The sequence below is a fragment of the Antechinus flavipes genome, chromosome 5 (assembly GCF_016432865.1).
Source record: "Antechinus flavipes isolate AdamAnt ecotype Samford, QLD, Australia chromosome 5, AdamAnt_v2, whole genome shotgun sequence".
Classification (NCBI taxonomy): Eukaryota; Metazoa; Chordata; class Mammalia; order Dasyuromorphia; family Dasyuridae; genus Antechinus; species Antechinus flavipes.
In genome coordinates, this window is record NC_067402.1 from 185,230,578 (window position 1) to 185,302,666 (window position 72,089).

At 35.5% G+C, this 72,089-nt stretch overlaps 2 protein-coding genes and 1 non-coding gene across 5 annotated transcripts; 2 read left to right on the forward strand and 1 right to left on the reverse strand.

The window, feature by feature from the left end:
* Positions 1-295: 295 nt before the first annotated feature.
* MFAP5 (microfibril associated protein 5) lies at positions 296-20,937 on the forward strand. 3 transcript variants are annotated; one of them, XM_052000604.1, is made up of 10 exons: positions 296-404; positions 971-1,030; positions 1,839-1,874; positions 8,587-8,622; positions 8,948-8,983; positions 9,485-9,520; positions 10,520-10,549; positions 14,630-14,717; positions 15,249-15,322; positions 18,158-20,937. In XM_052000604.1, exons 2-10 carry the CDS (start codon positions 973-975, stop codon positions 18,268-18,270), a joined length of 507 nt encoding a protein of 168 aa, XP_051856564.1. In that variant the 5' UTR covers positions 296-404; positions 971-972; the 3' UTR covers positions 18,271-20,937. The 3 variants fall into 3 exon arrangements, with proteins under 3 accessions (XP_051856564.1, XP_051856562.1, XP_051856563.1); XM_052000602.1 differs by having other exon boundaries at positions 299-431; XM_052000603.1 differs by lacking the exon at positions 296-404 and adding an exon at positions 491-654.
* A 7,607-nt stretch (positions 20,938-28,544) lies between these two features.
* Positions 28,545-28,648, reverse strand: LOC127539545 (U6 spliceosomal RNA). The gene has a single exon (XR_007947973.1). It is a non-coding gene; the product is annotated as a U6 spliceosomal RNA (small nuclear RNA).
* Positions 28,649-50,702: 22,054 nt separating this feature from the next.
* On the forward strand, positions 50,703-58,702 carry AICDA (activation induced cytidine deaminase). The gene is made up of 5 exons (XM_052000889.1): positions 50,703-50,786; positions 55,064-55,211; positions 56,451-56,721; positions 57,266-57,381; positions 57,793-58,702. Exons 1-5 carry the CDS (start codon positions 50,779-50,781, stop codon positions 57,844-57,846), a joined length of 597 nt encoding a protein of 198 aa, XP_051856849.1. The 5' UTR covers positions 50,703-50,778; the 3' UTR covers positions 57,847-58,702.
* Positions 58,703-72,089: the final 13,387 nt, after the last annotated feature.

Sequence of the window (72,089 nt, forward strand, 5' to 3'; positions counted from 1 at the left end):
GAAGAGTGAGGGAGAACAAACTAGATAAGAAGGACCTGTGGGCAAGAGGAAAGATTGGGCCCGAAGCTGTGAATGACACACATGTGCTATGGATTCATTTACTAGGTTGGGCCCATACATACACCAGAGAGTAGGATCATTATGGTCCTAACCTTTGCATTGAGAGTGTATCCCTCCCTCCCCTTTTCTCATTCCATACTCATTATGACACTCCATCCTGCTTCTTCTCTCTCTCTCTTTTTTTTCTCTCCTTCCTCTCTCCTCCCTCTCTCTACTTCATTCTTTCAGACACAGCCAAACTTGGAATGCTTCCTGGGGAGTGGCCCTGCTCGTCTTATTCCCCAGCCAAAGGGGGGACTGACTGAAAAAGTGTAAAGATACATACTCAACTGCTAAAGGAGACGGTAGGAAAAGACAGATCACTGAGCTTAGTGAGTTGTCCTGCTGTCTGGGGCCCTGAAAAGGGAGAGAGAATGGGGAGGGGGGGGGTGATCACTAAGTTTTAAGTGGTGGGATGGCAAATTTTGTTCCATTATCCAACGTTCAGGAGAGAAAGATTCACTAAAAGAAGCAACGGAAGGGAGAAAGGCGCAAGAAATCAAGGAGAACTGGGAGTCAAGGAGTGGAGGAAACAGCAAGAGCAAGTGACTATAGGTGGGATGGAGCAAGGATGGACTGATGGGTGTAGGGAAAAAGAAAAAGGAAAAAGAGGAGAGAAAAGAACAGACTAAAGAAACAAGAATAAAAAATCAGAAGAGAGAGATACAGTATGGTAATGATGAAAGAGTGAGAGTTTAAGGACAGGGTGGGAAACGGTATATGAGATGAGACCAGCCAGTGAAAGAGACAGGGATCCCTGAATATCCTGTTGCAGAATTAGATGCTGTTACCTCCTTCCCTTCTCAACTCTCCCTTTTTCCTCCTCTATTAACCTTCCTTACAACTCCACTTTCTCTCCTTCTCCCCACAGACATGCTGCCCTTGGGATCCAAGCTTCTGCTGTGTCTCATTGCACTCTTCATTTCTTCTGGTAAGTCATTCTCCTTTTCATATTCTCTCTAAGGTGTCTCCTTCCAAAGTGTGTGTGTGTGTGTGTGTGTGTGTGTGTGTGTGTGTGTGTGTGTGTGTGTGTAGGGGGCAATATTATCAGGACCTAGTACAAAAATCTGTATCTTTCCTAACTAGGGGAACAGTGAAAGTCTGGAAGGGAAAGTCAGTAATGTGAATATGGCCCTAGCCAGGCAAAAGGTCCATCAAAGGCTGTACATAGCATTATTAGGACAAATAAACAAATATATACACATACACCAAGGAAAAACACCCACTCAAATTTATGTATACCAGAGGAAATAAAACTAAAAGACCGACATAAATACATACACACATAAGTAGAGAGATAACATATACATATAGACACACAAACATTTAAGAGCAAGGACCACACACGTGAAACATATCTATCTATCTACACACACAGACACACATATTATAAAATCCATTTCTTCCTGAATGAAACCTGCATACTCATAAATCCATACCCCTACATACGTACAGTATGCATGAACATATATGCACATTATGTATGCAGAAGGAAAAACTTTTCATAGGAGATTAGTGTAGATATTAATAACTGGGAGTGGACCTCAGATTTATAAACAAGGGTTAGTCCTTGCTTCTCTGCCAGATAAGGTTTATTAAAGAAGAATTTCTTTGGCTGTAAATTCTTCAGAATAGTAAGATGAGAAACAATCTTGACTGGTTATCACTTGATTTATCAGTAAGAGAGAAGGAAATTAATTGTTGGTTGCAATTATCCAAATCCTTTCTTTCTCTCATAGATTGGATTCTGCTAGGAATTAATGGTCAGCGAGGAGGTAAGTGTCCCATTTTGTTCTCAATTCTATGTGGAAATGATGGAGTGGGTTGGTAAGGGTTCAACAGATTGTACCACTGGTAATCAGAGATATTGGTCAATAGTGGGAGAGAGAATTATGTAGACACTAAGATGTTCCTTAGCTCTTGTAATCTCATGTCTTCAACATGACTTCTCTTGCTCTTTCACATATTTGAAGACCCCTTTCTCAGGAATATCTCTGACTCTTCCTCTGCTTTTATCCATTTCTCTTCCATTTTCGATGCATGCAAACTCCTTTTAAGTAAGCATTATTTCTTTCTTTGGTCTTGTATCTCCAGTGCCTAGCACAGTGCTTGGCATATAAAAAATGCTTTATAAAAACTTTTTGATTCATTGATTTTTCAAGGAAAACTGACCAACTGTTTCACACAAAAACCATTGGATTATTACATGAATTTAACAGATGGAGAAACTGAACCACAGAGGTAGAGTAGAAATTTTTTTCAGAGGTATCTTCTCTTTTTGAGGGAAGTGAGGGACTCTAAGTATAGTTACTCTGCAGTAACCCTGCAGAGAATGTCTACTTTTTCAATGTGTTGATTAATTTTGTTGAACTTTTTTTCTTTAAAAAAAAATTTTTTTATTATAAGAGATAACTTTCTGAGAGGGAGAAATACATTTAGAATACTCTAGAATACATTGAGAAATGTAGACTACATAAAAATAAATTATATCAGTAGAACTTTATTTTTTCAAAAAGAAATATTTTCTTACGTATAACAGTGACATAAGTGGTGGCTCATCTGGAAACAACACTGGGAGGTATAGTTCTCTTCTTTAAAGTTTGTAAAACACATACTGTTCAACTCTTTTTCCTTTTCCCCTCTCCCCTTCTCACCTCCTTAGGACACTGAATATAATTATGAAGTAAGATCATTCATTTATTGCTGGAACAACTTAGAAATCATTTAGTTCAATAGGTGAGGAAACCAAAGAACACAAAGGTCAGATGATTTGTCCCATGCCCCAAAGTACTTAGAGCATTTTATACTTTATTAAACTTTCCTCATTTTTGATTTAGCAAGTAGGTCAGAGATCCAGAGAAAAAAAGGAGAAAGGATCCTTTTATTACTGTTAATGAACATATTTGACTCCCTTGATTTACTAAATACAAATCAGTCAATCAATAACAAATCAGGCCTCAATAAAAAGAAAAAAAAAAGAGAAAAAAAAGAGAAGTATTCATTTGTGGTACCCAAGGGTCAGTTCTTCATAGAAGAAGGAAGATGCATATTTCCATAGTGATAATCAGAATTTTAAAAATGAGAAAACGATTGGACAGTGAAAATGGATCTTTGGCAGAGAAGATTTGAAAACTTGGACATTGTATTGAGAACCAATTAAAAAAATAGGTTAATTCAAATATTGAGAGATATAGAGACATGCCTAAAAACACATATTGTGTCTGTTGCTAAGTTTGAATTAGGACTTTCACAATTTCTCTGAGCTCCAACTAATCCATGCCTCTGTTTTTGTGACAGAACAGAAACTTTGTGGAAAAAGTTTACATCTCAATGGTCTACAACTTTGATTATATCCTAAACAGCCCTAAGATTCATTGAACCATTAGTGAATTTCATGGAATGATCTTTAGTCTTTTTGCCTTGCATTTATGTTCCCAATACCTTGGTGCTACTTTTAAAATTTCTATTTTTTTTTTTTTTTTGTACTAGGCATTTAATTTCTTTGGTGTAGTGAACTGCTGGTGTGGAAACACTCTCTACTCAGTTCAGATAAAAAACTCATCCATAAATTATAATTTTTTAAAAGTTTCCAGTTGTTTTTTTGTCTAAGGCAAGATTTGAATCACTGACTCTTTGGCCAATCTTCTATCTGTGCTACTCCACCTCTTGTCTTATACATAGTAAAGGTTTAGTAAATTAAAAAAAAATCAAAATTTTGTTGGATTGAATTGAATTGGTCCCAGTCGAAGTATATTTCCTTTTGCAGTATTAGCAATAATAAGAGAAAAAGAAACGACTCCCTTTTCTTTATTTTATTTTTGTTTCCCACTCTTTTCCCACAACTGTCATATATTTTATTTAGCTATGATCAGTTGAACCAGGAGCCAATACATGAAGTTGAAGGGCTTGCAAAAGGCAATTAAATGCTGACACCTAGTGGGAAGCATCGGTTATGTTATGGTCTCAAGTCAAATTAGTTCCATCAACTTTAAACACTTATTATGTTAGATACTAGTGCTTCAAAGATAAAACATAATTGTTCCTTACCTCAAAGTACTTATAGGCAAGTGAGAAGGGTGAAACATGTATACAAATAACTGTATTACAACTTAAATTATGTGGTGGGAATAGATCACTTCCTGATAGAAGTTCCCATATTGAAGGAAAAATGCGTGTGATTTTAACAAGTTTGTCACAATGCCAAAATTGCTTCAATTTTAAATTAGGAGAAATTTGTAGTAGAAGCAAACATTGTTTACAATTTCAGTTATGTTTTTGTTTGTTTGTTTGCTCCTACTAATAGAAACCATCTTAGAACTTGTCCATTTTTACTTTATATTTCCTTTTTCAATTATGACTCCATAATCTGTCACAAGGAAGTGCTTTTGAGCAGTACCAGGATTTCTCCGGCATTACCACCACTAACACTCTAACAACAGTTGCCAAGAAATAGTCATAGGAACCTTTAGCAAACCATGTCAAATTTTAAACCTATAGGAAACTTTAAAGGTTTAGGTGATGATATTTTTGTACTCCCTTTGTTTATAAGTGACTAAACTAAGGCTCAGAGATCATGTAAGTGACTCACCCAATATTACACAGTAGTTATTAACAGCGCCTGGATTTGAACACATATCTTTATATAACATTCAAATTCATATTCAATTCAATGCTAAATATAAAAAGAACAAAGATCTTAGCATAAAAATTCTTCATTTAATAGACTCTGATGCCAGATATGCAAAACATTATTACTATCAGGTTTCTACTATATATATTTTATATGTAGAATTCTCAAAATTGAAGGGGTATTAAAAGGTTGTCTGGTTCACTCTTTTGTCTTTAGAAATGGTTGTATTTTATCTTTCTCAGACAAGTGGAATCTTTCCTATTTTTAAAAGGCTTTTAAAGCAAATGATACAATCTTTTTAATCAGTTAGCATCTTAAAAGTCAAAACTTTTCTTCATCTGTTTTGCTGATCTCTATCTTTCTCAAGGATTTTTGTAGTTCATAATATCATAGAATTGTAGCTCTAGAAACTAAAAGGATTTTGGAGGGAAGCTGTCTAGTCAATTCCTTTCACATTAACAGATGAGGGAATTGAGGCCCAGGGAGGTTAAGTGTTATAAATGTAGTATGTGTCAAAAGTGGGATTTACAAATCCAGGTTTGTCAATACAAATCAAGTATCTTTTCCATTTGCCATTATCCTTGGGAACTTATCTATTTTTTTAATTACAGCTTTTTATATATAAAACATATGCATAGGTAATTTTTCAACACTGACCCTTGCAAAAAGTTCTGTTTCAACTTTTCCCCTCCTTCCCTCTACTCCCCTCCCCTAGATGGCAGGTAGGGGAACTTATCTATTCTTAATAGCAGCCTTTATGACAATCTGATCACACAACTGGTCACCTCCACTTCAGTCACCTATTATGGAACCAGACAACCATAATAGACAAGCCTTGGACATCATTTTACTTAACTACACCATTTCCAAGAACTGATTTTAAAATTCTGCTCTCTTGCCACATCACTTATCTTTCTACATCTCCCATTTTCTAAGTTGAATTAAAACTACTGTTCATTTATCTCCTGACTTATCCTATTTTGTTATCCATCCCCCATGTGCTATGTACTACTTTGCCTTCATTAGCTAATCTTGATTCTATAGTTTGCCACTTTAATGTTTTATAGCTGTTCTCTTGGAAGCTTAGAGTTCCTATTCTTGGTTAACTTCCAACATCTTATTTTTGTTCCTATTCTGGGGCTACTGAATATTACTGATTTTATTTTATTTTTTTACTTCTTTCTCTCTCTCTCTCTCTTTCTCTCTCTCTCTCTCTCTTCTTCCTCCTCCTCTCTCTCTCCCCCTCCCTGCCAGGAAATTGGGGTTAAGTGACTTGCCCAAGGTCACACAGTTAGGAAGTGTTAAGTGTTTGAAGTCACATTTGAACTCAGGTCCTCCTGACTTCAGGACTGTTACTCTATCCACTGCACTAACTAGCTGCCTTCCTTAGTGTCTTTTAAAACTCAACTCAAGTACTCCTTTCTACAGGAAACCTTCCCAGATCCCCTCAGTTGCTAGTTCTTATTCCCCTAGATTATCTTGTATTCATGTTGTTTCATGTTTACATGTTTTCCCAAATAAAATGTACGTTTCTTAAAGATAGTGATTGTGGAGACAATTAAGGCTTTATGACTTGCCCAGATTCACATAGCTGGTAAGTGTCTGAGGTTGGATTTGAACTCACATCCTCCTTACTCCAGGGTTGCTCTATCCACTATGCTACCTACCCCAAGGATAGTGACTTTTATTTCTACCTCTGCAAGCCTGGTGCCTGAATAAACAGTAGATGCTTAATAAATAAATACATGGCAAATAAATTTATTGATTTCTTTTCTCTCATTTCTCCTGTTACCCTCAACCCCACTTCCTATACCGCACACTTAGAACAAAAGAAGTAGACTTCTACCTCACTGAGGAGGCTGAAGTTATTTAACAAGCTATTTTAATGCCTTTCTCTAGCCCTCAAAACTTCTCAGCATTATTGTCTATTCTTTTGATCACAAAAGACAAAGTTGTTCTATCCTTGAGAAAAGCTAAATCCTTCTACTTGTGTGCTTGTTCTATTCCATTTAGCCTCCACTAGGACCCTTCTTTAGCTGTCATCTTATTTCCTAAACATTAGCTTAAAACCATTCTTTAGTCTTTTTAAGTCTCCCTTCTTTCCCTTTTCTACTTCACTGCCAAACTTCTCACAGGAGTCATCTAAATCCTCTTCTTCTTCATATACCTTTCCCTCTAAGCTTTTGCAAAAAATACATTGCTCTGCTCTTACCTATCTCTTTTGCTGGACCTTCATTCTGTTTTGTGCCCTCTAATTGTAGGTGTCTCACAGGGCTCTATCCTGGGTCCTCTTCTCTTCTTCCTCTATACTATATCACTTGGTAGTCTCATTAGCTCTCGTGACAATTCTCAAATCTATCTATCTTTCCTGAAACTTTGCCTATCTCCAATCTCATTTCTATAGCTGTCTTTTAGACATCTCTAACTGGTGGTCCAGGACATATCTTTAATTCAATATGTCCAAAACAGAATTCATTCTCTTTCCCCATAAGTCCTTCGCTCCTTCTATCTTCCCTATTACTGTGGAGGAAACACCAGTTTTTTAGACTCGCAATCTAGTTATTGTATTCATTCCTCACTATCTCTCACTCCCCATATCTGAGCTGTTGCCAAATCTTCTCAAGTTTACTTTTACAACATCTCTGGAATAATGCCCTTCTCTCCTTGGACGCTGCCACCACTTTGGTGTAAGCCCTCATCAGTTTCCACTGGACTATTGCAATACCCTGCTGGTGCGTCTGCCATATCACCATCCACTCTCCCCAACTCAATAAACTACATTGGATTCCCATCACCTCCTGTATCAAATACAATACAAATACAATATCTTGTCATTCAAAGAGCTTCATAACCTACCCCCTTACTTTTTTTGCACTCTTCATACACCTTGCTGTCCAGCAGGTACTCTTTGATCCAGTCTCTTTGATGTTTCATGAACAAAATATCCCATCCCTTGGCTTCAGGCATTTTTTGTGATTGCCACTTGTTGTTGGAAAGCTCTCCTTCCTCTTTTCTACCTACCAGCTTTCCTAGTTTCCTTTAAGTCCCAACTAAAATCCTGTTTTACATGCAGCCTTTCCCAATTCCTCTTAATTCTAGCTCCTTCTATGTCCTAATTATTGCCTATTTATCCCTTATGTTTTTACATCTCTTTGCTTGTCTCCTCCATTAGATAGTAAGCTTTTGAAGACAGGGACTCTCTTTTGCCTTTTTTTTTTTTTTTTTTTGGCATCTCTAGTGCTTGGCACATAAGTAGTTTAATAAATGTTTATTGGCTGTTAACTGACCAGATGTTTCTTTTTTCCTTTCAACCTACTTTTTTTCTACGCTAAGACCTCCTTATCATCAAGTCCAATGACTGTTTTTCATCCTTATTCTACTTGACTCTTTTGTAGCTTTTTTGCCCTATTTACCATGGTAGTTTTTATTTTGGTGACGCTTACCTCCTTCTACATTCTATTAAAGTTATTTGAATACTCTTTATCTCCCTCATGAACTTCCCTCCAGTTGGCAAACAATTTGTTGAATATCTTGTTGAAGTGAGAACAACTACATTTGGACTTTTCCTAAGCTGATTTTTCCCCATGAAGAAACACAAAGCATGCTCTGAACATTATCTTGGTGATTCTCACCATTCCATAAGGGAGAGTAGATGAGTTCTCATGATCTCCTGTCTTCTGAAGTCCCCAGAGAGGAAATGGTAATAACAACATGTAGGGTTCAAAGTTTAGGTCATTGGGAAAAGGACATAGGGTGGGATCAGGGGCAGAGGTGGAAAATGGAGAATATTAGAACTGTTTGAAGGAATGATTTTAAAAAATTCATCCTTTTTTTTTTTTTTTTTTTTTAAATTCCAGATGAGACAACTCAAGAGACATTTACAGATGATCCTAGTAAGTTTCCTTCTTTTAATGTTCTACTAAGGGTAGACTTGGAGCTGACTTTTGCAAAAGGAAAAGTGAAAGTGGAGAGTATTAGACAATTTAAATACAAGTAAAGCCTCTTTGTCAGATGATGAAGTCGTTTTATTCTGATTATTCTTTCTATTCTATTCAGGTCCTTCCAGGATTTTTTAAATCATTGTTCTTAAGATCTTATTACTTTCTCCCTAGTCCTTTAAGCTTCCTTTTAGACGTTCTTTATTTCTCCTGCTTATTTTCTTTCTCTGAATTTTCCCTCTCCTGTCCCTGTATATTAATCTGACTTGGAATATTTCAGATTTGGTGGTGAATGATCCCCCAACAGATGATACTGGTGAGTTCTAATCTAGTCCTTTAGCAATCTGTATCCTGAGAATAATCATATATTCTTATTACTTACTACCTGGGCTTCTTGGGACACTAGTTCCTCATCTGGAAAATTAAAGAGCTCAGATATATAATCTCCAACATTCTTTCTAGTCCTAGATCTTTCTGCATGAGAGAAGGAAAGGTAATGGAGTACCACAAATGCAAAATGAGAGATAAGGAGAAAATGGCTTTACCTTTAGCTCATGAGGAAGAGAAAACTTAAAAGAAGTTTGATAGCCAATTTGGAAAACAGATATTACTGTCAGTGAGATTTTGCTTTAGTGAATATTCACAGCTAGTTACAGGTAAACTGTAATACCTAACCCCTAGACCTAGTTTTATTTTCTCAGAAAGCTTCCTTAACCTTTACATCCCTATTTTTCCTCTGCTATTACTACAGGTCACTCCATGCTATTCCTTCCCTCTACCCTCATCTCTCATAAGTACTCTTGCTTTTTCTTTTTAGTTCTTGTTGATGTTGTACCTTCCATGGACGATCAGGGTAAGTTTGGCTTTGGAAACCCAGGTACTTCCCCAGAAGTGTGAGAGGAGAATGACTGAAATATATAATGTTTATTATTCAAGTAGATACTATCTTTAACTACACCTACTCTGGATTCAATCTCTCAGAAAAGAATTTATCCCCTTGACCAGAACCTCATTCTAAATTGCTTGATGAAAAGATTAAATACAGGAAACCAAGGCCCAAATGGAGAATTAGAGATCTCTGTATCCCTTTTCTATATTCTGATTTACTCTCAGAACTAGGATGCTCCTGGAAATTCTTCACTCCTAAGCATACTACTTGGAAATCTTTCCAGTGGTGTCCTTTTGAGATATCTCTTTTTGGTATTCTGATCTCTAATTAATCATGGAGCTTTTTGTTCTATCCTTCCTGAGACCCCAAACTCATAACTTTTTTATTCTCTAGTCCAATTCAAATGGTGGCAGAAAAATGGCCATATCTTTTCTTAAGCCATATCCCACAAAGCCTACCTCTATAAGTTCAATAGAAAAAAATTGTATTTTTGTGAATTCCTGTGAAGATATGCAGTTCTACTCAGGATTCCATCTTTTTCTTTGTCTGCATACTCAAATCCCTAGATAAAAGATGTTCCAGTTTCAGGACAGGAAGAAGGATAGATTTAGATTTTTTCCACCTCATCTTGCTGGGATTCATTCATAGCTCATGAACGGTTTTTCTTTGTTTTTATTTTTTGCTGAGGTGATTGGGGTTATGAAGTCACATAGCCAGGAAGTGTTAAGTGTCTGAGGTTAGATTTGAACTCCAGCCCTCCTGACTTCAGGGCTGGTGTTCTATCAACTGAGCCAACTAGCTGCCCCCAGCAGTCTTTAAAGTAGTCTTTTTATAAACTGTAAAGAAAACTAAAAAACTGAATGACATCAAATCTCCCTCCTCTCGAATCACTCCCACCCACATAGCAGTAGCAGAGTGGAAGACAGCAGAAACTAGTAGTAACTAAAACTTTCTGTTTTTTAGCCATCTCCAGTGACAAAAATGCCAGTGCAGGTATGATTGCATCCTTCATACCTCTCTCTGTTACTCTTCTCTTCCTTTGCTGCTGTTGTTTCATGTCTCCTTACTTTTGAGTATACATTCTAGCTCATTGTTTTCAGTTCTTTCCTTAATCAACTTCCTCTAGGACATGTGAAATAAAACCAAGGCCGCTGGCATCTATACACAAATGCATTGAATATGGCATGATGAGCTAGAGAGCCCATAGCTGTCAAGGAGGCAACCATGATTTCAGAAGTATGGCTGAGATTGGATGGCATGAAATCTGATTGGAATATGTCTCTGGAATTAATAGGAAAAGAATAAGGAAAAAAGGTGTGGACAGAATAGTATTGTATACTAAGAGAATAGATTCATATAAAGAAATCCTTGGGTCAGGGACAGTATTAACAGAAAAAAGATTTAGGTGAAGGTGTAAAAAAGCAGAAATAACAGGGATATTATCCTCAGAACATATTATTGACAACCTGGACAGAAAAAGGAAATAGGTGAAGAGTTCAGAAAAAGAAACAGAAATCTGAATCGGCAGACAACAAAGTAGAAATTGGGAAAATTTGTTATCCAGACATTTTTTGGAGTTCCCTCATTCCCTAAAAGGCAAAGCAATTAATGATTTCTTGACTTAACTTAATTTCCTCCTTTAAAAGGTAGAGTAATTAATGAGGGAAGTTCCTTTTTAAGAATTGATACTCATCAAAAGGGAGAACTGGTTGCTGGGATGAAATGTATAGAAAATTTAAAGGGTAGGAAGGAGGAAGGAAGTCACAGAATTTGAGCTGGAAGAGACCTCTCAGAACATGTAATCTAACTCATATCACAAAAAAATTTTCTTGAAGTGACCCTAACAAGTGATCAGTTTTCTTTTAATTGAAGCTTTTTATTTTCAAAACATATGCAAGAATAATTTTTCACCACCGACCCTTACAAAACCTTGTATTCCAATCTTACCCCTCCCCTCCTTTACCCTCACCCTCCTCTCCCAGATGGCAAACTAATCCAATGTATGTTAAACATGGTAAAAAATATATGTAAATACAAAATAAGCCTATGTATTTATATAACTATCTTGCTGCACAAGAAGAATCAGATCAAAAAGGAAAAAAATGAAAAAGAAAATGAAATTCAGGCAAACAACAACAAAAGAAGTGAAAATGCTATGTTGTGATCTACACTCAGTTCCCATAGTTCTCTCATGAGGTGTAGATAGTTCTCATCATCACAAGATTATTGGAACTGGTCTGAATCATCTCACTGTTGAGAAGAGCCACATCCAACAGAATTGATCATCATGTAATCTTGCTGTGGCTGTGTACAATGAAATCCAGGTTCTACTCATTTCACTTAGCATCAGTTCATGTAACTCTCTCCAGACCTCTCTAAAGTCATCCTGAGATCAATCCATTTTTTAAAAGCTCTAGTGAGTAGAATTCATTTGTCCCTAAGGAAGATCTTTCTGACTTTGGAGAGGTTTTTTGACTTTATTGGGGAGTTTTTTTCCTATCAGTTTTGAAACTATCTCTTTTTATCTTCCACCTATTGCTACTTTTCCTACTTTTCTCTATATGTAAATCTGACCAGGAGCGAGTATGGTGATAATATCACTTTCCTAGACCTGGAAACTATTCAGAGTTCACATGTGTTTTTATGGCTGCCATATCATTCACAGTGTTAGTTCACAATGAATTTGTAGTTCATAAAAATCACATGAATGGTCTTGTCAGGTCAATGATTATCTGCTCATGCTGCTCACATCTTGTATTTGTGAACCCAAGTGTAAAACTTCCCATTCATCTCATATTTCATTCTTTTGATTCTTCTTAAATGTCTAACCTGCCAAAGTCCTTTTGGATCCAAAAATGTATCATATGGTGTATTAGCTATCCTGAGTTTTGTGCCATCAATAGATTTGATAGGTATGGTATATATGTTTCTGTCTCGGGCAATGATAGCAATGTTCAACAGCATGGGGCAAGTATAAATTCCTAGAGGAATCCACAGGAAATGCCCTTCCACAATGAGACTGAATGCTTAATGGATTTTCTTTGGATTTGGACATTCAACCAGTTTCAACTCTACTTAACTGTGGAATATATCACTCAATATTATCTGTGAGTATAGCATGAGAGGCTAAAATATTTTGCTAAAATATAAGTAAATAATATCTTGTATACATATGCTATCTTAGAATTTGTGGTAAGAAAGAAGAGGAGAACTAGGTATAGTCTAAAATACCCCTTAGATTTTGGGACAGGATATTTCTAAGGCTTCACAAAAAAATATGCCATGGATTACAATACCACAAGAAAAATTAACCCAGAGTGCATAAAAAGCATTTAAGAACACAATTCTTAAACCAGACTAAAGTAATTTTGATGAGAGAGAAAAGTGGAAGCTATCTAAAGGATTAATATTCATTTATAAGGAGCTCATTGATCAACTTGGATGCTAAAAATGTACAGGAGATGGAAGCAAGGGAAAGTAATAGAGAATTAATTAATGCAAAAATGGTCTAAGAATATTTTCAGGTATTTTTAAAAATCAGAAAGCTAAAGCTGTCAAGAAAAGTAAAGGTAGAAACAAAGTTTTTTTTTTAAATCAGAGGAAAGAAAGGGATTAAAGAAGGGGTAAGATTGCTATTTTGTGTGAACGAAAGGTGATAGAAAGGGGGATGATGCTTAATTATTACTTTGCTTTTATTTTCTTCAACAAGGAAAATAATATTTGGAGTGGAAAGGACAGGAAAAAAAAACTAGTTACAGAGAGTAGATAACTAAGATAATTAGTGAGAGATTAAGAATCAATTACGATTAAGATTAATTTTCTCAAATTAAGTTACTATTCAGAGATGAACTTTATCTGAGAATATTATTGAATAATTGGTAGGTGTCATTGCTGGATTGTTTGTCAGTGGTCTTTGAAAATATTGTGGAGAAAGATGACACCATTTCACTGGTTTGGAAAATAGCAAGAGTTGTTTAAATTTCAAAAAAAAAAAATGTAAATTATAGGCCAGTGATCTTGATCTTGATTCTTGGAAAAATTCCAGAATGAATTATTAAACAGATAGGGAGCATGTAGAAAGGAAATAGTGATCTCAAAAGCTAGCAAGGTTTCATCAAGAAAAAAATCATGGTATTGACTTCATTTCTCTTCCTTCCTTCCTTCCTTCTTTCCTTCCTTCCTTCCTTCCTTCCTTCCTTCCTTCCTTCCTTCCTTCTTTCCTTCCTTCCTTCCTCCCTTCCTTCCTTCCTTCCTCTTTGCCTTCCTTCCTTTCTTTTTTCTTTTCTTTTTTTTTTTTTTAAAACAGGAATACTTCACTGGTATAGGCAGCATGACATAGAGGATACAATGAAAGGCTTAGGATCAGGAAAATCTGGATTCAGATTCTATTTCTAATATGTAATACCAAGTCTTCAGCACTTCTGGGTTTTTGGTAACTACTTGGGATTATGAAAGACGAAAGGAATTCCCACATGAAAATTTTTCTTCATCAACTAATTGAAAATCTTTTCAGTATTTGCAGGCTAGCATGAGAGATCATGATAATACTATAGCAAAATGGCAAAATCATTCATACTATTCTCATTGACAAGATGCAGAGATGTTGGGTTGATGATAAGATAAATAGATATGGAAATAATTCAATGGCCAGATCCAAAGAATAGCTATTAATCATTAAATCTTATTGTGGAAGGAGTTCTGCCATGGTCAAGGAGGGAGGAAGAAAGGGAAAAAGAGGGGGGGGGGTGAGGGGAGGAGAGGGAGACAGAGAATGAGATTAGCTTCTTCTTTCTATGTTATTTGTTTATTTGTTTTTTCATGCTTCAGAGGAAAAGGCAGGAACTGCTATAATCTGAATATTGAGACATCCATAGGAAAAGGAACACCTAAGGGATTGTGATCTCTTTAATTTGAGACAGGAAGATAGGATACCAAACACTGTCTTCCCTGCATCCCCCAAAGAAAATACTGTGCAGACTACATCATCTGAGCTGTCTTTGTCCAAATCTTTACTTAATTTCTTGGCTATGTCTCTTTTCTGAAGTCATCCTTTTGTATTGGGCTCTCCTGTAGAGTGCCGGGAGGAGCAGTTTCCCTGTACACGCCTGTACTCAGTGCATCGGCCAGTGAAACAGTGTATCCATCAACTATGCATCGTCAAGTAAGAGAGCCCAGAACCCTCAGGATCAATTTTCTGGGATGGCATATGTATCTCCCGGGCACTGGGAATCCTAGAGATTTTTTTTTTTTTGAAAGTTTAAGGAAAAGAAAGAATCTTGGAGCACTTAACTGGAGGAAGTAGACACAAGGCACTTTGGTTAAGGAGGAGATTCCTGGTAGTGAAAATCGGTTATCTGGTGGGATAAGGTTGAAGTCAGGTACAATATCAGGTAAAGGACAGCATAGTGAAAAGCTCCCAGGCAATTTGCAAGTTTGACTACTTATTGAAGGAGAGTTTTTTTTTTTTTTTTTTTTTTTTGGTGCATCTCCTAAACAGAAGCAGGATAACTCTGGGGAATCCAAGGCTTGCATGTTTGTGTGTGGAGAATGGGGTTGAACTTCCTGGGTGGAAATTGAACCTGGGGCTTGGAAAGAACCACATACTCTGAGATAAACCTGGCCCTGTTTTCCTTCTTAATGAGTGTCTTTGTCTTTTTCCTTTCCATCTTTTGGTTTCTCTGGATGTTGACAGTGTCCGCCGGATGTATATCATCAATAAGGAAATCTGTACCAGACTCATCTGTAAAGAACATGAAGTTATGAAAGGTAATATAAGGACCAAGGGTTGGAAGAAAGGAATAAAAGTGTTTTGAGCCCTTATTATAGGAAGCACAAATTCTTTGCCAAAATCCAGTAAGATAGATTTCCTTCCACAGAATACTGCCAAAGGTTAGTACTATTAATAGCCCTAACTCATATTTTTGTTATCTTTCTTTCAGAAACTCATATGACCTAAAGGGTCCAAGTATCCTTAGGTTATTTTTTTCACTCATGACTAAATGTCCATTAAGGAAGCTTGGGACCATGTATGCATGATACCTTCTAATATATTGAAAGAGACTCCTTGTAAACATTTAATTTACAGTGTCACTGAGGAAAGTCCTTTATTTTAAAAAAGAGAAACAAAATTGAAATTATAGAATCATTAATAAGAGTAATGAGGTATTACAGTAGATAGAACTCTAGGTCTAGAATCAGGAAGACCTAATTCAAATTTAGCCTCAGACACTTAATAGCTGTGTGACTCTAGACAAATCACTTAAACTCTGTCTACTTCTGTTTCTTCACTTGTAAAATGGGGATAATAACAGTACCTACCTCATTGGGGTTATTGTGAGGATCAAAGGGGATAATAACTACAAAGTGCTTAGCACAGTACCTGAAACATAGTTAAGTGCTATCTAAATATGTTAAGTGTTATGTAAATATGAGCTATCGTTGTTATTATTGTTAGTCCTAAATATTTATGCTAGTCCCCAGAGACCTATTTCCTGAACATGAGGACTTCTCTGACAGAGGCACAACTAGCCTGAAGCCCATTGTTCCTTAAATGGGAAAGAGGAGGTTCAGATGATAGTCTTCTCTCTTTTTCCCCTTCCTCCAATGATCATGCCTCTGAAGAGCAGGCACTGAATCCCCTATTTTGTCAGGCTAGAAAAATTTAAATTTTGGTACCATCTTTATGGAGACAGATGATGGCCAAAATATCCCCTGAGTTCAGTCTCAGATTGCTACTGCTCTTTTCTCTACCTTCAGTCTCTTTATACCTAGAAACTTCATTTATCACCATGCCCAAACATTTTATTTTCTCCATTTCCTAAAATGGTAAAGAGAGAGAAAGAGCAAAGATCCTAATCCTCCCAACATTTATAGTGTTTTCTTTTAGTTCAGAACTGTGATATGCAAGTAGACAACTTATTAGTCACTTAAAGACTTAGAGATTTCTTTGGCATTAGAAGTTAAATGATTTGTTCAGATCCTATAACCAGTATGGGTCAGTTCTTCCTGACCTAATCACTATCCACATCACTTTCCCTATAAGATGTTAAGATTTTCAAAATGCTCAGAATGACTGTGAGTTACATAGTTTAAATTTTATTCTCTTTATTTTACTGATGAGGAAAGTGAAGTTCAGAGAAATTAATTGATTTACTTTGTAAATGACAGAGCAAGGATATCACATCAGGTCTTATTAATACAAATCCAATGTCTTTCTTTTGTAGCCTACTGCCTTTCCATTCCAATAATTAGAAACCCCCCCACAAATATCCACTAATACATGCTTTATTCACGTTTCCTTGATTCTTTCCCTTTTAAAGGAGAGATAGTGAGATTCAAGAAACCAGTGGGGACATAGAAGGTAAAGAAAAGATTTTAGCACAGTCTAGATTTATCCAGTCAGAATCACTGAATGGAAAAGAGGAGGTGCTATTTGGCACTTTGATTTCTTGTCTTAAAACTTCCACACAAAGATTTCAGGACTTTTTGGGTGGAGTTGAGCTACCTAGTCCTTCATTAAGGCAATGTGCTTTACGGATTTAATATTCATCCATTCATCAAATATTTATTAAATGCTCTTTGCACCATGCTGCCTGTGATTCACTAGCCTTTCAAGGGGGCATTTACTAGAGTCCAAGGTGAAGAAGGCAGATTTGTTATTATGATAGGGAGATCTCACTGAAGAACAACATGGTCAAAGACCTAAAATGAAAACCATTATTTTAGAAAACAGGGAAATTGAGGCAAGGTAGCTGCTGTAATCCATTGCATAGTAAGTCAGATATAGAATTGAGAATAGCACTTAAAGGAGTCTTGGGCTCCCACTGTGGCAATTAAGTTACTAGACTTTCTGTTTTGTTTGGTCTGTAGAATGTCATGGGTGAAAGGTAGAGAGGTTTTAGAAAGACTAGAAGATTGGAATTTTATGCCTTTCAATTTGAGCATTTACACATAGGATATTAGCAAAGGCTACTAATCAGGCTTGATTGGTTATTTTGTTGATGCTCTAAACTTAAGAAAGTGGTGGAGAAAATGTTAATAGAGCAGATTAAACTGAAAAGTGTGTTGGGCATTTCCGGAGAGCTGATAGTTAAATATTTCCCAGAACACTCTTGCCTAAGACCATTCACTGTGTGAACAAAGATGCCTTTCATCTCCTCTGTGTTTAGCTCTACACAGTGATTGTGGGTAGGGTTAGCACCACAGACCCGGCCTCATCTGACTCAGCAGCTGCTTAGTCTCTGTACCACATAGTGAACTTTGCAGAAAACTTGATATATGCTCCCATTAGCTCTGTGCAAATTACCTGCAAGCACAGCACCTTAAAACTGAAGATAGGGCATGGGGATTCTTGACTTCTTATCCCAGTGTTTCCAAGGAGGCATCTCTCTTGAGCTTTGCACACAGCCAGTACTTTAATCAATAATTGTTGGTTGCTTGACAATCTCTCAGTTTCTAGAATGGAAAGGCTCAATATTAGGACCATGATTGGGAGCTAGAAGGTAAAAGTAGAGTTTTTGTTATTGTTGTTGTTTTCTTTGGACTCAAGCCTTATTCCTTTCCTTGTTTTTATTAATCTTCCATTCTTTCTTTCCTCTCCAGATGAACTTTGTCGTCAGATAGCTGGTCTTCCTCCAAGACGTCTCCAACGTTCCAACTACTTCCGTCTCCCCGTTTGTGAAGATGTGGAGCTGCAGAGGCCCAATGGCCTGTGATCATGAAGGAAGAAGAATGGAAAGGGGGAGGGGGAAGAGGGGAGAAAAAAAGAGCCATTTATTTCCTAGGTCAGCTCATCACAGACATCTTGATGTCTTTATCTGGTTCCTCTGCTCTTTCCCATGGCCTCTGTCCCAAACTGCCAGTGTTGAGCTCTTTCCTCAACACTTCAAGGGGGTACTGCCAATTTGTGACATCACTGTATAATAGGGATACCTAAGGACTATATAGGTGACCTAGATTCCAGGAAGGTGGGGAGTCAAGTAGATAACATATAGGGAGAGAGTTTATTCTTGGCAATCTAGAGAATTTCACATAACATCCTGCTTTCAAAGAATCCTAGAAACATTGCTTCCTCTGTTAACTCCCCTTTATCTAGATATCCCTCCCTACTCTTCTTTTGACTTGACTATAGTACTAGTTAAATTTTTAACTTGCCTACTAAAACCTTTCTGTTTTATGGAAAATTATGGTGCTTTAAAAAATGTGTTGTCCTCAGAAAGCCATAGTTCCTCTGAGAATATTTAAAGGACATTAAAACAAACAAACAAACAAACTTATATAGGGATCTGAGGAACAAACCAAGTAAGGGACTAAGATCTTTTTCCTAGAATCTTATCTGGCAATGCAGCTGGAAGCTGAGTATCATTTATTGACTAATTCATTTACTCATTAGTTCATTCAGTCAAACATTTAATGATTATTTTGTTGACTTTTCATATGACAAGGAATCCCATTAATCTAAAGAGCTCTATAATTGGAATAGGTAAGTCATTCCTAATTATCAGGAAATAAGCTCTTTGTCTTTGTTGACCCATTTTCATGACCTGCACCAATCTACGAGGAAGCATGTAAGGAATGTAGATTTTTAGCCCATGGAGAAGATTTGGGATGTTTAGTCTACAAATACTGTGATTAGTTTGGAGAAAATAAAATGTTAATATTGAAACAGAAAGGAGTAGAAGTTAGGACAATCTGGAAAAATAGAACAGGAATGAGATCCTGAAGTGATCCATTCCAGTAAAGAAAGTAAATATTGTGTCATGGTAGAAAAATAATTTCCCAAAGAAAATCCTAGAGGAATACTTTGGAGGTTTTGTATAATCCAAGAAGGAAAAGGCTTATCAATGGAGAGTCACTGATAAATTCCATAGAGAAAATACCAGATAAAATAACTCAGAAGGATTTTTTTTGGTTGTGTTAAAATATTCTATTATTAAAAGGATTGGGAAATAGGTCATTGTATTGGCTAAGGAGTAGGATGTAGGCAAACTGGAACATCATCTACAAGATAAATTTATAATACTGGGTTAAATGTAATGAATTTCTATCATTGCAGGTCATGTTGCTTTCACCCTCTTGTCCAATTCTTAAAAATATATAAATCATGAATTGTTCCATAGACAAGCATTTGTATTTGGGCTTGGAAAAGAGCTGAATTACATTGGACAGATATTGCATTTCTTGGAATGATTAGTTTAATATAGTGGAACACATGAACTAAAATTTTAAGAGACCTGTTTCTAATCTTGTATCTCCAAGGAGTTGGCTGATCATAGAAAAATCATCACTAACCCTAATTTTTGTCCTCTGCAAAATGAAAGAGTTGGAAATCCCTCCCTCCCAATTCTATGATTCTATAGGTTATATTTTTAGTATTAATCTCTATTAGGACCTAGATACCAGAACCTTTTCTGACTCAAAAAAAAAAAATGGCTGTCTTCTGTTATTTGGAGACAAATTCACTCTGTATTAGGACAAATAGTCTACTATGTAAAAGGGCAGATTCTGGCCACATAAGAACTAAGTTGTTATTTCAAAGAATCTTTCTGGTTAAGGAGATGATTTCATTTATTTCTAGAGAATAGAACTATGTTCTGTCAACCAATAAGCTGTTGGAAATCATCATTTAAAGATTAAGATACTTTGCTATTGTGACATATTACATGCCTTAATGTTAAACAGTCTTATTCACTTAAAAAAAAAAAAAAAGCAGCAGAATGGGAATTGATATGGCTCTGAAGAACAGTTTGACGGGATTTTGCACAATTAATTTAGCTGGTGAGATGCTTACCTGAAATTCTGCTTTTCATTTGCTCTGTTCAATGCATCCTGTAGGGTTGAATGTAGGCACACATATAGACAAACATATTAATTATATTTTTAAAACACTATATAGCAACTTCGTGGGTACAAAATTTCTGAGAATCCTTTCTAGCACTTGAACCTCTTATTATATGCAGGACTATAAATTTTATTTCTCTAGTGAAGGAACCTTAATCCTGGCATTATGTATAATGGATAAGAAAATCATGAAAAGAAATATCATTTCCCTCATACTGGAAAGTAATCTATTGTCTCATTATTTCCTGCCTTATTTTCTTATTATGCTGAATAGATAAGATTTAGCTGTGCTCTGTTTCCACAATTCAGCTGTATCTCTGGTTCTACTCCTCTGTTTTAAATGGTTTTCTTTAGGCTGGCCCATATTATTTCCTAGCAGACAGGTATTTCCACCTCCAAATCTTTGCCATTTCTCCTCTAATTACTTCCTTCCTCTTTATGCTTTTGCAAATGCCATCCTTTCTGGATCACATCACACCATCCCTTTTTGTTGTTGACCTACTCAACAATCTCCAATAAACTTCACAGGGTGAAGATTTCGATCTGTTTGTTGAATAATGTTCATTAAGTGCCTTACCATGAACCAGGCACCGTGCTAAGTGCTGGGGATACAAAGAAAGTCAAAGACAGTATCTGTCTTTGAGAAGCTCATTTTCTAACAGAGACAACAAACAAACAACTATGTACAAACACCCTAGGAATACAGGACAAATAGGAAATGATTGACAGAGGGAAGGCACTAGAATTAAGAGGGATTAGGAAAAGTTTCCTGTAGAAGTTAGGATTTTTGCTGGGATTTGAAACAAGCCAGGGAAGCCAGGAGGTGAAGGAGGGACCAGCCATGAAGGAAATTTCAATGAAAATTTCTGGAGCCAAGAGATGGAGGATCTTGATTGAGGAACAATAAAGTGACCAGTGTCATTGGATCCAAGTAGAAATTGAGGGAAGAGGTTAAAATTATAAGATGAAAGAAGATTGGAAAGTGGATGAAGGAGAGGGAGTTAGGTTGTGAAGGGTTTTGCATACCAAAGACAAGATTTTATTTTAGATCTTGGAAGTAATAGGGAGTCATTTAAATTTATTGGGTAGGGAGGATGATACGTTTGGACCTGCATTTTTAGGAAAATGACCAGCGACTTAATGGCGGATATACTGGAATGGAGAAAGATGTGTCAGGTAGATCAAATAGCAGGTTATTGCCATAGTCCAAGCACAAATTGATGAGGGTTTGCCCCAGCATGATGGCAATGTCAGAGAAGAAAAGCGGGTATTTCACTCTTCTCATAACTTTGCAACCTCTGTTTTTGGTACTGTTTTAATTTCCCATTACCTCACCCTCTGCAACACTCTCTCCCGCTTCCTGATTTCCATGGGAGAAAATCAGAATATGTCAGCAGTTTTACTCATCCTTGTAAAGCTCTCTAATTCTTTTCTTAATTCTTCTATAATCTGATCCCAGGCAAAATTTTGAAATGGGCAAAATATTCCTTCTTCCTTCCTACCTCATTTTTCCTTTATTAGTTCTTACAATCAGTTACTGAAACTGCCTTTCCCCTTAGATTTCTGTACACCTTAAGAGCTAAAGATTTTCATCCCCTTCCCCTCTTACTACTCAGAGATAGAATCTGATGAACTCATTGGCATTAATGTGTTAAAGAGTGAAATGCTGAAACTATACCTTTTTAGAGATCTTTAGTTTTTAATAAAAGATGATTTGTAGGTCAAATGGTTGAAATTTTAGTTGGGGGACTGTTAGATGTCAGCTTGGTGCTGGGAGATTTTTTTTTTTTTTTTTTTTGGTTAGGGGGAAAGAAATGATACTTTTCTGCAATGATGCTTTCTGAGTATCCTTGATAGCAAACTCCAAAGTCACCTATTTTGCCTAAGTAAGTTCTGTCATCTTGTTTTGTTCTAAATCTAACCCCCTCCTTATCGGTTAGATTTTTAAGGGGTTTTCCTTATGCATTGCAATTCAAACCTGAAGTCTCCTATCTTGACTAAAAGCAGTGGAGCTTTATTTTGATGAAATGTCTTTGAAAATCACTCCTGCCACAGCTTCTAAAACTCCTACTGTCTTGCACAGAGCTCTGGTTGTGGTCCTTTTGATCTGAGGAAGATAAACAAGTTCCAGCTGCCTTCACCACTGAGCCTGTCTTTTGATGCCTTTAAGCCACAGAAAATACTGGCCACAAGCTCCTCCTCCTCACTCCCTTGCCCCTAGGTACTGAAGGTTACAACTAGTTTTCTAATCATATTCTCTGTACCTAGACAGAGCAGACAACTGCTCCCCACTTCTGTGACCCTTCTCCACTCCAGTGAAATAGCTGTGGCTGAATGAAGGGAGGGAGTTTAAGAAAAATAAGAAAAAAGGAAAAAAAGTGCCCTGATCTTGTAGTATAAGAAAGTGAAGAAGGCAGGAAAGTGATAAAGGGAAAGGTGACAGTATTACAGTGGAACTGTAAGAAATAAGAGGATATGATCAATGCAAAGAATTAAAACTATGAATGAAAGATAGAAAGTATAGTTAAAAAAATGCAATGGCATTGTTGGGAATTTCCAGAGGGAGATGTGAAGACCCAGGGACACAGTAACATTGTAAAACAGCCTCATTGCTTGGGAAAACAAAGCTTGGGGTGACAAGTCCAAAGTTTCAATGACAACCATTCTCCCTGCAGCTCACAAGAGCATCTTGTTTTCAAATGCCTGTCAATGGGGGAAAGTGACTGAGGTTTCATTGTGGTAAAAGTGGGCAGAGAAAGCAGGTGGCCCTCGGCTTCTCCAAAACCAGTCAAGCAAAGCTAGCAGCAGTATAGTCAGATGATAACTTCTGAATAGACCCCAAGATGGAAAAAGCAGACGTTGTTTATATAAATAGAGATGTAGAACCCGCAGCTTCCTGTTGACAAACTAAGCTTCATTGCCTCTCCTCCAGTTATTAAAATTTTTTTCTACTTAATTATAAACTTTAGATCACATTTGCAATTTTTATAGTTCCCTCTATGTATCCATTGTCATATGTAATATTCTTTAACACTAAGTTTAACAAAAAAAATTATTAAACACTTACCATGTGCTGGGTCTTGTGCTAGCTGACTGGGATAAAGACAAAAATGAATCAGTCCTTGATATCAAGAAGCTGGAGGGATAAAATGTGATCATATAAAAATAATACAGGGCTATGAGGAAAGGGGCAAAGGAAAGATTAGATACATAGTCCTAGAAATATTTGAGAAGCTAGTATTAAAGGTGGGGTAGAAGAAAATAGGGCTAAGTGGAGGAGGGGGTACCTAAGCTGAATCATGAAAGAAGGATTGTGTAATGTCAAGATAAAGAGGAAATATATTCCAGGATGGGGACTGGTTTGTACAAATGCATGGAAGTGGGACATATCCTGTAAAGTTTGGGGAATAGTGAGTAGTTCATTTAGATTGGAAAGTAGACTTTATGAAGTTGGGAGGAGGTGTTGCTGGTGACTTAAGGAAAGAAGAGAAACTGTGAACAGGTGTTTTGGGTTGTATAGTAGGGAATTAAGCAGGGAGGAATAAAGGGGTTTTCCTAAGCAAGTTCCACCCATTAAAATTAGATAACATTAATTTGTAGGGACTTCACTCAGTACAGTTGGGTGATTTCTTTTATTCTCTAATTCTTTGGGACTAAATTAGTTGGGATTAAAATGGAGCAGGCAGATGGTGAGGACTTTTCCCTCCTCAGGATTTTCACAAATTATCACCCCATTCTGGTTACACTTCTCCTGTCAGTTTTAGCACTTTAGTGAAGTGACCAATGAATTTTTGCTCTTTGTTAAAAAAAACTGTTGAGCACTTTCCATATGAGTATATTTACTTATTTAAAATATTATATTTTATTATATACTTTAATGTTTTTATTTATTATATTTTATAAACTTTATAATTATTTTATATATTTTATAATTATATTATTTTTATATACTTTATGATATTTATATATTATATAGTTTATAATGTTTTATATAATTATTTGCTTTATATTTTATATATTATATACTTTATAATATTTATAAAACATGATAAATCAAAATTATATTTAATCCTTAAATCAGTAGGGAACTACTAGAATTAAATAATTAGAAAAGAGAAACGGTCTTGGGGAAAATTACTTTTACAACTATGTGGAGGATAGAATGGAGGAGAGTCTTAATGCAAGAATACCAATTAGGAAGCTATTTAGGAATCCAGGGGAGAAGGGAAAAGAGGATGAACTAGGGTGTGGCTGTTTAAATAGAAACAAGGGGATGATGTGGGAGATGGTGTGGAAACAGATGATAAAAGCTTCATATTTGCCTATGATATTTTTGTTACTGTAATATTTTAATTCAGCAATGTGTAGTTATCAGTATAAATTCCCAAACAGGATAAAAAAGGAGTGAGCCTACCTGGGAGCACAAATTCCAAACTAGAGTATTTGCAAAGTCTAGAAAAAGCAGCCATTAAAAGATGTTGTGGAAAAATGGAATGGGCTTGTCCCCTTGTTGAAGTTCTATAAGCAAGAATTGGAAGACCTACTTTTTGGGCAGGTTATAGTAGGGATGGTTTGTCAGGTATGGATTTGAGTGGATGGTAATTCAAGTGCTTTCCAATTAAAAAATTCCGTGATTCTGCTTCATAGCTATCTTCTACGTTCCTCAAGTCAGAATGGCGAAGGTGAGAGAAAAACTTTTCAATAGTGGACTGAAGAAACTAAGTGAAAGGTACAGCCTACATACTCTACCCAGAATAGAAAGACAAAGTAATACAATTTTTTTTCTTGGCATAAACATTTATTTCTAAAAAGTTATTTGATATAATTTAATATTTAAAATAAATGTGAATAGTTCTAATATAATTCCAAAATCTTTATATTTGCCATGAATCTGATTTCTTATCTTGGTTATTTTCTAATGTTGAAGAATTATTGAACTCCTTATATAAAATCAACTTTATTATAATACATATATTTATATAAAAAGGACAACAAAATCTAGTGGTTAGAGTGCTGACCTCAAATTAGGAAGATGAAAGTTCAATTCCCCTTTCTTATTTATCCTGGGTATCTGGCCCTGAGTAAGTAATGTCAGTACTCTAAAGTACTCTCTAGAACTCAAAAAGATTCACATGTTTTGGATGAGAAAATTTCTCACTACAAACATACTACGAATATTAATATCAGTAATAGCTATCACTGTGCATTGTGAAGAAGACAGCAGTTTTTAAAGGATGTCTATCCTATCTAAAGGATAGGATGTTCTTGATCTGATTTTTCTTGTGCAGCAAGATAATTATATATATACATACATACACATATTGGATTTAACATTTTTTAAATATATTTAACATGTATTGGATTACCTGCCATCTAAGGGAGGGGGTGGGGGAAGGAGGAGAAAATTTGGAACACAAGGTTTTGCAAGAGCCATTGTTGAAAAGTTACCCATGCATGTGTTTTGTAAATAAAAAGCTTTAATAATAATAAAAAGAATAGATAGGATGAGAAAAATCCAAAAAGAAAGGCTTCTGTGGAGCCCAGATTAAAAATTCTTTTTGACTTGGAGCCTAAGAACAATATAAACTTTCCATTTTCTTGGTCAATAATTGAGGGTAACATCTGAAGACAATTAAGTTTTATGCACAGGAGGAATATCCTTGCTCAGTCACCAGATTTATACTATAATGACAGATATAGAAATTAGATTTCAAAGGGCTGAAAATAGCAGCTTTGGCCACTAACCAGTTTCATAGTAGTGTGTGTACCCCAAACTTAGTTAATAACAAGATTCAGACAGAGAAAACAAAAATTAGCAGGAGGAAAAGCAAGACAGTAGAGAGAAGTCCTAAGCACATTTATAAAAATGTAAACTGTCAACTTTTCATCTTTTACCATACTTCTCTGTGTATTTGGGGAAATAGAGAGGTTTAGTGGAAAGGATTCTGTTCTTGGAATTAATAAATATTTAAGTTTGAATTTTAACTCTGGGATTTATGAGTTGGGTTACTACCATGGATTGGTCAATCACTTAAACTCTATAATGTTCTTTTTTTTTTTTTTTTTGACCATGCAATTGTGGTTAAATGGCTTGCATAGAGTCACACAGCGAGTAAGTATTAAGTATATGAGGGTGGATTTGAACTTAGATCTTCCTGACTTCAGGACTAGTGCAGTATCTGTTGCGCCATCTAGCTCCCTGCTTTGATCTTCAACTTTTGCATCTGTAAAATGAGACTAATAATATATGTAGTATTCCTTATCCAGGATTGTTGTGAGGATCAAATAAAATAATGTATGTAAAGCATTTTTCAAGGCCTAAAATAATGAAACAGGATTCCCAAAAGGTTCAGTACAATTTTAAGCTTTATTAAATAAAAATTGCAATGTCTCTTGGGACACCTTGTATCAATATCAGCTAATCTGTTATGGTGTCATTCTCACAAATCCCCTAGTTTGCAATGATTCATAGTTAATCCATCTTTAAATCCCTAAGAAGTTGGTTGAGGAAAAGAAATAAGGATTGATGCTAGGAAAACACAGAGACTTTTTTCTCACAAAGGACTTAGTATTGGGGGAATCAAGTTAAGGAAAAGCAAAGGCTTCATACATAGGTTTTAAAACTAGGGCTGTTGCTCAATCATGTCTGACTCTTTGTGACCTCGCATGGAGTTTTCTTGGCAAAGATACTGGAGCAGTTTGCCATTTCCTTTTCCAGCTCATTTTGTAGATGAGGAAACTGAGGCAAACAGGGATAAAGTGATTTATTTGGGGTCACCGAGCTGGTAAGTATCTGAGGCCATATTTGAAGTCATGAAGAGGGATCTTCCTGACACCAGGCCCAGTCCTCTATCCATTGAGCCACTTATTGATTGATAATATTACCCAGGAATTTTCAGATTCTCTGAAATCTTTTACCATTTTTTAAAATTGGAACTACTTATTGATTGATCATACTACCCAGGATTCTCTGAAATTTTCTACCATTTTTTAAGTGGAGCAATAATATTCCATTTCATTTATTTATCATATTTATAGCCATCCCTCAATTGTCTAAGAGCCCATCTAAGATAGGAAATTCTTTCTTTTCTTCTATCCTCCTAGTGTGTCCTTCTAAATCTTTTCTATTCCTCTTTTCAGAACCAGGAAGTTTATTTTGTTTGTGACTGTTACCTTCCTATCCCTGCTTATTATATTGTTGTTTGATATATATATATATATATCCCACTCCTGAAAGGCTCTCAAGAAAGCTAGCTGGGCCCCAGCTGGACCCACTCCTGAGTGCATGTACATATATATATATATATACTTCTTTTTATGCACTTCACTTATGAAAAATTGCAAATTTCATCCCCTTCTTTTTCCTTTCTATACTAATATATTGCTTTTAACTTCACTTCTCACCTTTCTTTAAACTCTTGGAACAAAACCAATCTATTCCTCCCCAGGACCTCTGCTTTTTAAATCTGATTTTTTCAATCCTCTTTAAAGACATTAAATTAGGAAGGAACACTTGTTTCATTTTTTTCTGTTGTAATGTCAGTACTACCTTATCATATACCTCACTCCAATTTCTCTATAAGTTTACATTTCTAGGTTTTTCTGGACTTCCATGATTATATTTTAGAGTTTCTACTCAGTCCCGATCTTTTCATCAGAAATGCTTGAAAATCTTCTACTCCATTAAAGATTGATTAGGAATACATTAAGCTTTTCAGAATTATTTATTCTGGTTAGAAGCTTCTCTTTATCTTTTGAAATATATTTCAAGATCTACTTTCATTTATAACAGATACTTTTAGGTCTTATGTGATCCTGACTGCAGTGTCTTAGTACTTGCACTTTTTTTCTGAATGGTTTTAGTATTTTTTTCTTGGAAATGGAAGCTCTGGATTTTGACTGACAATCTTGAAACTTTTCCTTTTGGAATTAATAACAAGAAATGACGTAGATTCTTTCTGTCTTTATAGGACACTAGTTCTAAATAGATCTATTATGGATAACTTCTTGAAATAGAATGAAGAAGCCTTTTAAAAATTATTGTTTTGGAGATGACCAATGGTTTTTAAAAATTAATTTTTATTGTTTTTTTGCATTATTAAAATTTCTCTCATTATTTATTTCTTCTATTTTTTCTCTATTTTCTTTTAAAAATATGAAAAGCTTCATGAATTTGTATGTCATCCTTGCACAAATGCCATGCTAATCTTTTCTGTATTGTTCTAATTTTAATATATGTGCTGCTGAAACGACTATTCTCCTTTTGTAAAGAACCATCCAATGTAATAATGCTTCAAGGGACACAAGGAAGAGAAAAAATGATTAAAACTGATGAATACATTGAAAAAACCTGAATGTGTGCAATGTATCACAACTGTGGCACGTTTCCAACTGAAAGGGATAGAGGTGGAAATATTTTCTCATACCTCTTTCTCAGAGCCAAGTGTGTCCTTTGTAATTTTGCAAGACTCACTTTTGATTAGTTTATGGTTTTCCTTCCATTTCCAGTGTTGTTTTCATCATGTTTTGTTTTCTTGGCTTTGATTATATGGTTATCAGATCATAGAAATCCTTCCATTCCTCTTTGTACTAATCTATCACAATTATAATTTCCTGTACTGTGATAATAATATATCATTACATTTATATATAACACAGTTATGGACCAGAACTCTGAACCTGAAACAAGGATTCTTACAAGATGCTAAGTCAGTGGAATTGATAAAGACAATGATTGTCTAGTTTAGCATAGTGATTAATAGTTCTCCAAGTTCAGTATGATTGATTTAATCTTACAACAAATAATGGTTTCCTAGTGATATAATGATTGGTTTATACTTAGAATAGAACATATAAGTCAGGGGAATATGCAGAGACAGATTCATTCCATCTCACATCACTGTGGTGGCAGGCCTGTTTTCCTTCATTTTTCCACTGAGAAGGCCCAAAAGAATCAGAGAAGACAAAGGACTGGAGGCAGGGGCTCAAGCTCTTGGAGTCAAGGAGAGAGATTCATTCCATTTTTGATCAGGCTCTTGATGGCTCTCCTGGGAGACTGAGAAACTCAGAGCCAGATTCATTCACTTCTTCTCACACCATCATGGTGGCTGGCTTCCTACACTTCCCCCACTGATACCAAAGCTGGTCTGAAAGGCTCTCAACAAAGCTAGCTGGAAAGCAAGGAAATGAGATTGTGAAGGAGATAATAAAGGATTTGGACTTTAACACCTGGCTAATGCTTGTGGTGATTACTCTGCTGAAAAGAAGACTGCTCTCAAGACCTCCAGAAAACGAAATGAGAACATTACTTTTTGGTGTCTGAATGTGGGACTAAGAATCTATATCTGTGACCCAGAAATTAGGGTAAGTACAAAAATAGATAAGAAGGAAACTTTGTAAAGGGCTAAATTAGTATTTTGTGGGATGTCTGCAGACAGCTGTCCCAAGAACTATTGGAGAAAATGCAGCTACAGCAATAATGATGAAGCAACTCACTAAAGAAAATGCTAATGAGGTTTGTAGAAGAATTATATGGGGACTATACAAAGATGCTCCTTTAGAGGAGATCATAAGACTCTGCCATAGTGGGCACAAATGCCTTTCATACCTAGGATATGATGCAGAACATGGGAAGACAGGGTCCCTCTTAGCAAGGGACTTCCAGACATACTCATCAATGCTTTTAGTGTGGTAAAATAGGGCATCTGAAAGCTCAATGTTGGCATAGAGATAGAGTGAGAAAACAGAGTGGGAGAACAAGACTCAAAACCCAATGTAGAATGTAGAATGATCCAGGAAAATGAGAGGCAGGGTCCACCTCCAAGACTTCAAACAAAAAAACAGGTGGGGTGTGATGGTAGCCAAGGTTATACCCAGAGAGTCTTCAGAAGTCCAGGACTCTGATATGATCAATCAGCAGAAAAGCAATCAGATGGGAAAAAGGGATTACATGATCAATCAGCAGAGAAGCAATCAGATGAGAGGAACAGATTACAATTGGGGAGAATACAGACTTTTTAACCCAACAGAAGAACAGTGTCCAGTGCGAGTAGCTCCAATATAATTCCAGGTAATGTGGAGAGATCCAGAAAGTGATAAATGGAAGGGACTAGATAGGTTAACTGCTTGGGGGAGAGGGTTTGCTTGTATCTCTATAGATGGAGAAGGAATCAGATGAATGCCAATGAGCTATATTCGCCTTGTCCATTGCAGAGAGACAGAAAAAGAGAAAAACTTAGAAACAAAGGAGAAGACCTAAGAAACAGCTGACACTGAAAGAACATGGCTGATAATGAGACTGTTGCAGAACTTCAAAACCAGCAGGAATTATTGGATTCTCTGAGACATGATAAGAGTGATACGGGACTTCAAAATCTGCAGGAATCATTAGATTCCCTAAGGTGAAAAATTGTTGATAAGACTGATGCAAGACTTCAAAACTTGCAGGAATTATTGGATTCCCTACATATGTGAAGTAATGGACAATAGATTGGTTTTGGACTAGTTCTAGGACTTAAGGACATGTATAATTCCTCATGTTGATTCATGTTGTTTGTTACATCACTACTAGCCTGTGCTATATTGCTATGTGCTTGTGTAATAACTCCCAAATTGATGGATTTATGTATATCTGTTTCAAGTGAGACCCTTTAGAAACCTGCTAATCTGGTTTGATGCCCCATTTCCTTTGGCATTTTTATCTGCCTTCCTGAGATGTGAGGGAGGTCATGATCACATCCTTTTTGGAGTTCTCACCAACTTGAAAAGTCAGGGAGGGTATGACCACCTATGTTCTAAAGCAAAAGAAAGCGAGAGATGTTATGGGCCATAACTCTGCCTTGAAACAAAGATTCTTACAAGGTGCTAAGTCAGTGGAATTGATAAATACAATGGTTGTCTAGTTTAGCATGGTGCTTAATATGCTTAATAGTTCAGTATGATTGAGTTACTCTTACAACAAATAATGGTTTCCTAGTGATATAATGATTGGTTTATACTCAGGGTAGAGCATATAAGTTGAGACAAACTCAGCCAAGGGACTCAGATTCAGAGCCAGGGAAGATAAGTGGACTGGAGGCAGGAGGTCAAGCTCTCAGAGTCAAGGAGAGAGAAATTCATTTCCATCTTCATTAGCCATGTGGTGACTGGCCTGGCTTCCTTAGCTTCTCCATTGAAACCAAGACTCTGAAAGGCCTCTAAGAAAGTTATCTGAGCATCAGGCAAAGGAGACAATAAAGACTTTTGGACTTTAACACCTGGCTATTCATGTGGTGATTACTCTGCTCAAACAAAGGCTGCTCCAAGACTTCCAGAAAACAAAATAAGAACTTTTAAAACACACTTCTCCATTGATGGATCTTTACTCCCCCCTTCCCCCCAATTCTTTGCACCATAAAAAAAAAGAACTTTAAATATTTTGGTGTGTATAAGGACTCTTTTCTAATTGATGACTTTTTAGTAATGAAATCTCTGGGTCGAAGGGATAGGCATTTTAGTTACTTTATTTGTATAATTGCAAATTAGCCCTTCTCCCATAGTTATCAATCACAGCTCTATCATCCACATGCATTAGTGTTTTTATTTTCCTTTAACTCCTCCAACAATTACTATTCCCATCTTTTGTCACATTTGCCAGTTTGTAGGATATGAAATAAAATCTTAAGGTTGCTTTGATTTTCATTTCTCTTATTATTAATGGTTTTGGAGCATTCTTTCATGTGGTTATGACTATTTAGCCACTCTTTTGATAATTATTCATATATTTTAACCACTTATCTATTGAAAAATAGCTATTGGTCTTATATATCTTTTGTTTCTTAATCTCTGATAGCAAACCTTATCTAAGATATTTAATATAAAGATTTCTTTCTCAACTGACCTCTTCCTTTCTTAGGGAAAAAGCATGAGAAAAAAAAGCAAATAACAAAAATGTGAAAATACTCTACTTTGGTTCACATTCAGTGTCTATAGTTCTTTTTCTGCATGCAGATGGTGTTTTCCATCCCAAATCTATAGGAATTGCCTTGACTTGCCTCATTGTTAAAAAAGTGCCAAGCCCATCACATTGCTCATAACATAATCCTGTTGCCACTGTGTACAATATTCTCTTGGTTCTGCTCACTTCATTCAACATCAGTTCATGTAAAGCTTTCCAGGCTTTTCTGAAATCAGCCTCTTGATCATTTTTTTCTTTTTTCTTTTTTTTTAAAATAATATTTTCTTTTTCCAAATACATGTAAAGATAATTTTCGACATTCACCTTTGCAAAATCTTATGTTCCAAATTTTTGTCCCTTTAGATGTTTAGTTTTGTACAATCAAAATGATCTATTTTATATTTTGAAATTGCTTTATTCCTTGTTTGGTTAAAGATATATTTTCTATTCAAAGCTATAAGAGAAATATATATGGTCTGCTTCTCGTATAATTTTTTATGGTATCATATTTAATATTAGAAACATTTCCCTTTAGAATTTATTGTGGAATATGATGTAACATGCTGGTCTAAGCCTAATAATTTCTACCAAACTGATTTCCAGTTTTCCCAATAGTTTTTTCCATATAATATATTCTTTCCTAAGTAATTGATGTTTTCTGGTTTATCAAACACTGGGATGTTGAATTCCTTTGTTTCTGATTCTTCCTTGTCTAGGCCTTTTTCTTGCTTTACCTCTTTATTTTTTTAAAAGCAATATCAAATTTGATTTATACTATCATTTGGGGTATGTAAGTGTTATTCATTCTTTATTCATATCCTTTTGATTATTTACCTCAATATTCTAGAGCTTTTGTTTTCCCAAATTAATTTTATTATATATAGATTTACCATACTTATTAGTTTTTTGTCTATGTAGTTTCCTTGTTCACCTCCTTTTTCTGCTGTGAATTTTTGTTTTTGTTTGTCTTATAGCATGATTACAACTCTTGCTTTTTTGGATTCACTGATGAATAGTGAATTTTGTTCTAGTCATTTTATTCTATATATTTCTTTTTCTTTTCTTCTTAGGTACATTTGTTGTAAGTAACACATTGTACAAAGTATGAAAAGTCTATGTACCTTGCTTCTTCATGTAATAGTTTTAATTCTTTGTCATTGATGTTTCTGGCATTGTTTTCTTATCCAATTTGTCACTTTAAAAAAGTGTATGGGATTTTTAATCCATTTAAATTTAAAGTTATGAAATATGTTTACTTTTTTTCCAATTATCTCTATTTCTTTTCTGAATTATGAGTTTTAAAAAATTCCTTTTCATCTGTGAAAAAAGTTTTTTAAAAAATCTTTTTAGCTGGTTTTACTTAATCTACTTTAAGGAAATTCAGTTCTCTCTGTTTTTTTCCACTCATCAGTAATACTACCCACTTTGTCACCCCTTTCCTAGTTTTGGAATTTCACTTAACTAATTCATTTTTATCTAGTTTATCTAATATCTAATATTTATCTAATATCTAACATCTAATTAAATATTATTCTTCTCTTTTATTTCTCCTGGTTAACTAGTCAAATAAAATACCTCTTTTTCTTCTCTCCTTTAACTAGTTTGTGATTTTTAAAAATTTTTCTGTGCCTTTTTCTAAAAAATATTTTTTTCCTTTCACTCTTTTAATTCTCTTTATGTCAACTCTAGACTTTTATTCTCTGATTTATGGCCTTTATGCTTATTTATTCCTTTCTTATTCTCCATATTCTTCATGAAATTTAAGTTTAAAAATATCTATTTGAGTCTCTTCTAAGCAGTTTCTGTGTTATTACTTTGTAGATCTTCTAGATTTTTTTTTTCCTGTTGTGCTTCTCTCTTAGGGATTACACATCCTGGACAAGGTAGAGAAGATAGAAGTATTGGTATTCAGTGATTCTTCTATTATCTTAATATTTTAAATTAAATTATATTTTTCATAGAAGATCCACTTTCTCTCTCTGTCATTTTCTTCTACTTTAATTGAGGAAAAAAACCCCAAAACAACAAAATTCCCATTATATATATGTATATACATATATACATATATATATATATATATATATATAGTTTAGCAAAAAAAAATCCTGTATTGATCATAAAAAAATCATGTCATCATTTATACCCTGATTCTATCTGTTCCCTATAAGAATATGATAGAACATTTTTTTTAATGAATTATAGTATTGATCAAATTTTCTAAGTTTTTCCAAGTTTTTTGTTTTTAAAATATTATTACAATTGTATAGACTGTTCTCCTGGTTCTTTTTTCTCCACTCTGAATCAATTTATGCAAGTTTTCCTAAGTTTCTCTGAAAATATCCTCTTTTTGGTTTCTTACAGCATAATCACATTTTATTACATTTATATACCATAATTTATTTCGTCATTGCCCAACTGATTTGAACCCTCCTAATTTTCCATTTTTTAAACCACCTCATACAGACTTGTTATATTTTTGTATATCCTTTGTTTTGATTTATAATAATCTGATCTTTAAGCTAATTTTCTTCTTACCTCTCAGCTTCCTTTCTTTCTCTCATTGTTTCTTTGTTGAGTGAAATGCATTTCTGTAATCAATTCAGATAAAAATGAGGTTCAAGTTTCATTCACTTCTCTCATTTCTTTGTTTATATACTTGTATCTGAGCTTTCCAATAGTGTCACATCATTTCTCTGATCTTTTATTTTTCCTCTCCTCCCAATCCCTCAGAAGATATTCATCTTCCCCCCTCTTTTCATTCTTCTTTAAAGATGATTAAAGTATGACATTACTTCTAAATACTTTGTCCAGTTAGAATTTATCTATGAACTCTGATGATGATAGGTTTCTGACAGGACACATGTAGCATCTCACATTATTAGAATGTAAGCAATTTAATCCCTTATGATTGCTTACATTTGCTTTTTACTATTTTTCTTGGATGTCTGATAATTGATCTTAAATTATTCAGACTTGGTTTTCAGGTCAATTGCTTTTTATATCTGATATCTTCCAGAAATACATTAATCAAATAACTAACAGTAATAGCAGTATGCAAAGTCTTGGTATTTTGCTTCTTCATGTCATAATTTTAATCCTTTGTCATTGTTCTTTCTGGCATCGTGGGCTATGTGGACATCTTTGTCTCTTGAAAGAGATACGTTAGGACATTCTCTATTTTTTCAAAATAATTTCAAATAATAATCCCTAAACTTGGGATAACCTATGAGTTTTTGTATTTTTTTGAATTTTCTGTGGGTTAAAATAAAAGCCAACTTGCACCTGATATGTGAGTACTTTTATGAAATCTGGGAGACATCCCACCTTTTACCTACACCTATAAATGAAAATATTTTCAAAGTAAACTCTAGGGAGGGGCATAGTAAGTCAAAGAGTTACAGTTATTCCCTAACGTATGCTCCAGGATTGGTTCTGGTATATGTGGGTCTAGAGCTTGGGGTTCTAAATAGTGAGATATAGATTATGGAAATAACTTTGCATAATTAACCTTTGATTATTATTATATTCATTCTATCTTTCAGTCATGTCTGATTCTTTGTGATTCCATTTGGAGTCCACCATTAAAATGTGAGCTCCTTAAGAGGAGAGAATGTCTGACTTCTCTATTTTTCTTCATAGTGCATAGTATTATTAAGTAAGCACTTAATAAATACTTCATTCATTCAGTGATTCCTGCTTAGAATTCAAATAAATGATGAATTCCATAAAGATAATGAGATTGTCCAAAAAACCTATTTGTAGATGACATTGTGATAATTATATAATGATCCAGAATATTATGGGGCTTCTTCAATTAGATCTACAGTTTTTCAAAAAAGTTCATTATAACTGCACACTTAGAGATTTGAAGATGTGTTTTCCAGATTATGACATACATTTAGAGGGGCAGTCCACTAAAGCAGTTAATTAATCAATATATAGCACTTGTATAAGTCCTACAGATTGACAATGATTCTGATCTAGAATTGAATGATGGAAGAAAACTAGCCGTTGCAAATATCATAGAGTAATGAGACTGTTAGATCACTTATTTCAACAATTAAACTATAATTATTATACTAAAATTATTGTTTAGGAATTATTGCAATAGATACACAATTTATATCAGATTGCATACCATAATCAGGGAGGGGCAGGAGAAAGAGGGAAGGATAGAATTTTAGAAGTCAAACTTAAAAAAATATTAAAAATTGTTTTCACATGTGATTGGGGAAATAATTAAAAAGAAATTATAAGGTAACTGTATAAATTTGTATACATATGTTGAATTTAACATATATTGGACTACCTGCCATTTAGGGTAAGAGGTGGGGGGAAGGAGGGGAAAATTTGGAACAGAAGATTTTGTGAGGGTCAGTGTTGAAAAATTACCCATGCATATGTTTTGTAAATAAATACTTTGATAAAATTAAAAAGAAAAGGAAATTGTAATACAGGACTTCTTGTTGATAAATTAGTTTACATATATTTTAATTATCCTGGAACTTTAGTATTTAGTAGTGGAAAGGACTGAAAAGTTCATCTAATTTAATCTCCTTATTTTACCAATGAGGAAAATGAGACTCAATATGCGCACTGCCCCCCACTCCTCACCTTGTCCCAGTCACAGAGGCAAAAATAGAAGAAGTGGGATTGATGTAAGTTGTAAATTATTTATTTGCTTTTTTTCTGGGAACTAAGATAGGAGGATACAAGTACAAAATGCAATGATAGTTCTTGCCTTCAAATTGTTTATAAGTGAATAGGGATGAAGGGGGAAACAAAACAAAAAGAAGCTGAAAAAGGAATTGGCATGGATGGGGTAGGATAAAGTACCTGGTACAAAGGCATGATGAAGGGGTCCAAAGAAGTGAAGCTGGATGGGAAATAAAGTAATAGCTGCCATGGATACCCTCCTTGAATGGAAGCTTTGGGAAGAACTCTTTGCTCCACTCTCTCCAATCAGAGGGTACTGATGAGACACTGATGCAATCTTACAGAATGACGTGGCTCTTGGGAACATGATAGAGAAATCTAAGGGAGTGCTAGTCCTTAATACAGTAGACTATGATATTAGATCTATAAAGACGCCTCAAGATCACCTTGTCAGGAACTCGTTCATTTCATAAGGAAACCGGGGCTTAAGTCATTCTAGAGATTAAATGACTTGCCCTGTGTTGCATTAATAGTAAAAAATAGAACCAGAAATGAAGGTAAAATGCAGTAATTAAATAATCCTCAGAGGAGAAACTTGGACACAGAACTAGAAGCTAGAACATGATGGAGGCATCATAGATAGAGAATAGACCTTGAATCTAGAAGACCTCAATCATTTGTTGTCCTTGACACATGGCTTTATGACCCAGGCTGCCCCGGATAGCTCTCTAAGACTAAAGCCACAGAGCAGGTGCAGACTTCCTTCCCCACAGGAATGGACAAGCATGATAAAATATTTTATACTTTACTCTGAGCATAGAAAAATAGAAGCAATGAAACATTACATTAAGAAAAAAACTTATTATATAATTGAACAACTGGGTAGTCTGTTTCAGAACTAGGCTACTTCAGTCAGTAAATAGATCACTCAAAACCCACTTGTTCTAGGAAAGACATGACTTGGTTGATTACTCCTGTCCTGGCTACAATGTCTTCAAGAGGGCAAAATAATAGCTAAGCACTAATATTTATATAGCAATTATTATGTATCAGCCCCTGTGGTAAGCCTTTACAATTGTAATTTCATTTGATCCTCACAAACTTAGGAGCTGGGTGACATAGTTATTTCCACTTAACAGATGAGGAAAAGAAGGAAAAAGTAGTTAAGTAACTTGTCTAAGATCACAAAATGTTTGAAGGTCATATTTAGCTCTTTGTACATTATGGAGTCATGATCTATATACTAAAGAATGCAAAAAACACAACCCACTGCCCAAATAGTATTCAACTTGCATGTAGCAGGGCTGGTAATTAGGGGAAATTCAGAAATTCTGAATCTGGTATTTGACTCAAAGCTAATTCTTATATGTTTGGTATCTTGTTGCTGGCAAACATCTCTGATCTTCTCTTGCCATAGCTAGTTCAATATTTGTAGAATAAGAGATGGACTTAAGCTGGCAGTGACAACATTCTACTTAGGTCTCTTTCATTTTGTTCTTGACCTTGACTGCTTCTTCTTTGTGACCATGTATTATAATTTCTTTTTTATACACTTTCCAATCAGCAGTGGAATTTTATTGCTTCCTTCTACTCCCCATATTATACATCTTCATTGGGGTAGAAAGTAAGGGTTTAGGGAAGAGATTACATATGAAAAAAATAAGAAATATTTGTTTTGATACATTTTGTCTTCTATGTCAATTTATTGAAGATATTAGATATATGATCAATAACTATTAAGTTATTTTTATTTTCCATAATCACTCTTTTCTAGTTCTTAGCACAGTGCTGAACACATAGTAAACACTCAATAGATGTTTTAAAATTGATTCTCTTGCCCACAATGAACTCAAGGTGGTGCTCAGCAGAAGATGGGTGACTGATTCCTGTAAATGTTTGTATTCTTCACTTAACCTCTCCACACTCTAGAGAAATCCAGTAATACAGGAGACAGCACTGTAACAAACAAAAGTCAGGAAATACAGAAGCTGAATCCTCCAAAGACCACACTTTCACCCACACTGTCCACACTTCCTTATATAGAGAAAGAAAAGGTATCATATTGAGCAATCTTACTGAGGTCCAAAAATACTGCCAGTGTCTGTGAACACCTTGCTTCTAACACATAGGTATAATACCAATGAGGTTGTTTAGGGGAATATCTCTGCTTCATTTCCTTGCCAAAATGAAACCTTACTTTGTTGTTCCCATGAAGTGTGATTTCCAGATTGTAGCATCCAGATGTTCAAAGAGGGTCCCTCGACAGAAATTTTGCTAAAAATAAAGTCATTGGGTTTTCCTGAAGTTGTTTTTTGTTTTTTTGTTTTTTTAGTTGGTAATAGTAGTATGGTAAGAAGGGAGAGATGAATGTGGAGGATGGTACAAAGAGAGAGCTATCAGTATGAAAACTACTATAGCTCTCCTCTCTCCCCATTCTTATACCCATAAGGTATATGGAACAACTCCAGCATTTTAGGAATGGCTATAGAATAGTAAATTCTTTGAAAATGTTGACTGCTTCTTTCACTGTTGTTTTTCCCTTTACTAAATCAAGGTAATAACTTTCTGAGAAGCCTTTTGCATATGGAGGATAAAAATGGATAATGACTTATTTTCCAGCAAATTCAACTCAATAAATATGTTAATTGTAAATAGCAGCATTTAGAATTTATCATTAGCTATAAAAAATTCTTCTTATATTTGGTCTCTGTGATGGACACATCTGAAGATAGAATTAAATATTTTTGGTGAGCCTTTATGTCTTTTTGTTTATTTCTACTCTCTAATCCAAAATATCCAATTCTCTAACTGGGTACTTGAACTCATGATTGAGTCCTCAAAAGGCAATGACTATGTCTCCCCTCAGTGTAACCCTCAGGGATTGGGGTTTCTACTCTCAAGGCCCTATCTGCTGTGCTCCCTATTATCAATCAACTAGTCAAATTCTATTAGCTTTTAGAAAATTTATTTACTCAAAATATATAGCAAGAACAATTGTTATAAAACATTCTCTCCAATCTAAGGATGCTTTCTTCCTATGTACACAAAAAATCTCTGGGGAGAGTGGGCTCAAACTAATGTACAGAAGTAGTGAACTACACATATAGATAATACATTTGGCTAAGGGGTACCTCCGAAACCTAGAAGTCCTTTTTCCATTTATAGAGGCCTCATAAAGTTCCTCTTAAACTATAGCTTTAAGAGCTAAAAGGCAAGCTTTCTTGCCTTTTAAAAAGTTAATATTGAACTTTTCTCTACTGTAAAAGGTCTGAATGCCCGAAGCTGCTGCTTTCTAGCTATCTTTCTTCCCTCATTCATATGGAGGCTCTTTTATTGTTGACCATTGGTACTATCTCTGGTAAAATCTGCTATTGATTTTATTTGTCAATACAGTTTCTGATGCGTCAGAACAGCCACCAAAACTCATAAGATTATAATATGGTCAGTTCTTTCTCTGGTTTCTTGCTTGCTTAAGATGAGGAAAAAATAATTATGAAAGAAACAAAGGCATAATGTGCTCACAAATAGAAGGATCTGGGTGAGAGAACACAGCTTGCTGACACTTTCCCAACTGACAAATTATAATAGTTATTAACCACGAGGGAAAAGGAGATTGAGAGATCAATATTATCCCTTCTGTGTGTAAATTTAGACCTAATTCAGTACCTCTTGAGTCATTAGTTTTTTCATCTCCACAGCTAATTAGAGCAATTTTTACACTATTCTCCACCTATCCTCTCAACTACTCATATCTAGGAAATGGATCTAGAACTAGGCAAGGAATATTTTTACATGCTTTATTCACCAGGAAAGACAAATCTAAGCATGTTCTAAGGACTGCCTCTTTATTGGCCAGTCCCCTCATTACACATGCTTTACTTGATATTAATAACCAGAGGAGGTTATTGTTATTTCTCTTGTTTCATTAATCAATTACTTTTTAAAAATGATCTTAACATATATGTTGTAGATACTCTTTTGGAAGAGAACTTTTAAAGCTATAGCTTGGTCTAAATTAATCTTATATAATAATCACAACATAATGATATTTCATATTTTCTTCCTCTTTCAAGTTTAGTTGACTGTAAAACTATTCTTTTCTTTCTTGTCAAAGATATTCCTCACACATGGGTAAATTATTCATGTAAAGATCTTGGAGAGATGAAATAGATCAATAAATTCATTATTTTCTTGAATGCCTTTTTTTAGGAGTAGAAATGTCTTTGATAAATGTTTGTGGCAGCCCTTTTTGTAGTGGCAACAAACTGGAAACGAATGGATGCCCATCAACTAGAGAATGGCTGAATAAGTTATGGTATATGAATGTTATGGAATATATTGTTCTATAAGAAATGATCAGCAGGATGATTTCAGAGAGGCCTGGAGAGACTTACATGAACTGATGCTGAGTGAAATGAGCATGACCAGGAGATCATTATACCTGGCAACAACAAGACTATATGAGGATTAATTCTGATGGATGTGGCTCTTTTCAACAATGAAATAATTGAGCCCAGTTCCTTTTTTTTTTTTTTTTAATAACTTTTTATTGATAGAACCCATGCCTGGGTAATTTTTTACAGCATTATCCCTTGCACTTACTTCTGTTCCGATTTTCCCCCTCCCTTCCTTCACCCCCTCCCCCAGATGGCAAGCAGTCCTAGATACAATATATGTGTGCAGAACTGAACAGTTTTCTTGTTGCACAGGGAGAATTGGAATCAGAAGGTATAAATAACCCGGGAAGAAAAACAAAAATGCAAGCTTTATATTCATTTTCCAATGTTCTTTCTTTGGGTGTAGCTGCTTCTGTCCATCCTTGCTCAATTGAAACTGAATTAGCTCTCTTTATCGAAGATCCACTTCCATCAGAATACATCCTCAAACATTATCGTTGTTGAGGTATATAGTGATCTCCTGAGCCCAGTTCTAATGATCTTGTGATGAATAAAGCTATCTACACATAGAGAGAGGACTATGGGAACTGAATGTGGCTCACAACATAGCATTTTCACTCTTTTTATTGTTGTTTATGTGCATTTTGTTTTCTTTCTCATTTTTTTCCCTTTTTGATATGATTTTTCTTGTGCAGCATGATGATTTTATAAATATGTATATATGTATATTGGATTCAACATATTTTTAACATGTTTAACATATGTTAGATTGCTTGCCATCTGCAGGAAGGGATGGGGGAAAGGGGATAAATTTGAAACACAAGGTTTTGCAAGGGTCAGTGTTGAAAATTACCCATGAATTTTTAAAAAGACTTTTAAAAAAATAACTTTTTATTGATAGAACTCATGCCAGGATAATTTTTTACAACATTATCCTTTGCACTCACTTCTGTTCCAATTTTTTCCCTCTCTCCCTCCACCTCCTCCCCCAAATGGCAAGCAGTCCTATACATGTTAAATAGGTTACAGTATATCCTAGATACAACATATGTGTGCAGAACTGAACAGTTCTCTTGTTGCACAGGGAGAATTGGGCATTTGTTTTGAAAATATAAAGCTTTAATAAAAAAAGAAATGTCTTTGATTTTTTCAATTGTTTGGTATCATCTCCTGTTCCAGATTTCTTGTATTGTTATCAAACTTTGGACATTGCAGAGCTCTACATGATTATACAAAAAAGTCCAGTTAAGTCAACAATATAGGATTGAGATTGTTTAAATTATTCAGATTATGACATGTAGTTGGCTGGGAAATAGAGATATGTATATCTTGGACAAACATCACAGATAGAATCTAAATACATCACAAATAGAATCTGAATAATCTCCAGGGAAACAGAATTGTAGGATATCCAACGGACAGTTGAGATATTCATGGTAGTAGGGGTAGCTACCAATTGTGAAGTCAGGAGGACCTGAGTTCAAATCTGACCTCAGACATTTAACACTTTCTGGTTATGTGACTCTGGGCAAGTCACTTAACTCCAAATACCTCAGCAAGAAAATAAAAAAAGATAGATAGACAGATAGATAGATATGCATAGTAGGCGTAATATTATGGTCATTATGAAGAAAGGAAATAAGCATTTATATAGTGCCCACTATGTGCTAGGTATTTTACTAAGTGTTTTATAAATATTGTCTCATTTGATCCTAACAACATCCCTAAGATACAGGTGTTGCAATTATCCCCATTTTACAGTTGTGGAAAGGGAGACAAACTGGGGCTAAATGACTTGTCCTGGGTCACATGGCTAGTAAAGATCAAAAGTCAAATTTGAACCCAGGTCTTCCTGACTCTAGATCAAGAGCTCTATCCATTGTGTAACCTAGCTACCTCTTTATAATACAAAATAAGTTTGTCTTACTTTGTTCAGTGGCATTAAAAAAAAATTCGTAATGGGACAAGCCACTATTCTACTGTTATTCTTTTAATGCCTAATGTTCTATAGATGGTTGTGCAAGTCAATAGAATGACGTTTTTTATAGTTGAATCAAAGTATTAGTATAAAAGTTTATCTTTTGTAGGGTCATTGAAAGCATCTTTGGTACAAACAGAATGATGGAGATTATATGTGTTTCATCTGCTCACACATGATTTTGACTTCTACTTGGTCTCTATGTTTTGAAAGCTTTTAGTTGCATTCATCTTATAGATTTTGGGAATTTGATATGGCAACATCTATTGAAACTGTTGTTCTTCAGTTGTTATAGATCAATATTATATAGATCAATTTTTGGATCAATATTAAAATTATGTCTATTACAATTGATGGCAGTGGTTCAATCTATAATAATTATCTAGTTTCAATATAGTTAATTACCTGAGTTCTTTAGGATATTTTGAATTCTGAATTTAAACTATGGGAATTTGTTTTCTTTCCATTAAAGAAAGTGAGTTTTTGATATTACCAAGTTTTGTATTCTGAAATACTCAATAGCTGTTAAAATTTTGCAACTTTCTGTGATGTATTTCACAGTTTCTACCATGTCCTTATATAATTAATCTTCATCGATTACTAAGTTTATGTTCCTTAAGGATAGCTCTCTTAGTTGTGGTAGTGATGACCTAGTTTTAAATTGCCATCATAAACATCTTTTAGTTACATTCTATGTTCATTCTAATGGTATTGTATCTATAATTAGCTTTTATTATTCCTTAATGAAGTATTCTACTTGTTCCAAAAATTTTCTTGATTTTTTATTTTTATTTATTTATTTTTTTGCTGAGGCAATTGGTGTTAAGTGACTTGCCTAGGGTCACATAGCTAGGAAGTGTTAAGTGTTTTAGGTCACATTTGAACTCAGGTCCTCTTGACTTCAGGTTGGTCTCTATCTACTGCGCTACCTAGCTGCCCCTAATTTCTTTAATTTTATAAAACTGTTTATTTAATTTGGAAAGCAAGTAATCAAAGCAGTTCTATTTCAGAGAAATGTTAATGGATTTAAAGCTGAGAAGGACCTTAATAGACTTAATCTGTCTCTTGAAAAATACCATGTTTTGAATTAATATTATAATAGTAGTATGCCTTAATTACAAAATAGTTTTCTATGTGAATTTTAAATATCCTAAGGTTTTCACTATATTTAGGTCTATTTTACATTTTTTTTTTGCAATGCACATTTTAATCATTAATATGGAATTGAATCAAAGTTTTGCAAGAATTAATAAGGGCAGTTATGGTGCTTTCAGCTATCTTATTCAATAATTACTGAATAAAAAATAAGTTTTTTATATCCTTGGAAATTTCTATAACACCTTTTTTTTGCCCTGCAGTCAATATATTATTTTCTTTTTTATAGGTTTTTTTTGTGTGTTTGTTTGTTTGTTTTTTTGGTGATAAAAGTTGCAGATGCTTCTGGGGCTATAGATAAAAAAACAAAGACAGTACCTAACCTCAAAACATTTATACTCTACTGGGGGAGACATCATGCATAGGGAGTGGGAGCTAGAGATGGAGAAAGGTACAAAGGTATTGGTGGGATTGTGTGGAAAGGAGATGATCAGGGAGTAGATTATAAAGTGAAGCATGGTTGGAGTTTTTCTGAAATAGTGGTCTAATGAGATTGTTATCAATCAGGATAGTATAAACATTTAGTTGGTCTATATTTATAGGGATCATTGGGGTTCATATTTTTTGGTAGTTGATATGTGATAACCTGCATGATGGAAAGTAGGATCAGCTTTGTGTTGGAGAAGAAAATGGTAAAATATTTTGCTAGTAATTTATGATCCACTATGTAGTGTTTGAGCCAAGAATTATGCATCTTACTTGGCTCTGCTGCTTTTGTAGGGGGAAAAACTCTCTTAGAATGAACTTTGATGTTGACTGAAAAATGATAGAAGGCTGTCATTGCAACACTAATCATGGTTCATTTGAAATATTGGAATTGAAGTACATGATGATCATACTATTATATGTAACTGTCTTCTCTATTTTTGATTGTACCTTGCCTCTTTCCTGATAACTTGATAGCTCCCTGCCTCTTATGTTTCACCTCCAAATGGCTAGCATTCTGCTTTTTAAGCTTTTCACCTTTCAGAATCTCCTTATGATGACTATGGACTCACTGATTCCTAGAAATGTAAGAAATTAAATACTATGGAAATACCCTTTTTATCTTCCAACCAAGTAAAAACTTTGCTGTCATTGTAAATATCACCAATTATACAGATACATCTGTAAACACACATTATAAACATTCATAAATTGGTGACCACAGCATAGATATAGTACCAAATACATGGATGATTTTTCTCTGAATTCTCTTGAACTAAGACCACAGGTAAATAGTATAGTTCTTTCAACTGACCTTTTATTTGAGAGATGTATTTTTGTGTATCTTCCCATTCTCTCTATCTTCTGAAATGCCTTTAAGTCAAATAGACAAATATGTTTGTTTGTTTTTTTTCCTCCAAATGTTAGCAGATACAGAGTAAAGCCTATGGCCTTGTTCTTGATGACTTTATATGCATGAACTAGAAATGTCACATGCTGATATTTCAAAATGGTTGATCCAAGCTTTTCTACTAAAGCCTGAGGGTCTCCTCCTATGTTTATTGGTGGATGATAAAAGCACTCTGACCATGTGTTCCCCTGAGGGTAGCAAGGTATATTTCTAGATTTGATTCCTGCCAAAGCAAATACCTCCATGTAGTCATGGAATTTACTTCAAAATTTCAGGATTTTAGGAGTTAGGACAGAGTTAATTCTCTCTTTCTTTTTCTCTCTCTCCTTCTTTCTCTTTTCCTCTCTCTCTCTTCCTCCCTCCCTTCCTTCCTTTCTCCCTCCTTGCCTTCCTCCCTTCCTCCCTCCCTCCCTCTCTTCCTTCCTTCCTTCCTTCCTTTTATCTGTAATGTGGATCTCCCTATTTCATTCAGGCTGGAAGTATAGAGGCTGGAAAAGGAAATGGTAAACCACTCTAGTATCTTTGCCAAGAAAATCTATAGAGTCATGAAGAATTTGACTCAACTGAATGACTGAGCAATGGGCTAGATGCTGTTTAAGCACTGGTGATACAAAGGCAAAAACACTCTCCTTGTCCTTAAGGAACTCATATCCTAAAGGTGGAGACAAGATGCAAACCAACTATGGACATACAAGATATATACACCATAAGTGGGAGATAGTCTTAGAAGGAAGGCATCAGAAATATGTTTTTGCCCAGGGTAACTTTAAAAGACCTCTTGACGAAGGTGGGATTTGAACTGAGTCTTGAAGGAACCAGGAGTGTCAGAGAAGTGAAGTTAGAGTATTCCAGGCAAAGTAGACAGCCAATGAAAGCAGTGATTCAATAGATGGAACACTATGTTCCAACAATAAAAGCGAAGCATTTTTAGCACACAGGTTTGCAAGGTGCCTTACAATTGTGATTTGTCCTTGCAACAATAGCTTTTGTCTGGGAGGTAGATGCTATTCTTATTCCCATTTTACAGACTAGGAAAAGTAAGTATTTAAGTTAAGAAGCTAAGTGATTGGCCTAGAGTTGCTCTTTTGTCCCAAGATTTGACCTTGTTCTTTTTGACTCCAGGTTCAATATTCCATCCATAGTCCTATTTAGCTGTCTTTGAAGGACAGCAAGAAGGTTAGTGTCCCAGAATTGTAGAGTACACTGAGGGAAATAAAATATAAGTATACTGGAAAAGTAGGAAATCTAACAAAGCATTCAAAGCCAAACAGAGGATTTTATATTTGAGTGGATTTTACCATCCCATGTCCATACACAATCAACACAATAAGTGAACTAAGAATTTACTATAATTCTTGCTCTTTATTCTTCAGGTGATCTTTCTATTCTTCAAGCACTGCAGACTCTCTAAAGTCAAATTTCTCTGGTTCTATTGAGTGTTCAAGTAAAAAACACCAGCTCCCTGCCTACAATATTCTGACAATATTTTAAAGAATCTTGAGTTGAGCCTAAAAAATATGTACTTCCTCTGGACGTACCAAGGTTATGATATCTACTTCTTGTTGATATTGATGACTTTAGTAGAGGATTCCAAGCTCACTCTGATATAACCCAAATATGGGATAGTACATCTGACTTAGAGGGCTTGATTCTACAGAGTTTTAGAGATGTTATGTTCTCAAAAAGACTTGAGCATAAATATTACTTTGTATCCTCTGTCCAGCACAAGACACATTTTAAATTGGGACTATTGCTTATGTACTGGATCCTACAAATTCAAGGGGAAATGACTCAGGAAATATTGGGATTGTGTATATAATCGTTAGGGTTTAGAATGACCCTCACTTTTAACCCTGTATTGGTTTTCTAATGGTAATCCAGTAGCATTTGGTTTCTAACAAACTCAGTCTAGATTCCACTTTAGAAGGTTAATAGCACCTTTAAAACCATTAACTCAGATCTATAGCAGAGACATCCTGACTTCTTTGGCCATATTCTATAAATGTTGGTTTTTCCCTCAGGAGAGATAGCTCTGGTCCCTTACTTAGTTCATCTTCTATAAACAAGGTCTATTTGAACCAAAGTAATTTTTTTCTTAGTCTCAATAATTAATACTTTCAGAGATGATCTGAATTTTTGTTTCCTCCTTTTTTCCATCATCTTCATCTCTATTTTCTTGACCAAGGTATCAAGCAACCTTTAAGCTATCAAGAGACTATCCTAACTGCTCAATTATTGATAGGTGAAACTATAAAATGTTGTCATATGCCAATCCCTATTCACTTGGAAAAGTTTAATGTCCATTTCTTTCATAGGCATTAGTCCTTTGATAATCATACTCTAAACCATCCTTTCCTGTTGTATCAGAAAGTCATAGGTGATATTTCTCTCTCTCTTTTTTTTTTTCTGAGGCAACTGGGGTTAAGTGACTTGCCCAGGGTCACACAGCTAGGAAGTGTTAAGTGTCTGAGACCATATTTGAACTCAGGTCCTCCTGACTTCAGGGCTGGTGCTCTACTCATTGAGCCACCTAGCTGCCCCAGGTGATATTTCTCTTGATAAAAATCACCAAAGAACTGGAAATATATGATCTACATATCCTCTACACCAGCAACCTATTCATCCAACCAATTCAAGAACTCAAACATTGTGATCTCTGGCCATTGACTTTTCAGAGAGCATTGAGGAAGCATTCAATAATCACTGTAGTTGGGAGGAGGGATTCTGAAATAGGGATGTGCAATATTCCCTGTTAGGATTTTTACAAGGTGCTAAGACAGTGGAATTGATAGAGACAATAATTAACTAATTTAGCATGGTTCAGTATGATTGATCTGATCCTACAAGAAGAAGTTATGGGTCAGAACTTGAAACAAGGTACTAAGTGAAATTGAGGAGAAAATGGTTAAATCTAATTTAGCATTGATTTAATCCTACAACAAATAATGGTTTCCTGGTGATGTAATGATTGGCGTATACTCAGTGCACATCATATAAGCAAGAAGCTCTCAGGGCCAGACCCAGAAGCCCACTAAAGTACAAGCTCACTAGAGGACAAGCCCACTAGAAGCTCATTCGGAGGAAACTAGAGGCAGAAGCTGGCAGAGGCAAAGTAGGAGCTCTTGGAACCAAGGAGAGAGATAGGCCTCTAAGAAAGCTAACTGGGCCCAGGAAAAAAGACAAGACTGAAGGAAACAAAGGATTGGACTTTAAATCCTTGTCTACACTTGTGATTATTGAACTGAAAGGAAGGCTGCTCCCAGAAGCCTCACAAGAAACCTGCTCCCAGAGAACATTATATTTTAGAGAAGAATATTACATTTCCCTCCCTTTTTCATTGGTGTGAGAGAGAGATCAGGAAGAGTCCTGATAGATTGGATGGATGAGAAGAGGCAGTAATAGTAGAAAATGCTTTTCCTTTTAAAACTAAGTGACTGGTTGTTTCTTTCTCTTTTTCTCTTCTCCTTTTCTACCTCTTTCCCTCAAACTCAGGGACCAAAAAATAATTAATAACTTTTGACCATATATGAAAGTATACTAGTAAGAAATCAGAGTATATGTGTCAACAGAAATAGTGGTCCTATCATGATCTAATCATATGCCCTCCAGAGTTATTCAAGATGCATGCTTAACTCCATGGAAAATGTCCCAGCTAGAAGGTATGTGTAGCTAGAAATGGCCAGGATCCATACTTAACTCCTTGTGAAACATCCCAGTCAGAATAAAATGGGGGAGAGGCCTCCCCTGATTATCTGCATTATATGTACATGGTCTTTCCTATATCTATTTGCACAAGTGAGGCTGGTGCTTCACTTTCTAAATATTCTGTCTTGTGGGACCTTCATAACCAATCCAAGTCTTTGATTGATGACATTTTTACTTTAAAGGTTTACAAAAGATAGTCTCTTGGTCCCAAGGATGAAAATATAAAGTTAACAAAGGTTGAATTTTAGTTTTGATTAATAAAATGAATATGATGTAGGTTTCATTTTAACATGGGAGGGAATCAGAATATTTGGAGTGGAGAAATCTTCCAAGGTTTAACTTGTTAAGCTTAGGAAAGAAAATGAAATTTTCTCTATTGGAAAATAGGCACAACCTTTCCCCAAATACATAGAAATCATTTGGGTTTCAATTCTGACCAAAAAACGAAGGCTCTGTCTATTTAGGATCACTTACATTTTGAAAATAATTAGTGAAAGTAGTGAAAGGAAAAGTTTGACCACAGTTGAGAGCTTCAATGTAATGTAGCAATGATATATATATATATATATATATATATATATTTAAAAGCATAGTACTGGGAAATAGAAGCCTGAAATCTAGCTGATCCCATGTTAGACTTCAACAAATTGAAGATATCAGTACCTCATTCTTATTTCATAGGGATATTAAGGAACTACTAAAAGTATTTTTAATTCATGGAATAGAATGTTATTTAAATGCAAAGTCAATTATTTATTATTATTATTAGTAATTAAGCAATGATCAATATGGATTACTGAAATATTGAATTTTTTTCATAATTAAAATATTGAAAATTTTAGAATACCTTGTATATGGACCCTAAATTTTGAGTGTGGATTTAGACTTTTGCATTCTTAAGTGATAGAGGCAGGATATTCAGAGATACAGTCCCAGAAGAAACTAAGCCTAATTGTACCCAATTATTTAACCCTTGCCACTGTGCTTGTGGACAGCTCCTCCCCCCTTTTAGATACCCAAATCAGGAAGAACATGCTGATGCAAGGCACAGGTTATGGGGGCAGGGGGAGGAGCACTGAAGGATAAGCTTAAATTTGAATGTGTGGATTTGAAAGGTATACAGATACGCCTGTGGAGCAGCAGTGGTTGAAGCAACAATTTCCTCTAGCCCCAAGACTTCCAGGGAGTCAAGAAAGAGCCCCCCAATTCCCCATCACAGTCATGGACAGGTAAAGAGGCAGCCTCCTTATAGATCAGACCAGGGCAATTCATAGCAAAAGTAAGTGAAAATGTTCACTTGCTTTCTCTGGCTTTTTGCTCAGAATGACTCTGAGTCATAAGCATCTACCTTTGGTCCTTCTTTCTTTTTCTCTCTCTTTTCTTTTTGGTCATCTCCATCTGACTCATTCTTCTTTGATACTTTCTTTTTTCTCTTAAGTTCAGTTTATTTGTGCTAAACCTTTTCTAAATCTCTCCATTCATATTCCTTAGCTCTTTCCTTATTTATTTATTCACATGTATATATACATAATTTATACTAGAACATGGACCTCAAAGGTCACCTAATTCAAGCATCTCATTATAAAGATGAGGAAACTAGGGAGTTTCTTTCTAAATCTCAGTGCAAAAAACCTCCGAATTTTATGTACAGATTTCTTTCCTGTAATTCCAATTTCTATCATCATTCCCAATGCATTTGAATCTTCTATCAAAATTTCTGTCTTACAATTTTATATTGCTCTAAACAATAGTGGTAATAATACATTTTGTACAACAAATAATTCTGACTTGTTAGATGCATATGCTGAACATTCATTTTATATTATAATATTACCTACCTTATCCATATGCTTTATTTGTATTGTACTTATGCTAGACAGCCACAAATTAAGGTGAATTATTTAAGATTTTTTTTGTGACTTAGAATAACTGAGCTCCAGACTATATATTTGAAGACAAATTCATGTGAAGTGTCCCTTCTTATCTTTAACCCTTGTGGTTACCCACTTATTAAAGCTCAAGTGTGGGTCAATAGTGGTTGGGCTAGACCTACTTCTAGGTGTCAGAGTCCAGTACTTGTTTCTAATGTAATGCAAATTAGATAACAGGAGAAGTGACTTTTGATAAAATTGGGCAGAGTGAGAAAGATAAGGAAATATAGAGAGTGAATTTCATAGGAAAAAAGTAAAACAGGAAGAGAAAAATAGTGGTTTTTGTGAAGCAAATATGACTGATAGATGAAAAAGGACAATCAGAAGTATAAAGAGGCAGAAATAGAGATAAAGAAAAAAATTGGCAGATGACTAACATTTAATGCAATTATTTTCAATATGTGGGTTTGAGAGGGCCTTGGAGTTATTTTAAAGATCTACATATTCATATTTTATCAAGTATTGTCATTTTGATCCCTATTTAACTCTAATAAAATGTTCTGTGTGACTCAGTTTCTTGAATGAGCTATTACACCTGTTGTAGGCAGAAAGAAAGAAATTATACATTTCTCACTTATATGTATTACTACTATTTTTCTAGAAATACATAGAAGCTATTATAAGTAATAAAATGAAAAGTTAGTCAATGAATTCACAGTAACCTCTTGTCATTAAGTATTTTTTTATTCAATAATACTTATAGCACAACTTCTATCATTTAAGAGTCCATGAGATTTTTTTTTTTTTTTTTTTTTGTATTAGGAAGAAATCCTTTTACTCAAGAAGGTTGGGGACCTCTGATCTAATGCAAGTCTCCCAAGGGAAAAATAAAATCTCTGCAATATTCACTATATTAAGGCTATTTTAAACCCATTTGATTCTGGTTTGCATTGTTAAGGAAGCAGATAGTGTTCTACCTCAAGGAGCACAGCTGTTCAGAGTAGCTGACAATTTGAACATCTAAAAACTGTCTTCAAAAAATCTTCCTTATGCTGATGAAATATATGGAGGGAATATTTTTCTGTATAAAATTTGTGAGAAATAGAAGGTCCCAGTGTTCAGCTGATAATGTAGAGGCTGGGAGATAGAGCAAGGGGGAGGTGAAAGATCATGAAAGATGAAGGTTATGCAATGATGACAGGAAGAGCTACTATAAAAAGACTAACTAATCTATTTGGAGGATGAAGAAAAAGTCTGTGAAGAGATTTTGTTATATTTTTATTTATTTTTTTAATATTTCCAAATTAATTTTAGTCTAGTTTGAGCAGTTCTGAAGGCCTTGAGTTTGATATCTCTGAATATGATAACCTTATTTTAAAGACAAGGAAACTAAGGCCTAAAAATAGATTTATCCAAGTCACACAGCTAGTTAATGAGAAGTAGTTAGTGTAGAGTAGAGATAAAAACCTCTATTTCCTAGTTCATTATTCTTTCTAATACAACAAGCTGCCTCATTTAATTTTTTTTTTTTTCCCTAGTGGATTCTCCTTATCTTTCCCAGGTTGGAAATGCAGTGGCTATGCAAGGAAGTTTTATCAATATGGAAGTTTTAAGTTGCTCCCTTTTCCTGGTCTGAATTGATTCACTTCTCCTTTGGAGGTCTGAAAGCTCTCTGCTTCAGGAGTGTCAGTGTACTGGTGTCAGACAGTGCAAACCCTTAATTAGCTTTAGTCCTACTGTAGCTCAGAACTCCTGAACTCAAGCAATCCACCAGCCTCAGCCTCCCCAGCAGTAGGGACCATAGGCACAGGACACCCTTCCCTGATTACCTCATTTAATTTACCAAGGACAAAGAATAAGATGACACTGAAAGAAGATTGGTCAAGGTTAATAAGACTTAACAACTTTATTAAATAGATCACTAGGGAAGGATGGGGGAGAGGAAAAGGAATTCTTGTGCTTCTTTCCTAATTTCAAATGAAGTCTCTTATCTCCATCGACATCTCTCCTTCAACACACACACACACACACACACACACACACACAAATATACATGCACTGCAAAAACCTTTATTTAAGATTTTTTCTCTCTAGATTTACTAGAATGCATTTGAACAATGTTTTGTATTAAAGAATTGGACTTATTATTATTATTTTTTATTATAGCTTTTTATTTACAAGATATAAGCATGGGTAATTTTTCAGCATTGACCCTTGCAAAAACTTCTGTTCTAACTTTTCCCCTCCTTCCCTCCACCCCCTCCCCTAGATGGCAGGTAGACCAATACATGTTAAATATGTTAAAGTATATGTTAAACACAATATATGTATATATGTCCATACAGTTATTTTGCTGCACAAGAAAAATTGGACTTAGAAATAAAGTAAAAATAACCTGAGAAAGAAATCAAAAATGCAAGTGGACAAAAACAGAAGGAGTGGAAATGCTATGTTGTGGTTCATACTCATTTCCCATAGTTCTTTTGCTGGGTGTAGCTGGTTCTCTTCATTATTGAACAAATAGAAGTGATTTGGTTCATCTCATTGTTGAAGAGAGCCATGTCCATCAGAATTGATCATCATATAGTATTGTTGTTGAAGTATATAATGATATTGTTCTGCTCATTTCACTCAGCCTCAGTTCATGTAAATCTCTCCAAGCATCTCTGTACTCATCCTGCTGGTCATTTCTTACAGAATGATAATATTCCATAACATTCATATACCACAACTTATTCAGCCATTCTCCAATTGATGGGCATCCACTCAATTTGGACTTATTATTTTACATATTGAATAATATAAGGACAATCTATGAAAACTTTAAAATAGGAATTATTTATTTTGATATGATGTTATCTTTCCAATTCAACATTTATTACTATAATCATTGCTTATCATCCTGATATTCTTACAAATCTTTAGTACATTTGATCCAATATATCTCTATGTGTAATAGGTACTTGGTAGAGAGGTTGGTTGATTTATAGGATCAAGAGAAACAAAATAATTCTCTTTGAGGCCTAGTACATCATGTTTAATTATATCAGACATGACATTTTGAGGGAAAAGTTGCTAAAGTTCTGTTGGTTTTGAAGGGGAAAAGTGAGACCAGAAAATTCACTACTATGATTCATGAGAAAAGCAAGTATTTTAGAGGATATAAATAAAGAGAGGAAGATGTGGGATAAATGAAGATAATTCAACAATTTGAGAAATATATTTATTATTTTCTTACTGGAGAAGATACTAAGTTATAAAGCTTTTGTGATGCTACCTCCTAATAAAACAGGACTAGACAGGGTCTGAAGGAATCAGACAATTACTGAAGAAATTACTTTCCAAGTGAACTAAATAATAGTTGTTTCATAATCTTGATAAGCCAATCTGAAGGAAATAGACCTGAATATTTCTCAGGCCTACAGCAAAGGGGCAATAGCATTTCCCCTTTGTATATATGCCCAGTGTGTGAGTGTATGTGTGTGTATATATATATGTCTATCTATCTATCTATCTATAATGTATATACCCAGTGGTAAGTGACTCTAAGTTGAATTGATGCTTTCAATAACTGTAGGGCAAGACAAACTCTTTCAAACTCTTCTTCTTTTTTTCCCCCTCCTTTTTGTCCATAGCCTCTTAATGAATCAAAGGAAATTCCTCTACCACTTCAAAAATGTGAGATGGGCTAGGGGTCGTCATGAAACCTACCTGTGCTTTGTCGTGAAACGTCGGGATAGTGCTACCTCCTTTTCACTGGACTTTGGTTACCTTCGCAACAAGGTATTGATCAGAGTATAACTTTCTAGACAATTGAGAGCTAAACCAGCTAATGAAGACCCATTCATTTGATCATTGGGATTTGTCCACTTTCTTCTTCATCTCCAGTTGCAATTATCCTAAATAACTGCTTATCCTCTTACCTATCACACATACACAATCAACCAAGTCTCATTATTTACTGCCGCCCACACTCCCACATCTTTCTCCATCACATAAATTATGCTTTAACTCTATCTTTCCACAGAGGTTACCCCCTACAATCTATCTATCAGTAAATATTGGACAACCAGGTGGATTGAGCTCCAGACCTAGAAATAGTTAAGAACACCTGAGTTTAGACACTTACTAGCTGTGTGACTCTGAGCAAGTCATTTAACCTCTGTCTCAATTTCTTCATCTGTAAAATAGAGATAATAATAGCATCTACCTCCCAGGATTTTTTTGAAGCTAAAATGAAACTAATATAGCTGTAGAAGTGTTTTTAAACTTAAAGTGTTATATAAATGCTACCTCTTATTATTTATTTAATACCCACTATGTCTCAGATATTACTCTGGAAAAAGAAAGGAACTTAGACTTAATGGGGGAGATACGTACACAGAAAAGCATTAAAAATGTGGACTGGACGTGTATTTGTATTGGCAGAGGGACATCTTGATTGTTAATTCTTCTTTTTTCAATGCATATTGACATCTTCTGTGAAACTTATAGTCTTAGACCTTGTCTGATCAGTAACACTTAAATGATTTGCCTAGGTTTTCACAGGAAGAACATATCAAAGGTAAGATTTGAACTTAGAACTTTCTAACTTCAAACTTAACTCTCACTGCAATTTGACATACAGGTCAAGTTCTGGGAGAAATCCACCAATAACAGGAAGAGACTATAGCAGTATAAAGTAAAGCACAGGGATAGAATAAAGTTGCAGAGTGAAGAGGTTTATGGGTCATTGTAGAAAAAAGTCTACATTGCCTCTACAAATATAAATTGCAGTCTAGGGATTGGGCCTATGAGCCTAGACATGATTGGGAGTTTGGGGAGTTTCTTGGACTGGTGGGCCATTACTGCTCTCTTTCAATCTCAGGAAAGTTTTTTTCTTTTCTTTTTAAGTACAGGTAAATAAATCAAATGTCCAACTATGCTTTGTAGTAAACTAACATTCTTTTTTTTTAATCCCCTATTTCCTCTAACTTCTTCTCAATATCAATATCATGTAATAATTTTCTCTCTTCTTTTCAGAATGGCTGCCATGTAGAATTGCTCTTTCTTCAATACATCTCTGCCTGGGACCTTGATCCTAGTAGATGCTATAGGGTAACATGGTTCACTTCATGGAGTCCCTGCTATGATTGTGCCCGACATGTAGCCAACTTCCTTCGCTGCTACCCTAATCTAAGTCTTCGAATCTTCACTGCCCGTCTCTACTTCTGTGAAGACAAGAAAGCTGAGCCAGAGGGACTTCGACGTTTGCACCAGGCTGGAGTCCCAATTGCTATCATGACTTTCAAAGGTCAGAATGGTTGAAGATTTAGAGATATGAAGGGGAAATATTTTGCAAAACTTAGGTAAACTGGGAGTAGGGATGGAATGGATTCAGAATTCAAATAAAGAAAAGACCTTGAGGTGAGGTTAGATTTAAGGAGAGGAGTTTCAGGTTTGGGTTATAATTTGACTTTAGGGGCAAAGATCAAAATTAGAATGCTATAGAAAGATAGAGAAGGGCAGGAGATAATGCCTATGAGGGGATTATCAATATTCAATATCAATATTCCAGAACACAGAGATGGATACTGTGTTAGAAATACTGTTGGGTTTGCAGTTCAAAAACTGCAAAGATCCTAACTTTGTTTGAATTGTTTGACTTTGAGCAAATTATTTAATCTTTATTTTTACTTGTATAAAATGCAGTGCTTACAATACAGTTAGGGGTTGGGATTGGGTGTGAGTGTGGGAAACAATATAAGGTAACAATGCACTTATTCTTTAGACAGAGAATATGATTTCCTTTCTCCACTCTGCCTTGGGATCTGACTTTTTCCCTCTCTTTAACTAAGATTATTTTTACTGCTGGAACACCTTTGTGGAAAATAGAGAGAGGACCTTTAAAGCCTGGGAAGGATTACATGAAAATTCTGTTCGTTTGTCTCGGCAACTCCGGCGTATCCTCTTGGTAAGGCATCCTTGCTTTCCACCTTCCTTTGAGCTTCTTTTTCCTATTCTATTTTTGATTTTCACTCCTTCTCTCTTTGAGATCATTTATTTTTTTCCCTTTGTTATTCTTGATCTCTTCTTTATTTTTCTCTATTTTGTTGTTCCTTAATTTATGTACTTCTTGATCATCTTTTAATTCCTTTTTCTTATCTAATAAGATTTTTCCTTATTTGAAAATTATCTTTATCTTTCAGCCTCATGCTTCTGTATATTTATCTTTAACTTCTCCTTATCTCAATTCTTTCCTGTCCTGTATCTTTTAATCTTCTTCATTCTCATTCTTTTGACGTATTCACTCCTGTCAACTCCCTCCTCTAAAGGCTTCATACTAGACCATTCAGCCCTCATTTTTCTTTTTCTCTTTTTACAGCCACTCTATGAGATTGATGACTTAAGAGATGCCTTCCGTACTCTGGGACTTTGATACCAGCTTTAATATGATCACACAGAGTGATATAACTCTAGAAACAATGAACCTTCTTTCCTTCAATCTCTCCTTTCTATACCTAAATTGGCACTTTTAACTCCATTTTCTCCTTTCCCCCCTATTTTTTAAAAAATTCTTTATAATGTTTTGAGAAAAAAATAGATAATATACTTCCTGCTCAGGACCACAAAATGTTATTCATCCCTATTTTTCCTTCTCCCTCAACTCTGCTCCTTACAATACCTCCTTCTAGAAGATGCTTGAACTGGTAAATGAATTCACCCACCAAGAATCTATTACCCTGATAACAACAGCTTTGGGAAATGCTGAAGTGATGAAGAATGAGAACATTCTTAACATTCTCCACCCTGGATCTTCCAGCCAGTATAATTTTTCATAATTTGTTCCAGTTGAATTTTCAGTGATCTCACCACTGATGCTCCTTCTAACCTTTTGCCTTGATAACATGATTCAAACTTGAATTAAGGCAGAATGCTGTTGGGACACTTCTTTTCCAGACTGTGGTTTATGCAGCCTCTCTTTGAGGAAGGTTGAATAACTCTAACCTTAAACCTTATTTTCAAAGCATTAATATCTGTGCAGTGCTGTATTTTAGCTTTGTCTAATGCATATGTTTATGTTTGTAAATAAAGTACTTTTGTGTATGGGATGCAGTTAGTACTTCCCTGATTTATTGATTTAAATTTCTGGTAAATGGCTTTAATTCTCAAAAAATGTTGAATTAAAATATACTTTCTGAGGTATCTTAGGGAAATTAGGACTTGGGATCGTCACAACTCAACGATTTTCTCAACTAACTAATTCCTAGGAAATAAAATTTCTCTTAACACAGTGTTCAGTGTAAGTCAATGGTGTCAAACTCAAATAGAAGCAAGTGTCACTAAATTTATTGTATGAATCCCATCAGGCTGCATATTGACTTAAAAAACCACATTATCTATTAACATTATCTATGTTCAATTGAAATTTCATTTTGTTAAATATTTCCCAATTATATTTGTAGGAAAATGGAGCACTACATGAAAGGGATGTGAATAGAATGGAGCTCTATGTGTGTAGTGAGGCCCATCTATGGGGTGGAATTGTTGCTCTGAATGGCTAAAGGGAGGCAGAATAAACATTTCTAGTCTCTTTTCCATCCGTTCTTCTCCAATGAAACTTCCATTCTTGTCAGGAGAGACAGCAGGAGGTTGGAGCTGGAAACCAACATTCCCTCAGAGATAGGGAGTACTGGGATGGAAATAGAACTATCTGCTCTCTTAAATATTGTTTGTCTTGGAGGGATGATTGTGTTCTATCCAACTTCTAATCACTTTGTCATTTTGTGAAGAGGGAACCCCAAGCTTAATATCTAAGACCTGATGACTTTTCCATCCATTATCAATTCCACAAAGATATGCATAGAGAATTAGCAATAAATCCCATTTATCCAAATCATAGTAAAATAAAAATCAGAGAAGGTATATGTAGAGAAATATATGCCAGACAATACAGTATGAAAGTCTCTGTTTTTAAAGGAATTCACATTTCAAACAGAGAGGAAGTTTCCATTAATAAAATTATATAGATTTCTGTAATAAACCATTCTGACATCTAGGACTTTAGTGGTGAGAACCTTCTTTTCCAGGTCTTTGGTTTCCATGAGTGCTAAAGAAATAGATGGATGGATGGATAGAGAGGTAGAGAGACAGATACATGGACTGATGGATGGATACATAGATGATAGATAAGATAGACAGATGGATGGGTAGATTGGATGGAAAATTTGTTAAGCACTTACTACATGTCAAGCACTGTGCCAAATAAAAATATAAATACAAGCAAGCAAGTAGATCTTGACCTTAAAGAACTTACATTTTGATGGGAGAAATCAATATATAAAGTAGAGCTGGAAGGAAGGGGAAAATTATATCTGTTGAGACAGTATGGATGACAGGGAAGTAGTATAGAGGTATGATTTGGAGAAAGATAAGGTGAAAACTCCCCTTTCAGAGTTGGAGAGTTCAGAGTCTGAGTATAAGGTTATGGTCATAGTGGGGAATGAGGATGATGGCCTTAGTAGCAAAATAGTTAGGAGAGGGCCAAGAGGTTGCATGGAGGTCTAGAAACTAGACTGAAACAAGTTGAAAGCAGTTGCCACCTCACATTTTCACAAGATTTGCTTCTTTGGAAAATGTCTAAAAGAGAGAGATTGATAGTCTGGATTGGCGGTGGGATGGGATGTGCTGTTATTCTTAGAAATCTCAAATATTCTTAAAAGTAACAGTGTTTAAATGGTAGTTTAAGTTCTGCCTCTGCTTATAAATGATAATTCAGTGATAGAATAGTTATTGGGGAAAGTGGGGAATTGGATGTAGGCTTAATATAGTTACTTTTAGAGTAACTTTTGGCACCATAAAATGGTAATTATGTGACCAACCCTGGTGACATTAAAAAAATTCCTAAGTCTTCCTGCTGAATACAGCCATAAGAAGGACTACCTGATCCTGATCCCATAGTCAAAGCAGATTCAAACCATTTGGAGTTAGTCTTATGATTTCTTTGAAATCTCCTCATTGCTGCATTTGGAACCTATGTTTAGACCACTTGTCATCATTCCCTGAGCCTTCCCAAACTTCTCTAAGATTTTCGGTTATTCTGCAAAACAACTTGTATAACAGTTTTGAGAGGTATTTCCTTGTTGAAATGTGTTTAAACCCTATCTTTTCTGCCCCAATCTGGCACTATATTACTTCAGTGCTGCATGGTGGCTTCCTAATCTCAATTAAAGATGTCTTATTGCTACTTCAGTAGTTCTTTTTACTGCAGGATAACACCCCATACTTGGGACATAGAATATCTAAACAATTTAATTTTCAGAATGAGGAATTGGTAGGCCATAGGATGGAAATGATTCTGTGGAAAAAAGTTAATTTTAGAACCCACTGACCCCTTATTTATGGCAGCAAATGAGCTAATATTTGCTCGGATAGAATTCTGTACTGGTTTGCTCCTCATTATATAACTGGTTCTTAGAAATTGAATAATGGATGGTCAGCCATAAGACTGAATATGACTGGAAATGGGACTTCATATGCACACATGACCTGAACAAACGTGGACAGGTTAGTGGTCATGTCCAGTGGAGTTAATTCATTATGAATGGATGAGGTCAAAGTCTCCAAAAATTTGTCTACCAGAACAACAGTATATTTAATAAAGTCCTTACTTGGGGGTTAGAGAGAGCTGGAATAATTGGTCATTATTTCTTTTTCCCTTTGAGGATGGTATATCTATTCCACTAGTCAAAAAACTTGATTTTAGGCAGGATTTTAGTGGCATCTCAGAACTCCTATAGAAATAATTTTATATTATTCATTCATTTTGAGAGTGAGGATAGTCTTACTGAGCACCATGAAGACCACAGTTATTTGGTCTGTGAGGAGTCTCAAAGCTGGAAATATAGAAACAATTTATCCTGGGCCGGGAAACTTAGGAGGTCTTCTGCCTGCCCCAGCAATCAATTAATCAATAAGTTCTTATTAAGCATCTTTTATATGCTGGGTACCCCACTAGATGCTGGGGATACAGAGATGCAGGTAAAAAATCTCTGCCCCCAAAGAATTTATAGTGTATCAAAGAAAAATGTTTATAATTAAAAGTATAGATGAAATATGTGCAAAATAAATAAGGTCATTTTATGGATAGAGAGACATGATATTGAGAAGGCAGGATACTTAGGCTGAGCTTTGAAGAGAACTATGGATTTTAAGATGCAGAAGTGAGGAAGTAGCACATTCTAGACAATGGGGAAAACCTATCCAAAAGTACAGATGGGAAATGGAAGCCAATTTGGCTTTACCATAAAATTTGTGAAGAGAAGTAATGTGTAATAACCCTAGGAAGGCTGCAACAAGGTTCTGAAGAGCTTTAAATGCAATACAGACTGGAAACTGGATTGGAGAAGGAAGAGAAATGCAGATAGGGAGATGAATGAGGAGATTATTGCAATAGTCCAGGAGAAAGTTGATGAAGGCCTGAACTAGGGTGGATGCTCTTAGAAAAAAGAAACAGAGTGTTCTGGAAATACAATTGATAAGGATGTTGACAATTGATTATTTATTATGGATGGGGGAGAGTAAGAATTAAAAGATTACTCTAAATCAATGAAAAATTCTAGGAGGAACTAAATGTAATATGGGGCCAGAACCCCGCCCTGTGAGTATTCTTTAACCAAGCATTTGTGGTCTTCAGAACCACAAGCAGATCCCATTATGTAGTTATTGCTTTAGAGATCTGAGATCTCTGTTATCACTACTCTGGAGTCCCCTGCTGGGGGATGAGCAGTATGACAGGCACCCTGCCATTGCATCGGTAAACCATGGAGATCTGCACCATGGGCAAGAAAAGCACACATAATAATTAGGGTTGAATGAATGCTATGGATTCTCCATGGTGAAGACTTGCTATTTCTCTTTTCTATTTCTAGAGGGTTGGAGGGAGAAGTAAGAAAATCCAAATATAAGCGTTTTCTATAAGTTTACTTGGAAAAAGCATTTTTAAGATCTATAGAAAATACTAGGGCAGCTAATTGGTGCAGTGGATAGAACACCAGCCCTGAAGTCAGGAGGACCTGAGTTCAAATTTGACCTCATACATTTAACCCTAGATATGTTACCTGGGCAAGTCATTTAACTCCAATTGCTTCAGAAAAAAAAAAGAAAAAAATAAAATACCCTCCATTTGGATACTCTAAATAAAAAAAAAAATACTATGATAGAAATCCTACTTTTAGAAATGCTAGTATAGTCCAGTTAAAGTCAATTCAGCAATATTTATTAAGTGTTTCTTATTTTCTCCAGGATTTTGGTAGGCAAATAGGATTGATTGGATGAATTATTTTAATTTATGAGACTAGGCCTAAGTCCCTATTCCCAGAGCTAGAAGACCAGATCTTGGACCCTGGGTTGCAGGAAGTCACATGATCTCTAAAAAGTCAGACCCTAAGTTGCAGAAAGTGACAGGAAGCAGACAACATTGGTGACCATTGGTCAGTGATGGTGTAATGCCAGAGAAACTGAGGCAGGAGAGAGATTAGAGAGTTTTAATATTTTATTAATGGGAGATGGGAGAGTAAGATTGACTGGACAGGACTCTTGTCTCAGATTATCCAGTCAGACAGAGATAAAGATATACTGGGACCAAGGAATCCATGTTGGTCCCAGGGCTGGAGGACCCAAAGAATCCAGCGTCCAGCATACAGCTGCCAGATGCCATTCTCCAGCAATGAATGGAAGAACCCCAACTTCTTAAATACCTTTTTGGAGACAAAGAAGAGAAAGGGAGGGAAAGTTTTTATCAGGGAGGGGAAGCCATAAAACCCTAAAAAATCCGGAGACAAAGAAGTAAAGATATCGTGGGTTATCTTGGAATATTCTAAAGGAATATTGTAAATCCTTGAGGACACAAAACAGTCAGGAATCTACTCTCTTATCTTGCTAATTTATAAGAGATTGAGACAGAACAGTTAAGGAAACTGAGACAGGGAAAGTCAGGACAGTTAAAGAGAACTATGGCATAACAATGGTTACTTCTTTTTAGTCTATCCAATGAAAAGGCTCGGGTCTTTTGCTATTTAAATCCTGACAAGCTGGGAGCTTGTCAGGTTCCACAAGCACATGGTGGAGTTGGGATGGCTCCCAAGTGTGTCTGGGCCTCTCCCTGCAGGGATTAAATAAATGCTTTCTCTTTGTACCTGAAGAGGTCTCTGATTAGTTAATTAATTTTAATTAGTTAATTTGGGGAAGGGGGTCCAGCACCCATCCCACACAACAAAAACTCATGATGGAACATGCTGACCACCATCAGAAAGAACTATGGGTCTGAATGCAGATCAAAGCATATCATTTTCTCCTTTTTTTTTTTCTCCTGGCTTTTCCTTTTTGTTATGATCCTTCTTTCACAACATGACTAATGTGGAAATATGTTTAACATGAGTGTACATGTATAACCTAATCGGATTTATTGCTATCTTGGCGGGGAGGAGGGAACAGAGGGAGAAAAATCTCGGAAATCAAAATCTTACAAAAATGAACATTGAAAACTATCTTTACATCTAATTGGAAAAAATACTGTTAAGTATATATATGAGAGAAAGACATTTTTCTAAGAAGGGGTCTATGGACTTCACCAAACTATCAAAGGAATTCATGACTTAAAAATAGGTAAGACTCTCCAGCCTGAAAGCAGGATTGAAAGCAGGATGGCCCCTTGATTAATTTGGATCATTCTCTCTGCTAAGGAGTTTCTATGAAGCAATTTTATTAATAAAGTCACTTGGGTTTTCTAGCTGTGGAAGTTATGGAGTACAGTTGATGTGGGTGTGGTCCCTTTAAGAACTGATTTATTCCTTTCTTTCTGATTCCCAACCCCTCCTAGTTGATCAATCCAGGACCTTTTGATTCACAAATCCTGGTCCCTTTGAATTCCAGTAGAAGATCTGGGCCTATCCCAGCCCCACTTGGATCTGAGCCAACTTGGGACTCCACCCACAGGCCCCTTTAGCTAAATCTCTCATTATAAAAGAGTTAAGCTGGAATTTTTCTTTGCAGAGGTTCCAAACATGCCAGCCTTATGCCTGGCATGCCAGGGATCTCTGCCCACTGGAATCCTGTTTCTGGTGTCCTCTTATCTCTTTATCCTTTCCTATTTCCTTAATTATACTTTAACCTTATTTCCAAACTTGCCTAATAAACCTATTTTGTCAATCTAGCTTTTTGGGCCTGTAATTCCTTATAGGGTATTTTTTTGTGCTAGATCTCATTTAACTCTTTATCCTTGTGCCAAATCCGATGGGGTTGCAGGGGAGCTCTATTTGACTCCCTGTACCCCGAACCTGCCACTAGATCTCAAATCCTAATTTCATTTAGGTACCCCATATCTAGACCTCATCATAGTCAGACTCTTCCTGTACTAGACCATCAGAATGATGGAGTTATCTACCAAATGATGGGGTATGGACTGTTATCCTCAAAATATATTGGGGTTACAGGCTGATTTCATGGATTGTCTCAAAAGAATTTGTGGACTTAGACATCCTCCAAATCAAGAGACAAAGATTTTTATTATAATTGAATTTTAGGGAAGAGATAGGGTGCAGGGACTGTAATCAAAAGTCTATTTGAATAAAAGTCTACTTAAAGCCTAATATAATCCTATCAGTGCTTGCCTTGAGGAACAGCTAGGCTTTCATATTGTTTATAGTGATTCAGGCTTTCTCTGTTGAAGGCCTTAGCTTTAAAAGGCCAAGGTCTCCCAGTGTAGCCAGAGCCATCCCCAGTTGTCCTGATCTATATATGGCTGCTGGACCCAGATGTCTCTGGAGGAGAAAGTGAGACTGGTGACCTTGACCAACTCTGCCCCACTTAAATCCAATTCATTTGTATGTTAATTTGCATATCATAGCATCATCTCCCTGGTCCTTATCAAAAAAAAAAAAAATTATGGGACCCAAGATATTTTTTGAACTTTCAGCTATCAAAATTTATATTCCTTTAAGAAGAGCTCCGGCAGATAAGGGTATGATATCTTATATGGACAGAGGGAAGGGAAGAGAAAGAAGAAAGAAAAGGAAAGCAAAGAACTGTATTGAGCAACTGGCTAATTCCAGTTGAGTTCTCAGTGAGGTAACTCCTGCTATTTACTACTCAGAAGGTGTTTGTCCTTTGCTCTCAAAGAAGGACCAAGATACCAGGAAAGTGATCCATGACATACAAGTAAATTGGATTTGAGTGAGGGAGGGCTTTGTAAAGTCACCAGCCTCATTTTTCCCTCCTGAGCCAACTGGGTCTAGTGTTAAGATATAGATCAGGATGACTGAATATGGTCCTGGATGTAGCCAGAGACCTTGGCTTTTTTAAGCCAACAGGTTTCAGTTTGACTGAGGGTAATGCTCAATCAGTGATTAAAGCTCAAAATCATAGTGCATGAGACTCACCACTGATATGATTACTTTTCCAAGCCAGGCAGATAACATAAGTTATTCAAAATAAAGACATTTAGTGAAATAAGAAAAGTAGCAGAAGAATACTTCTCCCTATAAGCAAATGTGTATATCAGCATCGGGAAGAGTATACTCACCTAATGAACACGTGTGGCCATGGCTCATATGTGTGCAATCAACTCACGCCTCTAAGACTGCAGGACTACTACTTGTGGTGAATTCAAAGTCGCTAATCCAATAGGGTTTGCTTCATACTCTGTACTTTATTGTCTGTATACTGTGATGAGCATTGCCCTTGCTGATCTTATCTGGTCACTATCAGTCAGTGTTTTGTTGGTTCTGCAATCACCACCAGGCAGTCTGGTTGTTGTTAATCAGTTGTGTCTCTTTGTAACCCCATTTGGGATGTTCTTGGCAAAGATACTGGAATGGTTTGCCATTTCCCATACTCCGGTAGGTATGTGGTTATGTCTGTTATTAACTTCAACTAGATTCTTTAATCGACGTTTCTCCATAAAAGGATCAATAGGTTATAATTTCACTATTTTAGCTTATGCTTAGATGCTTTTTTCAGTAAGGGAGATAGTCGCTTCACATATTCATTCATCAGAGTAGGAAGAAAAACTATTTTTTCTCTAGTAAGAATGGTATCTATTGTTTCCCAAAACTTTAGCTATATATTGCTTTCCTCTCTAGGAGTTCAGTAGGCTCTAGAGATTAGGATTTTTTAAAATAAAGAATAGCTAGACAGCTAAATAGGGCCTATAGGCATTCTTTTAGATAATCTTTAAATCTACTTCCTCTAATTTATTAGGAACACCAGCTCTGTTTGAAGTCTTTATTTGGCTTGGGGTTAAGAATCCTTTTTAAATTCTGTCAGTGGTCAATGTGAATACCTAGGATCTGCCTTTTAACAAACTGTCAAGGAGTGCCCAGATCTGAGACCCTGTTGTTTTTCTTAGTGTTTCAAGATCTTTTTGTTCTTTTATGCAAATGAAGCTAAAAGGGAAGGCAAAAATAACAACCAAAAAAGTGAAAGATAAAGTGGTATGGTAGAAATTGTGATATGTTTGGGATGAGAAGACTTCAGTTTGAATTGTTGCTCTCTCTTTTAACCTGTGTGATCTTCAGCTAGACACTTGAAAGAAAAGGCACAAGCATTTATTAGATGTCTGGCATTTACCAAGCACTATGCTAAGTATTTTACAAATATTATATCATTTAATTCTTAATTTCTCTGGTTCTCTATTTCCTAAAATGTGAAATGAAGGGATTGGAGTAGGTTTTCTATTATGATTTCTTCCAGTTCTAAATATAGGATCCAAGTGGAGTTATTGTGAAGCATCACCTTCTGCATCAAACTCTTATTTCATATTCCTACCTTTACATTGTGATGTATAAAATGTTAGAGAGTTATAATTTCTACCTAATTAATTATTTTGTTAATCATGCTAGTGGGTAATTAATAAAAGGGGTCAGTAGCATTCTCAGATACCAAAGATCCTTGGTGGAACCCACTCAACTGCTCCTGAAGATGGCAATCAACTTTGATTGATTAATAATTAATGAGAAGAATGAATGAATATTATAATGAGAGGTGGACTTATTCTAATGGAGAGCTGAAGGAATGTGACTTCCAGACTACCTCAGCTTCAGCCAATATAGGCAAAGGATTTACCACCCACTCTCCAACCCTTCCCCAACACTGAGTTGGATCTCACTTTGATGGGATTTGAACAAAACTGAAGAGAAAGTTAATCCAATCTCATTATTAGCAATGTCTTTCAGGTGCTGACTTGACCCAGTAGAGAATGAGGTGATAGGAAGGAGAAAAATCCTGGATCTACCCAATAAGTGGATATTTAATAATCATCTCTCTCAACATATATGCATCTATCTATCTATCTATATTTGAAAATCATACATACACACATATCTATGTATATACATGCAACAAAACTCTAAGGCTTTGAGCTGCCATAAATTGGTATCTATCTTATTTGTCTCCATATACTCATATCAATGGGACATAAAAGTTCTTTATCCTCTCGTGACAAAGATTCTGAAGCAGATTAAGTTTAAGTATATTGCTCAAGGTTTCACAGCAAAGGAATAACCAAACTGGGGTGAAAACTCAGGTCTGACTTCCAAATTAATGCTGGATCCATTAGGTGGATTTTAGCTATCAGAAGGATTGTTTACAATCTATGTGAATGTTTCCCAAGGATACTGTTGTTCCTAGGTTTATTTTATAGAGCTTCATAGTTCCAGGGCACAATTTGGTGGTTTCCCTTTTACCTCAGAAACCATTTCGAAACAATCCCAAGGGGTCTGGCCCACATATTTTGTTCATTAGGGCATCTCAGCATACTCTAGAATCCATTAAAAAAGTCTTGAGAGCTGTGGATGTTAAGAACCTCTGATTTTTCCTCTTTTGCAGATTGGCAGACTAATGCAGACTATTAGGGAATGAGCCTTCTTCAGCTCATACACCAGGGAGCTAGGGAGACATCAAGCCCAACTAACCTGGTACACAGCTGGCTGTTCTAATCCTCAGACCACAAACTCTGCATGACGTAAACATCTTCTAGTTGAATGCATAGTCAAATGATCTCTCACCCTAAGGGTTTTTAATGTGTCATGGACCAGGGGATAAGTTTCCTTTTGCTACTCACTTAAATCCCAAGAGCTTCATGTATCTTGATTCAGACCTTTGGGTTCAAACAACTGATTCAGAAATATCTGAAACATTTATAGATATGAAACAGAAAACAAACCAAGAAAATGAAATACTGGGTCTTACATTTTAGAATCACAACCATAAATTGTAACCCTGGAAAAAGTCTTTATAAAATTTTCCAAAAGTCATGTGATTGGGTTTACTTCATGGGAATAATTGGAGTTGACTATCAGTGCAATACCACTCCAGTGAGTGAAAGTCAGGGGGTGCATGAAGTTATGAGTACTCAAGGTGGTACAGAAATAAGGAGATTGCAAGAAGCACATCATACAGATTGTATCATAAGAATGTCACCCACTTTTGTCATTGAACAGAAGATTATTAGGATTATCAAACCTGGCAGCAGTTAGAAAGCACTAGAGCATGACAACAATAATTTTTGGTAAAGAAAGTTCCTGATAGAACAAGAAATATAAAAGGTTTTCTGAGAATATTGAGAAAAGATGAAATTGACAGCATTTAATTTTTTTTTAATATAGAGGAATACCATGTTCATGATTGTGCACAAAAATAGTGACTTGCAATTTAAATTGGAAAGTATGTTTGAATTATGAAAAAAAAAAGTTTCAATACTTCACTGGTTCTGTGATCTTATTACTGTAGGTATTCACTATATTAGTACAAATCACAACTCATTCAGGCCTTTTGAAGATCATGCTGTCCATATTGTTTCTTATTCTTGCTACTTGATAATCCCAAATACTTTTTCATTTATATATTTCTTTTCTGATTACTTTTTTCTATAATGGATAAATTTCATCTTAAATCTGTTTCTTTCTCATTCCTTCCATTTTATGGCCCTCATTGAGGTATGGTTCTTTCCTAGCAATAATATTTTCCTAACACCCTTTTTAGTACAGCCTGCATTTTTCTCTCCCAGTTCCTGACTCACAGATCATGGTGGGACAGTTAGAATACACTTTGCTTTCATTTCCACTTTCAGATCCTTCCTAGACCATTTTCACCAAAGAACCTCTCCCTTGAAATTCTTATTATCAAAATTCATTACTTAATCCAGATCCTGATGGCTGTTCTCTTTGGTATATTTTACACCAAAATAGTTATCTATGGTCTGGTTCTTTTCCCTTGCTTACTCATCTTTATTTATTTATTTTTTAGTAGTTTATTATTAAAATCAGAATTTAATTCTGAATTGTGGGTGCCCTAGGCTTCAGTCCTCCTTCCTGTTATTTTTTGAATTCTGTCTAGGACTCAATCTCAGGAAATTCTCTCCCTCTGAAATCACATTTAGGGCCCCCAGCCTTGCTATCCCCAAAATATTCTTCCTCCCTGAGGTACCACATCTACCAGATGTGTACTTGATCCTCTCTGCCCACAGTCACAGCCCATAATAACTTGGCAGTACCTCTACTGGCAGTTTCTCTCTATGGCATGTCCTTATATTAGGAAGTTTCAACATACATTTTGATATTCCTTCAAATATCCTGCTTTGTCAGTTCTTCAATCTACAATTCCCAAGATCTAGTCCTTCACTCCATCTCAGTTCCATACAATGATGATCATTCTCTTGATGTTGCCATTAACTAAAAGTACTCTATTTCCTTATTTCTTAATCTGTTCATAATCTTTTTTGTTCCATCTTTCCATTTGTCTTAGGATCCTTAAACCTGTTTTTCATCCTCATCTGGACCTTCAATCCTTTCACTTTCCAGTCCTTTTCCATATTATTATCCTTATAGTGTTTGCTTTCCTCTCATCCTATATAGATCCATTGATGAACCAATATCTTCTACTTGATTCCCTTGGCTCTTTGTCCTATTCCTGATCATGTCTGACCAAATCCCACCTTGTATTGCTCTTATCATATACCCTTTTTTCTTCTAGTCACATATTGAAATTATGACTTGGAAGAAATTATGAAACCATGTTGACTTATGAATTGACTTTATATAATCTCTACACTACAAATTCACTTTATATAATCTCAAATGGGCCCTCATTTAAACAAAATAAATATTTTATTGTTTCTTAATTGATTTGTTACCCAGTTTTTTTTCCAGCTATTGTTCTGAACCTTCTTGTCTTTCTTAAAGCTTCCCATGGCACTCATGTTCCTGTCTTATTATCTGAGAACTTGACTCATATTTCTTTGAAAGTGAAATTTTTGGGGCATTCTGAGAAGATGGTGGGGTAGATCAGAAATTTCCTAGCTCGCCAGTTTTCTTCCACAGACAGACAGAAAAGCACCATGATATGAACATAGAGCATTAAAAATAAAGGGGTAAAGCAGATGTCTCCCTAAGTAACTTGGGAAGACTTCAGAAAAAACAGGATCCCCAGGAACTAAGATTTGGCCCGAGTGAAGAGTAGACAGCTCCCAGCCAATTCCAATGAACTGATAAACAGTAGCTCCTGAAGGCCATACCTTTAGGTAATGGACTAGGTCTCAAGAAATTGCATCTCAACTATCACTCACTCATGGTCATTTATAGCCTCAAGAAATTTCACTTCACAAACTTTCACTTTACAGCCTCAGAAACATTCACCTCACAACTTTTACAACATAAAACAAAATAACCAATTGAATGGAGAAAAAAATAACGGACTCCCTGCTGTTTCAGGAAGCCAGGCCTAGCAGTGCTGAGCAGAAATGATTTCAGACAGTGACTGGGCCAGGAGGATCAAGCACATACCTGGCAAATGTGGTACCTCAGAGAGCAAGAACATTTTGGGGAGAGTGAGGCTGGCAGCCTTAACTGTGGTTTGGGAGTGGGGGGAAGGAGTTCCTGAGGTTGAGTTCTGGACAGAATTCAGAAAATAACAGGAAGGAGGACCTGAGGCCTAGGGTACCATTACTCACAACTCAGAATTAAATTCTAGTTATAATAATATGTAATGTTCTTCTCTGGGAGCAGGTTTCTCGGGGAGCTTCTGGAGGCAGCCTTAGTTTCACTTCAGTAAATACCCTAAATGCAGCCAGGAGTTAAAATCCAAATCCTTTATTGTCTCTATCCAAGTCTTATCTCCTTCACTTGGGGCTCAGCTAGTTTTTCTTAGAGGCCTTCTGTAGTCTTGGTTCTGAGAACTTAAGCTGCCTTCTCTGGCTTGTGAATCTCCTTGACTGAATCCTGGCTGAGACTCCGAGCTTCTAGTGGGCTTCTGTGTCTGGCCCTGAGAGCTTCTTGCTTATATGCTGTACACTGAGTATGCGCCAATCATTATATCATTAGGAAACCATTATTTGTTGTAGGATTAAATCAATTCTAAATTAGAATTAATCACTGTCTCCTCAATTCCACTTACTTAGCACCTTGTAAGAATCTTAACAATAATAAGTTGCTAAAAACAAACAAACAAACAAACAAACCACCACCACCAGCACTACCAACAAAACCAAACCCACAAATGAGTAAGCAAAAGAAAAAAACCTCAATCAGAGGTAAAAGAAGATCTGAGTTCACATTCAAAAGAAGATAATGAGTTTAAAAAAAGCTATTCCTATCCCAAAGAGTAACAGCAAATGGTCATAAATCTAAA

Excerpts from the sequence above, each read along its gene's own strand:
- AICDA (XM_052000889.1), top strand. Across the intron at positions 55,212-56,450 it reads TTGGTTACCTTCGCAACAAG|AATGGCTGCCATGTAGAATT; the intron begins GTATTGATCAGA and ends TCTTCTTTTCAG. Across the intron at positions 56,722-57,265 it reads TGCTATCATGACTTTCAAAG|ATTATTTTTACTGCTGGAAC; the intron begins GTCAGAATGGTT and ends TCTTTAACTAAG.
- MFAP5 (XM_052000604.1), top strand. The coding sequence starts at position 973 with ATGCTGCCCTTGGGATCCAAGCTTCTGCTGTGTCTCATTGCACTCTTC. Across the intron at positions 1,031-1,838 it reads TGCACTCTTCATTTCTTCTG|ATTGGATTCTGCTAGGAATT; the intron begins GTAAGTCATTCT and ends TTTCTCTCATAG. Across the intron at positions 14,718-15,248 it reads CATCAACTATGCATCGTCAA|TGTCCGCCGGATGTATATCA; the intron begins GTAAGAGAGCCC and ends GGATGTTGACAG.